Raw genomic sequence first — 72,089 nt, forward strand, 5'->3', positions numbered from 1 at the left:
ACTTGGGGAAGGGTTTTTTCAATGTGTTGTTTGTTAAAGGTCAATCTGTTTCTGAGTTGTTTGCTAAGGGGCTTTGTTTTTTGGGAAAAGGTTGGTGCATGTCTTTCCTTTTGATCCCTTGTTTGATGTCAATAAAAGCCTGCAGATGCATGCCTTGTTTGGGTAGAAGTGATAGGGCTTCCTCCCTGGCTTAGACCTGCATTGCGTGATATAGCCCAATCCCTTGGCTCTGTGTTATATGTTCCTAGTGACGAGGTAGGAGGGAGGCAGGGCAATAGTGTGTGCATCACTTGGAATCCAGCTAATGAAACTCCAAAATCTATGGAGGTAGATTTAGGTCAATTGGTTAAGCTTGATTTAGGCCTCAAGTTTGGAGCTTTCCCTGGTGCTTGCCTTCAGATGTGGGGCCTTTGGGCATATTGCCAAAGACAGCCCTGACTTAGAATCTACGAGGGACAAGGTTAAAGAGGCTAATCGGGGGGGGGGGAGTGACAAAGAGAGAGTACCTTTGGAATCTCAGAAGAAAGAGTCTAAAGGGAAGGAAATAATGTTGGAATCTGGGGAGAACACAGTGGAAAAGGCAGTTGGGCTAAAGCTAAAAGCAAATCCAATGTCAGATAGACTAAGGTAGAGGCTAGGAAGACCCAACTTAATCAGGGTTCCGAGAGTAGAAAGAATGGGAATGGTGAGAATCTGAGCTCTATCATTTTTTCGAACCCTTTCAGCCCATCGCTCTGGAAAGAGATAACCCTATGATGGTAGAATAGAATTCACGGCGGTTATTAAATGAAACGAGGAAGGGTTCATGTGTTGTTTAGAATAGTCAAAGGGATGGTGAGGAAGTGGAGATGGTCCCGGAATCTGCATTAACATGAAGAACACTACAGAGTTTACGGGATGCACATGGAATGTGAAAGGGATTAAAGATAAGAAGAAAAGTGCTTTATTTTGGGAATTAGTGAAATCGTGGTGGGACTGTCTATTTTGGCTGTACAGGAGCATAACCTTTTTGTTAAAATTTCTAGAATAAATAGCTTTAGGGATTGGGAAATCTTTTATGGTGGTGTTAGTTTAGGATATAGTGGGGTCATGACTCTAGTTAGGAGAGATCTTAATCCTAATGTTATATCTAATCATCCTGAGGGAAGAATTTTGGTCATTTTGAGATTGTAGTAGATGGTGAAAGAATATGGATTATCAATGTTTATGGGGCTCATAATCATAAGGTTAAGAGCAATATGTGGAATTGGATTGCTGGTTTAAATGCTCAAGTTCCTTGTATTGTGCTAGGGGATTTTAATATGGTAGAAAAAGTAGTTAACAGATGTGGTGGTAGTGTTGTTCTTATACTGAAGGAAAAAGGGAAATGGGAAGAGCTTAAAGGGGGTTGGGACTTAAGGATAGCTAGTATCTGGTATCTAGGTGGCTGGAGAGATAAACCGGGGCACACTTATTTTAGCCTTCAATATTTATCTTCCTCTTCAGCCTTCAATATTTATCTTCCTCCTCAAGAATCGATAGAGTTTTCTTTAGTCAGCAAGCCTCATGGGTGCCCCATATTTTGAGAGTGCTAGTGGATTGTAGTTCTGCACTGTCTGATCATCTTCCTTTGAAGTGGAGCTGGTCCTATTCTGATGGGACTGACATGGATTTATCTCATTTTCCAACAAGGAAATTGAGAGTGAATAATCTACTCTTGATGGACCCCCTCTTTGTGGAGTATACAAAAGAAGCTATTAAAAAACTAAAAAGGAGAAAGGGGGTTGAGGGCTCTTGGAAGCTATTTGCTATTGAGATGCAAGGGATCATTAGAGCTGTGAGTAAATTGAGGGCTAAGGAAAGGAGAGGTGAGAGAAGAAAGTGGATTGCTTTGTTAGAAGATCTGTTGCTAAAGAGGCAAACTATAGGACTAGATGCTAATGACACTGAGTTGTATTTTAAGTGTCAGGCTAGTATTAAAGCTGAGGAGGATAGATGCTATAGAGAACATGACTACTAGGCTAGAAGGAATCTTTTTAGTAACGGTAGAAAACCTGACAATAGGCTTTTTAAACTCCCAAAGAATAATTGTGATAATGAGATTGTGGGAAATATTATGGATGAGGATGGTAATCCCATGAATGATACTGTCACTAGCCTGAAATGGATAAAATTTTTGGGTTCAACCCTGAGTCTGAAAGAGGACCGCTCCTTGAGAAGATTTCAAGCTAAAGATAGATTACCAGGTCTTCTAAGACATATGGTGGACCCTGATAAAGCGGCAGGTCCATCTATGATAATATCTTTGCAGCACTACTGGGAAGAGATATGGCCATTAAAACCCAACAGAAATACATTATGATGCAATTGGACTTAGAGAAAGCTTATAATAGGATTCAGTTGGTCATTCATTTCTAGGGTGATGGGAAAACGGGGATTTGGAATTAAAATGGCTACATGCATGGTGCTGGAGGTGTTGCATAGTGAATTATGTTCCACAATTCAGTCTGGATCAAGGATTGGACTTGGATCAATGGTGTCAAACTGAAGGAGGGAAAAACTAGGGACATTTATGCATTAATGAGAAAGGGGGATGCCAATGTGTTGTATTGTAATAAAATATGGAATGTAAAATGGAGTTCCTCGAGGTGGAAAAAGAGATGGTTCTTGATTTGGAATTGTCAGGTCCCTAGGAAATTTCAAGTTTTTTGGTGGAAGGTTTGCATGTGGGCATTACCTATTGGTTATAAATTGCAAAAGAGAAACATGGCTAGTGGCATTTGCCATAGTGCAAGTCTTCAATAGAAAATGGAAACATGTGTGTTGGGAATGCCCAGCTTTAAGGAGCACCTGGTGCAAAATGACTAAATGGATAGAGAAGGGTCTGAACATGCAAACTTCTTGGGAGGACTGGTTACTTGGTAAGTGGTCAGTCAGAGATGAACTCAGTGGGCTCGTGTTTAACATTATCAGAACTTGCATCTTATGGGAAATTCAGACTAGCAGGAATGAAATTGTTTCTTGAGGGGGCTACATGTACAGGGTTGCAAGAGTTAGAGCTGATGTATAAATGTGTGTGCATGTGCCGGTCTGTATGTAATGTAAATAAAATTAGGTCTCTAGAGTTGGATTTGTTGATTTAGAACCTGTAGAGGAATATGCTTTGAATGTTTCCCTGATTCTTGATAAGCTTCAAACATACTAGGGTTCTTTCCCTAAGCTGCAGGTGAGATGTGAGAAGAAAAGGTCTCCTAAATTTTGACCTAAAATGCAGAGGTGGTACCACAAGGAAAAACAAACTGATCACACATTTGTTGCCTTTATTGAGAACCGAGTTGACACTAGACTCACAGTAAAAGTTTGATCAAAGCGAGGGGGAATGCTGGAAAAATAGTCCCCCCGTGGTTGCACTATAGATGCCATGATGGAGGCTTGCTTACTGCTACTGGGGTATCAGATCTCTTGGGAACAATCTTGTTTCTTGTGTGAGGATGAAAGATGGGAGTTTTTATGTAAAATCTTGAATGAGGTGAAAAAAGAGTAGATAGTGGTTTTTCTTGCTCTGGTGTATGATAGATTTGAAATAGTTAATATAAATAAATATTATTAGTCCCAAAAAAAAGAGAAATGAGGAAGAAACTAATAAATTGATATCCACCCACAAAACGTTGTGGGTGCCGTTTTGTGGGTGCATATATATTGGGCTTCAAATTTAAGCAATGCATGATGATTCGCGGGCATTGTGTTGAGAGACTTATATTCAATTATGGACAAACTTGGATCTCGGGGCAAGGGCCAGGGCCGGAACACTAAAAAAAATACGATAATCAATTCTAGAATCTACGGACTACCAATGCAACTTGCAAGTTACAATGTGTAGAAAGAAGTCAAGTCGGTTGGCACGGCTAATGATCCACCGTCTAGCTGATGAGCGTTAAAAAGAAGTGAAGTAGTCCTGCACATGCAGACATGTTGACAAGGTCAAAGACAAATGAAATCTCTCCTTGACCTCTCATTATAGTAGCAAGCTAGAAGTTTCATCTTCACTTGTGGTTTTCGACTTCGAAATGGCGAAGAAGGGTACCGATGGGTTCGATCAAACGGCACCTCCTATGCGTTTCGATTATCGATCACCTGATGTGTGGTAAGCTAAATTATGTTTGTAAAATTGTAATACACTGGATGTTATGTAAAGTGATAATTGTGAGAGAATTTAAGCCCTTTTTTAGAATGCAGAGAGAAATCAAATCAATGTTGTGCATGCGTGTGTATGTGTGTGTGTGTGCGAGAGAGAGAGAGAGATTTGTTTGTCAATGTAAACAATGGATGTGTTAGCACTTGTCATCCTTGTATAGGTGTGAGGTTCACTACATGCGACAGGCAATGGCATCGTTGGTGCGAGGCATCAAGAGGATGGAGAAAGACCGAGCGGTCGGGCGGTGGAGTGGGGAGTCATCGAGCTGGGCGGGCCTCACAACGCCCAAGTGGTGGGAAGCCTTCCATTACGACTTGGTGAAGCCGATAGTGGAGGATCACGGTCCGGGCAGAAGCAGGCTGGATCATAATTGGGCGCCTTGAAGATAATGGTGGCCTTCAGGGGGACTTGGGTAAGGAAGGTAGATATAGAGGCGGACATGCAGATTGTGTTCCACTATCTACGTTCACACAAGAGGTACAATGTGGGGCTAGACGCTGTGAGGGAGGAGGTAGTGATCCAAAATATTTTTTGAGTTTACTTCCATTGATGTAACCCTCCATTTGTATATCGTCAATTGTCTCGATTCGAACAGACCCCTAAGGTGTGATCTCAGATACTCGGAATGGTAAACCCTAAATATTTCATAATAATAATTTAAGCATGATTAGAGATACGATTAATACGAGATCAACAAATTAAATAGAGAGACATAATGACCATAAACAAACCCGTTATATTCAGATTTGTAGTAGATGTGCCATTATATAGGCAACAGGTACAAGCTATATACATCATCGAATTAGATTTGCAGGTTCCATATTCTCCTCCATAATCATCTTCTCAATTGTAGATACTGAAATTCTCTATCTTCTCCTCAATTCAAGCTCCTTGAATCTCTCAACAAACTAGATGCTCACGAGTTTATGCTTTAGTTAAAGGACAACAAATATGAGAGAAATGTTACAAAGTGATGCTCGCGCTTTTGCTACACGCTACTCTTCTTCTACACGCTACTCTTCTTCTATGCGTCTCTCTCTAATAAAGATGTGCTTGTATTTTCTTCCTCTTCTTCAAGCTCACCTATGCCCACATTGTCTCAGAATAAAGTTTCCACAAAAAGACCTAGCCTAGCACTAGCAAGAAGATGGCGAACACTAGCTCTCATACCACTTATTGTAAAACTACGGTGGATTAAAAGCTAAATATCTCATAATGATAATTTAGGCATGATTAGGTATGCAATTAATAGAAGATCAATAGATTAAATAGAGAGACAAAATAACAATAAACAAACATGCTATATTCTACTGCACCATTATATAGGCAAGAGAAACAAGCTATATACATCATTGACTAGATCTACAGGTTCCATATTCTCCTCCATAATCATCTCCTTGATTGTAGCTACTCAAATTCTCTATCTTCTCCTCGAATCAAGCTCCTTGAATCTCTCAACAAGCTAGATGCTCACGAGTTTATTCTTTTCCCTTTTTGTTGCTTGGTAAATGCGCTTCACCAACAAATGACACTTACAACTGGGGTAAATGCTAAAAACAACCTTAGGAAAATTAGTACATGTTTGGGCATTATTTCTAACATCTTTAGGGAATCCGTGGTGTGAGTTCTCTATGCGACGACCTTGACATGAGAGAAATTAGAGAAGAAAACATGTCAAATGTAAACATTAGGTGAAAATATCTATGTCCATCATGGAGTATTTGAGGGAGAGGAGGCATCTTCAAGGATGGGCCACATTGCATGGAGAAAAGAGAATACGTCAGTCTTGCAAGCGTAAACCCATGAGAAGTGTGAATGAGGGTACTTTACGAGTAACATTTAAAGACAAGCAATCTAGTTGTATATTTATCTATGAAATACATAGATAAATATACATACATGCCAAGACCATGATCTATGGTAAAGTAACTAAGCTTCTTTAACATGAAAACCATATTCATCAACTACATTTAAAATAAAAAGAATAATATTGATCTAAAACCTAATATCATCCTTATGCTAAACACTTATAAGAGAATGGCGAGAAGGCTTTTTAAATCATTCAAGAATATAGAACCCCATCATTGTATAACACCAAAAGACCAATTCACAAGTCCGAGCATTGTAATGCCTGATACATGTCATACTTATGCTAAACACTCATAAGAGAATGGCAAGAAGGCTTTTTAAATCATTCAAGAATATAGAACCTCATCAATCTATAACACCAAAAGAGAAATTCACAAGTCTGGACATTGCAATGCCCCATACATGTCCATGAAAACTCAAAAAGAAAGCCCTGGTCTAAACCATAAGAAAGATTACATTGTAAATCTTCAAATAAATAAGTACGCTAACTAGAAGTCCAAACATTCCACTACTGAAAAAAAAAACCTAAGTCTATGTGTGAAAATAAATAGCACTACGAATCCCCAAAATAGGAGTTACGCCACTAACTATTTAGAATCTACATGGTCACCAATGAAAATACACCTTTGCTACACTAGTGATTATAGGATGAGGTGATCACCATGATTGATTGTAGGATGAGGTGATCACCATGTGTTTGGCCACATCGCCTCTGCATAACAAGGTAGGCCACTATGGATTGCCATGACATGATAATATGCTAAAATACAATTGCAAAGTGTCAAAGAAGGGTGAATATAGCACACTTACTAGTCTGAGGGTGCATCATGCACCACAAGATCATCACCATCATCACTACTCATACCATCATTATCACCCGGTCTGTGACTCGTGTAGCACCATAGAAATCTTGTTCAAGGGGAGACAAGTATCCCTCACATATCTCCAAATCACTCTCCACAACTAAGTAGCCACATCAAATTTGCATAGCCACCTTCAATATAGGCCATGTACCAGGGGAGACAACTACCCCTCGCATATCTCCAGGTCAATCCCCACAACTAAGTAAGCACATCTAGTATGCATAGAAGCCTTCAATGTAGGCCTTGTACCACCACCAAGCTCCATAATTGTACATGTTTTGGGACATAAGGCCTCCACAAACAATAGCTTTGGCACTGCACCGTTACTCGACTAGATAATGGTGTGGCAAGTAGTGGCTGTGATCATCCCTAGTGAGAGATCCTATTGTAAAACTTTCCCCACCTACCCATGGACAAAATTGAATAAAAAACTATAAGACATGATTAACTCAAGGACCATGAATATAGTGAGAACATTCTTGCATGTGATAACATCCTTTCATGATGATAAAAGAAACAAGTTCCCACACACCTTTTGGGCACTCTCGTGGTCAAATGGAGGATCCATACCCACCTTGTGAAACACCAAAGCATAAAATATGCTCATCTATCCAAGTCATAGAAACAACACTCAAATTACAAACAATAATGTACAAGTGCACACTACCTAACTTTCTCAGAGAACGAATCTTTATCTTTAATGTGTGGTCGTGCCTAAATGTTGATGAAAATGGCTTAGAGCTCTCCAAAATCAGTGTAAAGAACAGCTCCAAGTGTGCATGCATGGCCATGCAGTCCACAAGAACAAGGGAGGTGCTAGGACAAAGAACAAGCACCCACCCTAGATGCCACCACTAGTGAAAACTTTACATGGTCATCTGTGAGCCCATTCCATGGAGGAATGCCATGAAGACTTTGACAATGCTACCACTAGTGAAAACTTTACATGGTTATTTGTGAACTCATTCCATGAAGGAATGTCATCAAAACGTTGAACATACCCACTTGTTTGCAAGAAAACTTTCCTCATGACATGGAAATCTTAGAGAGCTAAACTTTATCCATTGGGTACATAAAATAGTCAACAAGGTGTATCTGGAATACTCTTACCGCTACCAGTAGGAAGATCAATAACACTAAGATCAACACTCCAAGTACTTGTCTTTTTGTTTCATATCTTTGGGCCACCACTCAAGCTAGCATAGAACTCCCTCATCACCGCAAAACCATCCTTGAAGTTTCTTTTTGTGAACTCCTTTCCAAACTCAATGTGATCATAAGTCCACACCTTTGATTCCTTTATGCCTCCATGCTTCTCAATGAAATGAAAACTAGCAAGAGGAGCATGAACAATACCTCCCTTCCCAACATTCTTTTGTGCAAGAGAGGACTTCTCAATATTCTTATGTTTATAAATACAAGAAAAAAATATGTTTATTCCCACAAATCAATCCACAACACCCTCTGAATTTGTGAAGTAAAATTCATAAACAATGATGCTTAAACCTTGGCAACAAGAGAGCATTGATGGAAATAGTAGAGCATACTTAACCTTGCTTGTTGACACCCCTCCCTTGCCTGTAGGATGGCCATGATCCTTGCCTGGAGCTTGCCTCTCTTTCTCTTCTTTATCCTTGTGAGATTTCAACTAAGCCTCCATCTTCTTCCTTTGTTCTTAGTCATGTCTCCTGAGCCAAAGTCGGCGGACTTACACTCTCCCTTCAAGTGGCAAAGGTAGTTCTCCTTATCCTCTTCCAAGCACTCACCTTTCTTTATATCAATCCCCCAAGGGCAATGCTTACACTCCCAATCCGTGAGGAGGAAGGCTCTATTGGGGTCAATGGAACCTAATGTGCATGCAGGTTTTCACGTAAGGCTTGTGTGGATGGTGGTAGAGCTAAATGATTGAATAGCCTTGTCTTCTTCCATTATGAAGAAGCCTTTGCTTCATTGACGTGGCAAGATTCTAATGTGAATATTATTGTTTTTGTATATTCCATGTTTAGGTGATTCATATCAGACATCATACTTTTATTTTAGTGGTTTTTTTTTGTAAGTTCCATGTATAGAAGAATTTTGTATTCTTGTGGATTTTTTCAATTCGTGCACACTATGTTTTCTTATGCAAACAAGATTTTGGCTATGCTTTGGCCAACTTTGTTTTTTTTAAATAAGATCTGTGTAAATCTCTATCAAGATTAGTGTGTCATGTACTTCTATGAATGGAAAATGGAAGTTCATTAAAAATTTTCCATAAGAGATGATGATTGCATGGTTTGTGGAGGGGTTAAATGCTTACAGAGCACCGACAAAGCAATCATAAGAGACCATGAGCAGACCACCTCTTCATAAGGACACATTTCAAGGGTACCACATTTGATCATGCATAATTGAAGCCAATAGAAGAGCTATTGTTAGACACCACCTCATGGCCAAAAAAAAACTCTTTCAACACCAAGAGATTGGGGTAGCAGCAGCAGCAGATTGGTAAGCTTACCTGTGATGATTAACTAAAACTTAAAAAAATAGCACATTATTGAAAGTTTTCTAGGCAAAGAAACTCTATGAACTAGTCCATCCTACATGAGTACATATACAACATGAGGAGCTCCATAAGTATGTGTATAGAGGAGGAAAACCCTAATGACAAACCTTTAAGTGTTACTTTATAGTATGTTTGAATGAGAAGATCTATGAGGAGTTCCCAAATTTTGGGACAAAGAGAATATGAATTGAACAACAACATGTGTTTAGAGAAACACTTATGTGGTCCATGGGTGTGTACTAGTCTTGTAATGATGGTGGTCCATGGGTGTGTACTAGTCTTGTAATGATGGTGTTGGTCTTTCTGGGAAGGAACTCTCCTAACTAATTGTCTCTCTCACGAAAGGCATGTCGTACATGGAGCTATTAGACTGGCCAGAATTGCAATGCCTCATCATGAATCCACTTAGCCTTTATAGCTTGCTTTGAAGCTTGGCTAAGTGGAAAGCAACCATATGATGGAATTACCATCATAATATTTTTGTTGTTGAAGCACATGCACAGGTACCCATCTTTGATGAACACTGTAATTTGTTGGCCGATGTGCTTGATGTTGAGGCTTCCTCCTTTGTGCAAGCTTAGCGGACTTTGTGATGCACTTGGGGACCCAAGCTTTGGTATTTCTTTGGTAATACCCTTGTGCTGCAGCAATGTTTTTGGTACCCACACTTGTTGTATTGGTGGAGTTCTTCGAGGAACTCGCATAGGCTTTTGTTGTTGTGGACGATGTTGTGGAGTACTATTCTTCTTCCTCCTCTGCTTTTGAGTGCTACGTTGAGGAAGATGTTTTGACTATCGAGGCACCCAAATTTAATTGGCACCTTCAACCTTGAGCTACAAGTAGCTGCTTTTGAGTGCTACGTTGAGGAAGATGTTTTGACTATCGAGGCACCCAAATTTAATTGGCACCTTCAACCTTGAGCTACAAGTAGCTGAAGGGGGGAGAGAAAGATGCATAATGTAGAGAGAATGATGAAAGATCGGGGTTCTGTGAGCTATGAGCTGGGAAGCTAAAAGGAGTTTTCCATTTCATGTCTTTTGACTCCACTTCCGTTTCTGATATTGCATAAAAGACACGCTGTTTTGAGACAAAAAAGGATAATCTCTCATGTAAAATGCTTCCTCATCATGGCCTTAAGCTACAAACATCAATTAAAAAAGGCCTTCTAGAGTTGCATTTTGCCCTCTAGTTGAGGGATGGTTAAAGTTATCAGGGTGGATTGGGTAGAATCCTTATAGTCTTTGGCTCTGGAGGAACTAGAGTCCTCCATAGAAGTCATTAGCCTTGGGGAAGTAGAGATGGAGAGACTTAACCAGAGCCAATCAAACCTCACAAAACTAAAGATGTGGATGCATTATGTAAATCCTCATGAAGCGGATGCATTATGTAAATCCTCGTGAAGCGGATGCATCATACAGACATTACACATTTGGATAATGAGATAATTCTTTTGGTAACTCACAAGTAGTTGCCTCACAAGAAGCGGAAGAACAGAATTTGGTTGGTTGTTTTTGGATTATTGCTTACTGCACTTAGAGTGGCTCAACTCAACCAGCGGCTCCATCCAGATTGGCAATAGCTTGTGATTACCCCCCTCACACCAAGAAGAGGGTTATTTTGTGCATTTCGTCGGCAACATAGGAGAGATGGCATACACATGACTACACCATACACATGGCTTGGTTCAAGAAAGGCATATGGCTTGGCCCTCTTAGCACAAATAGAAAGAGAGTGAGATTGTTACCTAGCCACATCTTATCTTTTGCATCATGGTGGCTTTGAGTCCCTCTCAGCCCTCTTTCTCCTCGACTTCTTCTTAGCTCTCTTTCTCCTTGACTTCTTCTCAACTCTCTTCTATACTATGAACAATTACACACAACAAACTATAAGGGTGAAAGAAATCTGGGAATATCCGAACTAAGAATAAGAAATTCTTATCGTTGGGCCATGAAGAGAGAGGGAGCCCTATAAAAACCCAACCAGAGCATTAGCTAGGGTCTTGGCTTTGATGGAGGAGTTCCTTGTGGTTCCCACCTCCCACATTCCGGTAGCTACCCCTAGGAAGCAATTCTTACCGTGGAAACCCCAGACTGTAGCTAATGCTCTGGTCAGATCTTTACAGGGCTTCATGGCCCACTGGCCAACCATTATGGTCACACAACCATCATGATAGCTATACTAAATACGCTAAAAATACTCACACTCATACTCATACACTGAACACATTGTCATTGCCAATAAAGTCCATCTATGTTTAATGATGTGGGTTCCTTTAAAACAAAATATTTTTGGGTCCACTAAATCTTTAAGCCATCCAAGATTTCATTGGCACCAACACATGCTACTAACCTTGAGGTTTCTATAGGCAACTAGAAATGTTCTTCACACTTGGCATTCACTCTCACTTGCTTTCAAGAACTTTCAGTAGACATAGAGACCGTAGTAATTCGAGATGAGAGGGGTGTTAATAATCAAGTGGAGCTTACAACCCATAATAGATAGGTTTCGTATAATTTGGGAATTTCCCACTTAATGTGGGAAAATAGGATTGATAGATCCTGTAGGAAGGTGGTGTTGAAAAACACCGCAGCAAGGAAGTGGTGTTTGTCTCTTGCATAGACCTACATCAATTAGATTCAACATTGAAAAAAATGTAAAACTTACAAATATCAACATTATCAAGACAAAAGAACATCATAGGCACAAAAGATGGTTCGTATTAAGTGCAGAGAAAGGTACAAAAAGAATAACTATAGCACCACAAAATTGAGTCAAGATTCTACTATTGCTCAATGGGGCCACCATCTGGTTCATGCACGCTAGTGAGGAGGAAGCCTTCTTGTGCTTTTTTTGGCTTCACTAACTGGTATCTTGATTCTTGTATATGGCCCTAGTTTTTTGGGTCTCCATGACCAAACAATTGCATCAGCTAGTTTTTTGGGTCTCCATGACCAAACAATTGCATCAGCCATTTCCCACACTTGTGGATCTGCCTTGTTCTCCATCCAAAACCCCTTCCAACAATCATCAGTGTAGGCCTTTGTGTCTGTCATACCATTCTGCCTTTCACAAGGTCCCCAATACTGTATCAAAAGCTTCTTGTAGTTTGGTGACATCCTATGCATATGAATCTCTGATTCAGCTATAGCAAGCCAAATGGGATAGATGTCTCTATTATCTCGGTGTAACAATATAAAGTCCCCTTGCTTAACAAGATGCATTGGGTTAAATTATTTCCTTGGTTTTTTACGTTGAGGCCCATTATAATGATCATTGTGCTCTTTGTAACCTAAGAATCTTTCAGCATCCATTTGAGCAATAGAGGTGGATTCCTCGATGGTAGCAGGGGTTTACCTTCATTGTCTTTGTTCCATAGTGGAATACCTCCATCACAAGGTCTCCAATCAACTGTCGCTAGACGCACTTTATATTGCACTACTGGTGTGTCCCCCTTCATGAGGAACTGAAATTGAAGTGGTTTCGAGTGGCCTATAAGTGCTTCTTGCCCATCACAAAGGTATCCATCACAATATCTCTTGAAGTCAAGGACTTCTGTAAGCAAGAAGGACACTCGAGAGGAAGTTGAGCTAGTCCTTAAGGTATCCAAAAAATGTGGTAAAGTGAAGGTCTGGCCAACTCTCAATTTCTCAGAAAACCTATTAAACATTGCATCTATGTCCTCATGTGTGTGCCCAACCATTAAAAATCTCAATTGGAAAACCTTGAAAACACCCCTTGCAAACAACAAGAAGAGACAAATATGCAAACAAGTACCAATTTTTGTTTTCACTTGCACAGTTATCTAGCTATAGGAGGAAGTTCTCTCGAAACTTATAGAATGAGGAAGCCCCAATGGCACCTTCATTTACAAATGGTTGGTCAACTAGAACATGAATTGGTGTGGTTAGTGCTCTTGATACTATGGGCCCTACGTTGGAAGTAGAATAACTTGCTTGATTTGCTAGGAAGGTAGTCAAAAAGTGGTGTGGGATTCCAAGTTGTGGAAGTGGCACGCACATTATCATTTTGACACTTGTTTAACAATAGGCGCATATTGTGGTAGTCTAAAACTTCCCTTAAGTTCAAAGCACAAAGAAGTGAAACATTGCTTCTCGAAAGCCCATTTGTTGCTAGATCACCAAGAGAGTGCTTATCCATCCTCTCTAAGTTATGTAAACAAAATACAATGGAGCCAACTATGAGATTAGGGTCAGATGGTCATAAAGTCTTGAATTTAATTAAGATTAGTTTCTAATTTGACCATTAAACCTACCTCTTTCTTATTTCACCTCAAAACTAGATTAATCCTACCTCTTTCTTATTTAACCATTAAACCTACCTCTTTCTCATTTCACCTCAAAACTACATTAATCTTACCTCTTTCTTATTTGATTGTTAAACCTACCTCTTTCTTATTTCACCTCAAAGCGAGGTTAATCCTACTTTCTCTCACTACACATTTATGTGTAAATCAGGCATGCCCCTACTTAAAATTTGATCTTAAGGATTTGTAACCTATATTTATTTAATTTACTAAGGAATTACTCTTTTCTAAGGTAAAACTATCTTAAGACATCATAGAAATTAATGTGTAGACTGTCAGGAACTTGCCACACAAAAGAGAATCAAAGTACCAAAATTGCACACAATAATCACGAATAAATATTCAACTTCAAACAAATAACATATTTAAACATATTAAACATAGACATGGAAATAAACATGTAAGATAAACCATAGACTTGAAAACTGTGCGCAAAATAAACATCACCATCAATCAACAAGGATTGCGTTAAATCTCCCCCTCATGCGTGCTGTGGTGGCTCCTTGCACGACATGAGTATTTAATCATGTATTCCTCAAAATAGCCCTTGAGAGCCAATCGTGAAGCTTTTTGCCAAAAATAGGGCTCTTTTTACAAAAATAATCAATCCTTCTAGAGGATGTTCACACACATCTAGTGTGTACCAAAAACGATAGTGAACCTTTAGTTCACACGCACTACAGCCGTGCACATCGGGGTGCATAAATATACGAGTACAAATAAATGGCACATGGCCAACCAACAATAATGAAGTATAACTCATAAATGTCGAGGCGATGTAAACGCCCATACACATGACAAAATCCGCGCAACACTTCGTTCGGTGACCCTCACGCGTGCAACACCTTGTTCGGTGACCCTTGCACACTTATGCCTGTGCGACACCTCGTTTAGTGACCCTCGCACAAGTACAATGCCTCATTCGGCATCCTCGTACTCATCACCTATACTCAACAAGTCAACATGTTAGGTGAGGCAATCAAACACCAATATCAACAACACTAGCATGTGTACACATGGCATCACCCAATCACAGCATACATAGCATAGACCCGCAAAGCATATGCCACTAATAATTAAGGAACACACAAAATAAACATAAACAAAAGTCTAATTCTCATTAAAAATCTAAACACAAATGAGTGTTGTGACTACATAATTTTATAGCTCTCATGGAGCTCCCAAATCACAAGCTATGTCTACCCTTGTGCCATCCATGTGTCAATAAATGTCACACTCCATGTGCCACCTTGTGCTTTCCATGTGATCCCTTTTTAACCATTGACTTCACCTTTCACAAGTAACCATACAAATTAACCTTTGATCTAGGACCCTTAATCTTTCTTCTTTCTTTCTAATGTGCATGCTCTCCCAGTTGCTCTACTTGTTGTGCACCCTCACATATTGCTATTTCAACACTCCCTCTCAATGTGATGAGGACCTATCACCTAAGATGCTACACTAGACCTACACTCCTAGTCATATGCTGGAGTGGTCTTTCTCAGCTTGCATTGTGGGCTACAATGTTGGCTTTGACTTGACATTTTACACATGGGAGGATGGAATTACAACCAGGGGTGAGAAGCCATGAATTTCATGCTCTTTATTGCCTTTAGCAAACTTTGATTTTGCTAGGTGCATTGGCTTGTTCTTCGCCTTAGACTCAAAGGCTTTGACGAGCTTGGTCCTCTTGTTTGCAAATGACTGAGTGGCTAAGTTCCTAGATTTTTTTGAGAGCTCTTTCTTTTCCCTCACATAAACATATTCATTCCACACGTGCTCATTTGGCCATGTTACCACTCTTTTTTCCCTTTTAAAAAAATTATTTTAAGACCTTTTACACTTGCTTTTATTTTAACTAGGGTATAACGCTAAGGTTTCAAAGCAAAACGTTATCCTCACAGAGTTGCGGAGTCAAGCTATTGTTAGTGCCAATGTGAGTTATATGCTCTGTTGATGGAGGTACATCTTGTGGAGAAGCCCATCGAGCGATGCTACCAGGGAAGAGAGTTTTCGTTGTGCCCAGAAGCCTTCCATACCTTGCTATTGTTGCTCTCTTTTATTTGCCCCTCTCTCTCAAGTACGTACAAATCTCGCCACCCTTAGTCGACACTCTTCTACTGGAAGCCTTCACTCTATGAATGGCCTAGAGGAGGCAGTTGCTTGCCTGTTGCTTGTGTGTTGTTGATGGAGGTCCTCTTTCACTCTTCCCTCTCCACAGTGTTGCTCTACTTGTGTAATGTTACTCGACAAATGTGCCTACTCTTCTCTTTCTCTCAAGATTCCAATGAGATCCTATTAAACATAGAAAGAGAAGAGATGCAAAACACATGATCTAATCTAAGCTCTAATTAAACACTTGCTATAGCCACCAGCCCTAGGTGGCTTTGATATCATGTGAGAATGGCTAGGCTAGGAAGCCTCATATAACAAGTCAACATGGCCATATTTGATTAAGAATGATAATTAGCATTAATAAAGATAAAGAAACACACAAAATAAACATAAACAAAGGTCCAATTCTCATTAAAAATCCACACACAAATGAGTGTTGAGTACATCATTTTATAGCTCTCATGGAGCTCCCAAATCACAAGCTATGTCCACCCTTGTGCCATCTATGTGTCAATAAATGCTCATACTCCATGTGTCACTTTGTGCTTTCCATGTGCTACCTTTTCAATCATTGACCTCACCTTTTACAAGAAACCATACAAATTAACCTTTGATCTAAGACCCTTAGTTTTTCTTCTTTCTTTCTAATGTGCATTGCTCTACACTTTTTGTACCCTCACATATTGCTATTTCTACATTTATAAAAGGAGAATAATGTTTTTTAGTGTTTTCTTAGGTGTAATGTATGATTAATGATATGATAGGTTATTCTTCATAAAAAGTGGTTGGGCAGTGTCGGTAAGTAAATGCATGGATTTCACTTCAAAAGATGGGAGATTAGTTTCTTCATGAGTGCTTAGTTGGTGATTTGACATTTTGATACCTGTATTATGTTTTGGTGCTATATATACTAATGGTATGGAATATCATACAACATTTTCCAAATCATTATGTTGGATGACAAGGTCCATAAGGGCTTGCATATTTTAGGCATACGAGAACTCATTGAAAAAGTGGAGACATGGATCTACTTTTGTGGTTTTGTTCTGGCTCACCCTAACCCTCCTTAAAACACATCCAATAAGAGATTACCTGGTGAACCGCAATTGTCATGAGGATCTTTCCAATGGCCGAGCTCGTAACCCTTGAGGTCTCGACGCTCTACAACTCCTTGAGAAGTAATTCCACCATGCCTCCCGCCGCGTGAGCGTTGTCACACCACCACGTTGCACTATGGGTACTCGTCCCTCCTCTCACCTCACTTCACTCACACACACTCACTAGCATGCATTAGGGAGAGAGATTAGCAAGAGGATTAGCAAGAGCAAGACTCAATTTGCACAATGGGAGAGTATGTTGTATTATGAGAGAAATTCACTTATATACATGGCCATAAGTATTCACACTCACTTAAACTGTGGCCAACCGGGCACTTTAGGCTCATAAGAGGCCTAATGCTATTACAATGATTACTCTCATAATATATACATGAAGTACATTACTTAGGACTTCATCCTAGCTTGCTACCACATGCTCTTAAAGTGAGAATCGCCATAAATACTAAGTCACACCATTACGGGCGCCCGTCCAAGTTGTAGCTTTGGACACTAGTGCTTCATATCTTGAATGTATGGCCCTTTGGTGTATCTATCTTGAATCCTTAATGTAAGATAATGGCGGCAACTCTTGTTAACCCTAGGAATGGGTTAACAAGTTTATGTGGGCTTAGGCAGCAAGAGTTTGACTTTGAGATATGTTATTAAAAAGGGTTTATCAATGAGGTATGGTAGATACTTTAAGTGAAATTGGACAATCAACATTGTTTTTTGAGATTCAATCTCACCTTTATGACTCTCTTAAGGACTTATATCCAAGAAAGAGATTCTTTAGTATAATTTGGGATATAGCCTAGGTTGTGAATGATAGTAATTTAAGAAAGCATTCCATTTGAATTTTTTTCTCTTTTGAAAAGGGAAAGTATGTGTACCTAAGGTGGATGGTTCTTTCGAAAAGGGAAAGTATGTGTACGTGATGTGGATGGTGTAAGGAGTTGCATCTTTTATTGAGTGTTATGACATGCACTTTGCTTGACATCATGGGGTACTAAAGACTGAGCGTTTGATTAGAAGAGATTTCTTTTGGCCAAAGATGAAAGTTGAATTCGAACAAGAAATGGCAGATTTCTTTTGGCCAAAGATGAAAGATGAAAGATGAAAGTTGAATTCGAACAAGAATTGAATTCGAACAAGAAATGGCAGAGTATTTTTATGTACTTGGTGGTCGGATTACTGTGAACTTTATATGTATACTCATGTATTTGTAAGCTGACTTCAAACAATATATTTATAATCATCAGCGATGCCAAGGCAACAAAGCTGAGCAGTTGAGACATGGCTTGTTGCATCCACTGGAAATACCTAAAAGAAATGGTAGAGTATTTTTAGGAGGTGAACTGATTTTTTGGATGGGACTCTTAGATAGCTCTTTAGCTATTGAGATTGGTAAATTAGTGAGGGTTCCATTCTATCTTGGGGTGAAGCTAAAGACTCGCATAAAGATTGGAGATTGACTGCTAAAATCAACAACTTGGATGCCTGAACAAAAGCTCTATATTCTATTTCTTGTGGCAAAAGTAGTTGCAATAAATACTAGGCTTTAGACAAACCACAATGCTAGTGGATGAGGATTTTAGGGCCTCCCCTTCCCTTCTCTAACAAAACCCTTACCATTGAATGCTAAGTCTGAAAGCCCTTGAGGGTCAACATTATAGGTAAAGAGCCTATATAGTATATGTTGCTAACTTAGTGGTTAAAGTGGGGCTTCGATACTATGTATATCTTTTGTACCAGATTTTGGGGATTAAAAAAAAACATAAAATAGTTATATTAGGAACTTATCAACATTTATATATGTATGTATTACACAAAAAGAAAAAAGAAAAAAAGAACCTGCCTTGCCAAACAGCTTACCCGGTGTGAACAGCAAGCATGTTACTATTCGATTACTCGGCCCCAATCTTCAAAAGCTTTCTTTTCCAACTGCCATCGCCGCAGTGTTTCTCCACCAGCTACCTCGCAGGTATGCGCTCACTTTTTCTGAACCACGCTTCCTGTGTCTTATGTGTTTTCTAGTCGGTGCTGCATTTCTGATCATCCCTTTACTGTATATCCTTAGTGGTAGGGTTTATTTAGGTTTTCTGTAAGCCGTATGAGCTAGGGATTCTGTAAAGCAGGGTTTCTACAAGTCGTATGATCTAGGGTTTTTAAAGGAGCTGCTTTTTGGTGCCTTCTTTGCCCAAGAAATGAAATAAAAGCAGATTTTTTCTCTTTCAGGTTTTTCCTTTAACTTTTGCCCTAGAAAATGGCAAGGCTTGGTGAAGGGGACAAGCGATGGATTGTTAAAGATAGACCAGACGGGGCCAACGTTCACAACTGGCATTGGTCCGAGAGAGACTGTCTAGAGTGGGCAAGGAAGCGCCTTGCAGAACTTCTGCAGAACATGAAGGTTCTTGAAGGATCAGGCGGCCTGTGGATAAGCACAACCACCTTGGACAATGTCACTGGAGAAGCCTATGTGAACATCAGAAAGGGTAAAATCATACCAGGTTACGAGCTCACAGTTAGCGTTTCTTGGGAAGGTGAAGCCCAAGATGGTAGTGGCAACACCCTTGCTAGGGTTTCAGGCAAGATAGAGCTTCCTTATATTGCTGATGAGAATGCTGATGAAGATCCAGAAGTTAAGATCTCTGTCATGGATGAAGGCCCTGTAGGGCAGAGATTGCGACAGGCCTTTCTCTCCAAAGGGAAGGCTATGGTGCTTGATAGAGTGGGGAAATTTGTCCAAGAAATGAGTGCTGGTGGACCTGCCAAAGATGAACTGGAGGGTAAAGTACCAAGCAAAGCCACCAACCCTGCCACTAATGCCGGCAAGAGCAGCAAAAATGAACCAAATAATGAGCATAAACCTGCTGTTCCTGCAGTGAAAAAAGAGGCTCCTTCCAAGCCTAAAAAAGATATGGAAGGGTTCAAGACTATTACCATGACGGAGAGGTTCCATTGCAGGCCTCATGACCTTTATGCCACTCTGTTGGACGAGGACAGATGGAAAGGCTTCACTCAAAGCAATGCCAAGATCAGTAGAGCAGAAGGTGGGCAGTTTTTTCTCTTTGATGGTGCTGTCACAGGTGTTAACATGAAGCTGGAGGAGAACAGGCTTATTATGCAGAAGTGGCGTTTTGGAAGCTGGAACGATGGGCAATATTCCACGGTGAGCTTCTCAATTTCTTGTTATATTATATGTCCTAGTGTTGGTGTTAACATATGAATGCTCTATAAGGTATCGCAAATACTCAATGTCTAAGGCTGGAAAAACATAAATTCCAGCCTGTTGCACAGGCAAGTCACGATGGGTCATCCCATGGGTGTGCCCTTTATGCTGCAAAACATGCTTGCAGATTAATGGTTCCTGTAAGTTGAATTTCGAAATGTGCAAGTTATAAAACCAAACGTTCCTACTCATGGCCCAAGTTCATATGCCTCTTGAACTGTGAGGTGTGCAGAAGAATTTTCCTGTTGTTTTTGCACGTGATTACTTGCTGACACCCACTGAATTGTGGAGGGAGCCCTTTACACACGTGCTGCTTTGTATGGAAACCCCTTACCTAGTTCATGTGTAGACTGCTACAGTCAAGTATGTGGTTTGGGCACTTAATAATACATATTTTTGAGTGGGCACAACTTTCTTAGACTGACTCTGTTTTGGAGTTCACAATGTCCAAGTTTTTACTTGTATGTTTAGCAAACACAAAAGACAAGAGATGTAACCCTAATTTATTGTATATTCCAAAACTGCATCACAACTGAGGGTGGCTGAGAAGCCCTAGAAGGCTAATCCCGAAAACCCTAAACGAGCTCTGATACCATGTTGTAAATCAAGACATCTCAACAGAGCCAAGTGCTATGGGAGATGGAAGATCTCCATGGTGTGTGCATAGAGAGAGAGAGAGAGAGAGAGAGAGAGAGAGAGAGAGAGAGAGGGAGGCGCTCTTAGAGCGTATTTGCACAACTCAATGATAGCTTGATTAGATGTGTTGAGCTTACACCAAGTACATGCTTCTGTAGGCTGGAAGCCTTATCTTTGACTCAAGGGAATCACATACACATACTAGATAAGTGACACATGGCACACTTATCCACACCACCCTAGGGCACTGAGCAACGTCGATAGTTGGGCTCCCATCTCCTAGCCGTTGCTCCCTCCCAAAAATCTGGCCGGAGGAGATATCTATGACAAGGTGCCACCACACCCTATATATGGCTCTTCGACTTCCCATGCTCTTGCATATGGGATAATCCACCACAACTTCTAGTCATGTGATAACCTGAGAGTAGCTACGAGAATTGCCACCTCCAACACCCTCCTTCAATTTGAGCACCTCGATCAAACAGAGGTTAGGACCGCATAGGACCACACAGGCTGAGCTCTGATACCATGTCAGAGTCACACAGTAACAGCACGCACACCACCCTAGGGCACTGAGCAACGTCGGTGGCTGGGCTCCCATCTCCTAGCCGTTGCTCCCCCCCAAAAACCCGGCCAGAGGAGATATCTATGACAAGGTGCCACCACACCCTACATATGGCTCTTCGATTTCCCATGCTCTTGCATATGGGATAATCCACGACAACTTCTAGTCATGCGAAAACCCGAGAGTAGCTACGAGAATTGCCACCTCCAACACACCTAAGGGTGGGTTCATACACACTAACACACTTGGCCCTTTTAGAGCCTGTTCACACAAACATAAGTGGGTACACAAATAGGGGTACATATACTAGATGTGTACACATAGACAAGTTTTTTGACCTTGCATCACCTCTCACTGACTTGCCGAAGGGCGTGAAGACTCGTTGTCAAAAAGTGTCCGTTACAAGCAAGGCTCTAGAGGCATTCCAGGCAATGAAGAAAGTTGCCTCTCTGAGTCACTAGTTTTGAAGTTGGCGTCATGGGGTGATCCTTTCGAGGTGATTACCGATGTAGTAACCTTGCCATTGGAGCTGTTTTACAGCAAGATGGTAGGCCAGTGGCTTATTATAGCCGCAAGTTGAATAACACTGAAAAGAATTATTCGGTGTAGGACAAAGAGCCTTTGGGGGTGATGACCGCTGTTAAACATTGGAAGCACTTCCTTTACAGGAGGGACTTCACAGTTAAGATGGATCACCGGGCACTTAAATGGTTGCAAACCATGCCCGGTGCCCAATGGAGTGACAGGCAGTCTAGATGGAGTCAATTGTTTCAATAATTTGGGGGGATGATTCAATACATCCCTGGTAAAAACAACCGCGTTGCCGATGCTTTTAGTTGAAAAGGCACAATTCAGACATTGCAGGAGTCAATTGTGTTGGAAATTCAAGGCAAAGACTTCGACAGTATGAAGGCACAATAGTGGGCAGGAGGGAATTTCACGTGCACCTTGCACTAGGGTACACAGTGACACACTGGTATGATCATCAATGCAACATTTTGTACAAAAGTAGTACCATTTTGTTGTACCCCATGATCCCATTGTGAGCCCTCAGTCTAGGGACAGTCAGGCACGAGCTACGTAGGTCAGTCTCCGAGCCTTAGGTTAGTCGAGAGTCAGTCCTCTTAACCCACTTGGAGAATTCATCAGATAAGTGCATGTAGAGTCAGCTTTAGTAGTAGGTGTAACGCCTCCGCTACGGCTGCGTCTTCCTCAAGCCGCCATAGCCTAGGCGTGGAGAAGAAGAGAGGGTGGAAGTCGGTTCACCTCCCAACCATATAATGATGAGTTAGGGTTTCTCGTTGGGTTTTATACCAAAACCCTGGCCTGTGTCCACACCTCCTAGCCCGGCCGCCCATCTTACTTAAGAGCCGTGCTAACTTCGATGTGTACACACATCGACCAAACCCTAGCGCCCATTAACCCCTGAACCCTGCTAGCATTAATAATACTCTCGAGACTCCGAAAGCTATTAACTTATGCTAGGGCTCGACTTCCGTAGGACCATAGTCCTGACATTACTCCCCCCTTCGAAAAGAGTTTTCGTCCTCGAAAACAAAAGTGGGGAAACGTTTCCTCATTACACTAATGTTTTCCCAAGTGGAGCCTTCCTCTGGACGGTCCTTCCACTTGATAAGAGCTTGTTTCCGAACTTGGTGGCGAGTACGTAACATGTGGTAATCCAATACTCTGTCTGGTTCATGAGGCAGTATTGGGGGTTCCACATATTCTACCAAGAAAGAATCATCCACCGGCCTTTCATGACCCATAAGGCGTTTCCTCAAACGGCGTACGTGAAAGATGGGATGAACCTTGGAATGTGCTGGTAACTCAAGTTTATAGGCTACTGGGCCCACCTTCTTGAGTATCTTAAACGGTCCACAAAATCGGGGCGACAATTTTGGTACGGGACCCGTTTTTAAACTGGTGGAGTTTTCTGGTACCAATCACCTTCTTGAAAGTGAAGTGGTTTCTGGTCCGCAAACTTCTTGTAACGATCTTGCGCTTGACGAACATTTAATCGTGCAAGGCGCAACATATCCATATGGTCTTGGATAAAATCCTTAACCTGACTGATTTTCTCATTCGCCAGTCCCACCGACACTGGTGAACGTGGCTGAAAACCATACATCAACATGAAAGGGCTAAAGCCTGTCGAGACATGCTTTGCACTATTGTAAGCAAACTCAAGAATAGGCAAAGAAGACTCCCAATCAGATTGTTTTTTGCTGACATATGCCCTAAGCATATCTTCCAGCACTTGATTAACCCGTTCAGTCTGACCATCTGTCTGCGGATGATCAGCTGTACTAAGGTTCAACATAGTACCCAGCTTACTGAATACTGCTCGCCAAAAATGGCTGTTAAACTTGCGATCGCGATCACTGACAATATTGGACGGTAAGCCATAAAGTCGGTAAACATTCTCCACGAAAAGGCGTCCCAATTCTGGAGTTGTAACTGTTTTCTTAGTAGGCACAAACCTACAAAGCTTGGTTAATCGATCCACGATTACCCAAATGGCATCATGTCCACGATTCGTTGTGGGCAAGCCCGTTATAAAATCCATAGAGATACTTTCCCACTTTCCGTCGGGAATCTCTAATGGATGCAGTAACCCGCCAGCTTGAAGACGTTCTGCTTTGTTCACTTGACACTTCTGACACTGCAGAACATAGTCAGTAACATCCTTGTGAAGTCCAGGCCAATAGAAATGCTTTCTTACGAGAGCATACGTTTTGCGAATGCCCGCATGACCTGCACTTGGACTATCATGACACTCAAAAAGAATTTGGCGCCTAGTGTCTAAGTCCAATGGAACACAAACTCTCCCCTTGTGGAGTAAGTATCCATCATCGATGGAAAAGTTTTTCCATCGCTGTAGTTCATCTTGTGATAAAGAAGAACCATGTGTGGAAGAACTGGGAACACTACCGTGTGAGTGAGAGGGACCCCTCATTTGAACATGATTCCACACCTTTGAGTATGTTGAATCCTGCTTGCATTTGCCTCGTAAAGATTCTAACAATTCGCTTTTCAACTCTGTGAATAACAGCGAATTAATCTCTGGCATACGACTCAAAGCATCAGCTACAATATTGTAACGTCCTTTGCGATAGCGTAGCTTGCAATCATACTCCTGAAGGATCTCAGCCCATCTGGCCTTTCGACCCTGCAAATCTGTTTGGTTCACCACGTTATGCTGTCGTGATCAAAAACAATCTCGAATTGCGCACTATATAAGTAATGTCGCCATTTTCGTAAGGCATATATGATGGCAAAGAGCTCACGCTCGTAGGCTGAGTAGTTTTGTTGAGCACGATTGAGCTTCTTGCTCTCATAGGCAACAGGATGACCATCTTGAATGAGAACCGCACCCACTGCCTTAGCACTGGCATCCGTTTCAATCACAAATGGTTTTTGAGGATCCACAATTGCCAAGATGGGAGCCGTAGCCAAAGCAACTTTAAGCTTATCAAAGCTACGTTGTTGCTCCTCACGCCATTGAAAGGTAATTGCCGCACCTTTCAATTGATCAGTCATGGAAGCGGCAATCTTTGCATAACCATTCACATATTTGCGATAAAATCCTGCCATTCCCAAGAAGATTTGAAGTTCTTCCATACTTCGAGGTGTTGGCCATCGCATAATAGCATCAACCTTACTAGCATCCATAGCAATTCCGTCTGCAGAAATTACATGACCTAGGTATTGTATGCTATCCTTGAGAAATTCGCACTTTCTTTCTTTCGCGTAAAGTGCATTCTCGCATAGTAACTGAAAAACTTTTCATAAGTGTTCCAAATGCTCTTCTAAAGTCGAACTATAGACCAAAATGTCATCAAGAAAGACAATGACAAATTTGCCTAAGTACGGCCTTAGTACGCTATCCATAAGCGTCATAAACGTTGCCGGGGCATTAGTAAGCCCAAACGGCATAACCAAAAACTCAGTGTCCAAAGCGAGTCCGGAACGCAGTCTTGGTTATATCATCAGCGTTAATACGCACTTGATGATATCCTGAACGTAAATCAATTTTAGAAAAATACTTCGCACCTTTGAGTTGATCAAACAACTCATCTATCCTAGGTAGCGGGTATTTGTTTCTTAATTGTTACCGCATTCAAGGAGCGATAATCCATACACATGCGCATGGATCCATCCTTTTTCTTCACCAAAAGAATGGGCGATGCCCATGGTGAAGCACTATGGCGAATGAAGCCCTTACTAAGGTAGTCAGCAAGCTGACGTTCCACCTCAGCTGCCTCAGTTGCACTAAGCCTGTACGACGGCTTACTAATTGGTTTGGTGCCTGGAACAACATCAATGCGATGAGGCAAAGCTCGTTCGGGTGGCAAACCCTCTGGCAAATCATTAGGAAAAATATCTTTAAATTCTTGTAACAGTTGTTGCAAAGACAAAGCATTAACTGGTTGCTTAAGATTATTTAAAGAGATTTTAGAAGAAGGTAAAGAGAAAGAAGGCATCGCTGAGGAAGATTCATTTGAAGAAGAAACATCATGCACATCAAACCCACTAGTTTGCGACACACAATAACAAAAATAGACTTCTTCTATTTGATTACTATGCTCCAAAAAAGAGAGTTCGGCATTACATATGAGTGGTGTTGGGGGTACATCACGTTCCCCAATAAGTAAAACATGCTTACCATTGGCCTCAAACGTAAACGTATTATGTTCATAACTCCTTTTGAGTGATGACCCTAACCCATACAACCACTCCTGTCCTAAGATGACATCCGCACGAGACATATTCATCACTTGTAAGTCAAGAACCATAGTGTGTTCTTGCACAAACACAGGCACTTGCCGTACTAGAGTATCCCACACATTGTGATCATCCCCCTGAATGGTGGATACCACATAACGATGAGAACTCTTTGTCTCCGGCAACTTTAATTTCTTAACTAATGCATAGTTCAAGAAATTGTGCGTGGCACCATCGTCAATGAGAATACGTACTCGATGACGATAAATGGAGCCATGCATACGGACCAAATCATGTGGTCCAACTGTCTCTTGCCACATAGATGCAGTGAGATTACACTCATGCATCTCGGCACTGTGCGAAACCTCTACCGCAGAATACTTAGGATCAGCATCCAAGGGAAGCGTTTGCACCATGTGTACAGCCTTCTCCTTGACCTTATCCTTATTCTTGCGAGGCAACTGTGGACAAATGATCACTACCTAAGCAATGATAACATAGTTTCTCCTTCTTGGCCCGTTCATAGTCTTGTGGAGACAACGGACCACTTGACCCTTTAGACTTCTTTGTGTTTTCAGTAGAATTGCTGGCAAGTTTACGCTTATTAGCATTAAATTGCGAGCCATTGAATTTGGCCGGTCTATCCATGTCCTTCTTATCCATGGTGTCATCAAAGATAAGGGCACTTTGGATAGCCGCTTCCAAAGTTTTAGGATACGGGGTTTTAATCTTTGCCTGATATTCTTTATCAAGGCCTCTAACAAACCCACGAACCTTTTGAAAGTCGTCCAAACCGTCTAGCTTGAGAATGACTTCACGGTATTTGGACACATACTGATTAAGTGTAAGACCTTCCATCTTGCACTTGTCCCAGGCTGTCCAACTCCGATCTTTCTCGTTTTGCGGTAAGAACTCCTTTTTAAAAGGTGCCTCAAACTCCTCCCAAGTCTTAGGGCGAGTTTCAATAGGTAGACTCATCCACCACTTGTAGGCTTTACCTTCAAGTGTGAGACTCGTCTCAGTGGCCATAACAACAGCGGGAGTGCGGCGTAAGCGATGCAAGTCCGTCCACTTGTGTAAAAATGTATGGACCGCATCCTTGTTACGATCGCGCTCCTCTCCCTTAAACACAGGCGGCTTCACGTTTTTCAACATAGCCCCTTCCTGCGTTGCAGAGGGTGCAATAGATTCTACTGTAGGATTTGGAACAAGAGGAGGCATAACTATCGGAATAGGCCCTCCACTTGCCGCCGATCCACTTGCAAAACGTGCCATAAATTCAGTAAAAAGCGTGCTCATGTTTGTGAGATTGGTATTGACATTTGTTATAGTGCGCTCAAGTGCAACTACCCTTGAAGTGAGACGCCCAAACTCTAACGTGTCTACCAAACCATAATCGTCTAGTGGACTTGCACCCCCTTCGGCATCGGTCATGTTGGCATCCCGATCAGGCCCAACGGCCTGTCGCTCGCGAATCACCCACACCACCACCCAAAGGGTGTGCCTCACTAACATCAGGCATATCATTCTCAAAATCGAAGTGAACATGAGACGGTTCCACTGAGGCCATGGTATGCACGTGCTTACAAATAGAGAACGGATTACCTTAAAAAGCGAACTCCAATTGAAGCGTCGTAGAAGAATTCCTCTTGCATGCACGAAAATCGAGAAGAAATCACCACTCGAGTCGTCAATCAACACATGCATGCAAAAAAGTGCGTTGCATGTAGCATGTTGTTGAAGATCCGTCCACCAAAAACTTCCAAACTTGGAGCATAGAAAACTCCTCTCACAAATTGAAAGAAGGAAAGTTGAAGGTGAAAAGGTCACTTTCCTTGTAGTTTGTGTCCTCCCTTGAAAGAATAAGTAGAGTTCTTTTGAAGAGAAGAACAACACAAGTGAAAAGGTGAAGTGGCTAGCACACTTGCCTTGGAGCTTGAGGTGGTGGGTTCAAAACCCTTCACTCCTTGGATGGTGAAGCCTTCCCCTTGTGCCACTCAAGTAAGGGAGAATTCTCGCGCGCTCGCCAACGGCGCGCCAACGATCGCTCACCGATCGCCTTCTAGGACTGCCGGACTGCCTTGGTCGCCGCCTTAGGCGGCTGCGCTCGCTTCTTTTGCTGCAGCGTCGAGCTGTTTCCCGTGCAGGTCACGCCCGCTGGCTCTGATACCAGTGTAACGCCTCCGCTACGGCTGCGTCTTCCTCAAGCCGCCATAGCCTAGGCATGGAGAAGAAGAGAGGGTGGAAGTCGGTTCACCTCCCAACCATATAACGACGAGTTAGGGTTTCTCGTTGGGTTTTATACCAAAACCTTGGCCTGTGTCCACACCTCCTAGCCCGGCCGCCCATCTTACTTAAGAGCCGTGCTAACTTCGATGTGTACACACATCGACCAAACCCTAGCGCCCATTAACCCCTGAACCCCGCTAGCATTAATAATACTCTCGAGACTCCGAGAGCTATTAACTTATGCTAGGGCTCGACTTTCGTAGGACCATAGTCCTGACAGTAGGTCTTGCATGAGCAAGCATATAATTGCATTAAGGTGCTTATGGGACAGCTAAGGCCATCCCATGAGCATGGCAGCCCATCAAGGGCAGCACCTATACCATGAAGGGGCCTAGGCAGCCAGTCGGCCGCCTACCTGTGTCCTAATGCAGTCGGCCAGCATTAGAGCCTCCCAACAAGCTTTTGGCCAGTACTACTTGCCTATAGGTAGTAGAAGGCCAGCATGGCAATGGGAAAGCAACAAGTCGTGGGCAGTACCCAGGTCAGCCAGCATTCAAAGGCATTTAAAAAACATTATTTCTCCACATGGAGCAGGGCGAGAGTCCTTCCATGGACTGACCAGCAGCTTTTTGCCATATAAAAGCCAAGCGCATCCCTTCTCATAATTCATTCAGTATTTCAGCAAAGTACAACAACAGTTCAGCATCCAATCGTCCCCAGACAAACAGTGAAGATCCTCTTTAGCATTCAGCTAGCATATGGTTAGTCCTACAACTATCTAGACTTGCATCAGTGGCCCGAAGAGTCTTCTGAAGTGCCTCGGAGTTGGTGGATACTTAGCCGGCGTACGGTCTTCTTGGTCCTTGCGTTGGACATTAATATCATTTGTTTTCTCAAGCATTGTACTGCATTCTCCAAAGAATAATATAAGCAAATACTCAATAAGGTGTCGTCTACTTCACTCTCATTCCCTTCTCTCTCTACTCTGTGAATTTGGATTCTCACCACATAAAGTTATAAAGGAGGCCCTGTTGTGCGTTACCACGATCAACATACACATTTTCAGCCGGCAATGGCATTGACATACATTTTGACCATTGCCATAAACATTACATCCTTCATGGGCTACATAAGGTACACCTGGCATGAAGTCGCCAATGCTTCTTCTTTAAGAGCATGAGAATTCATCCTTTTAGACATATGTTCTTGTTCAACCACTTATGGGGATACCAAGACATGTGGGATGGTTGCCTTTTTGGCATAGGCATCCTCGGTACGAGCCAAGTATGCGTGTGCTGCATCCATCGGTTGCATGTGCAACTGTTGAGCTATCATTGCCATGGCATGATCCATAAAAGATTCAACTTTCTTGGCCTTCAAACGATCATGTATCAATGGATCCTGGCGGTAGAGCTTCAATTCTTCTTGTTGCGCATAAAGAGGAGCCTGCCTACGAGTAAGTTTAGCCCTTAAGGCTATGGACTCTTCCTCTTGCATTTTCTCTTTATCACGGGACAATTGTCCCACATTTTCCTGTCTGTTGGTGTGCACCACATGAGTTTGCTATTCCTGTAAAGCATTGGAAGCATGCATTTCATTGTCCCTGCCTCTTGTGTTGGCATCTTCAACATTCATTGTACGACTAGCCATAGTGTTCTGAGTGTAGAGATAGCTAGTGTTCGCGGTGATCGTCTTTCACGATGGAAGTGAAAGAGAACCGTATGCTCTGATACGAATGTAATTCCACCGGTTGATGTGGAATGTCACGACCTTGTGTTTTTCTCTGGAGAGTATGCAGGTGGGCATGGGGACATGGTGGACAATGTGAATGGCATCAGTTTGGAGTTGAAAAGAAAACCCATGTGTGGACAACCCCAAGTGTGAAGGGGACAAAGAGATTTTAATTAAAAAGGTTTTATAACCTTTGGTGGCCCGAAAAGGCTATTTTTGGGGAGGCTACTCTTTCTTGGAGGATGCGCCTATTTCTCTCTCTCTCTCTCTCTCTCTCTCTCTCTCTCTTTCTTGCTTTTTGGAAAAAAGAAGGGGCTGGCGGGCTGTTTTCAAGCGCCTCTCTCTTGGTATACATGCGCTGGGGCTTTCTCTCTCGCACACTTGGAAAGGAGGCGAGCAGATGGCATGGCTGCTTACAGGCGCCTTTTGATGGGTGAAAAAGCACACGGCTGCAGGCGCTTCTCTATTTTTGGTGCAAAGGCGGAGGGTTGAATAGGAGGCGGCAGGCTGGAGCTGCGGCACATGCTCTCTCTCTCTCTCGCTTGGCACACGGAGGACTGGACTGCTCATACACGTTGGCTTCCTCTTTTGCACAGAGGCGGCTGCTGGACAGAGCACACGTGGGCTGGTTCTCTTTTGCAAGGACAGCAGGCTCTGCAGGCTCTTGATGGTTGCAGAAGGGAAGGTGTCAGGTGGCTGCAGGTGGACTGAACAGCCGCTGCAGGTTCAGGTGTCAGCACGTCATGCTTTCTCTCTCTTTCTCTTGGCAAACGAGCGGCTGTAGGCAGCGCTGGACAGACAGTGCATGCTTTGCTCCTGGGTGGTCAGGGGGCTGGTTTCATTGGACATAAAGGCGGACAGGGGCTGGTTTTTCATGAACATTGACATCATGTTGATGGCGTTCAATTGATGCAACTTTCAGCTTCTCTTTGCTTTGGTTCGGGACTGTGTTGGAAAGGGTTTATGGATTGTTTTGTGGCAGTGCATGTGGCTATGAACATGAGCAATTTTGAGACTGTTTATGGGCTGTTTTTGGTTGGCTGCAAATTCAGCTATGTGCTTGGGTTTCTGGCTGCAAGTACAGGTCAATTGAAAGTGTTTCTTGGCATGGGAGTGATGCAAGCTCGCATGGCTGCGTGCTCATGGAGCAGATTGTTTTCTTCCTGCTAGAAAGGAACAGAGGGACCTACAGTCATGGGCATCTCTATGTTTCCAGATGTTTCATGAGGGAACAGGTAACTAGATGTATGCCGTTGTTGGCACTGTTGTTGAATGGTGCTGTGAATGGTTCTGGATGAAAACAGGACAAAAGTTTCAAAGGGAAACAGGCCTAAGGGTTTCATGTGGAAACAGGTCGTAGGTTTCTCGAGGAAACATGTATTTGGGTTTCTGCAGGAGATAGGTCACATGCAAGCAGTGGTTACAGGACTGGACACATGTTTGGTACAACCTTGCTACTGATTGGACAGGGGACAGGGAATCCATGACAGAGATATAGAGTATCCTTGGAAGGTAGAGAGGGAGTGTGCAGGTGTGTCTACTGTATGGTATGCTGTGTTGTGATGCGAGTTCTCTTATGAGAGATAGTTTGGGAGTCTGTGTTGTGATAGAGAAGCACTGGATGTGTCAGGGTATGAAGCTGTTCATAGGGTGAGAGGCTATGGATGGTTGTGGCAGCCTTAAGCATGGGAGAAAGATTCTGTATGCAGACTCAATGTGAGAGAGTCTTTCGATGTGAACAATGGCTGGACTTGTTTATGGATGCCGAGTGGACAAAAAGCCATGATGCAGGGTCTTTGCAGGCTCAAGGAGTTCTACTGTGACGGTTGAGTTTTCAGCCTTAATGTAATCAAAGCTCTTATAATCAATTAAAGAAATACCGCAAGGGGCGCCATGCGTTTTGGGGCCAATGGGTGTCCATGTACTGTTGCAGGAGCACTCTAGCTCCCCCTGTTTGTTTTCTTCCTGCTAGAAAGGAACAGAGGGACCTACAGTCATGGGCATCTCTATGTTTCCAGATGTTTCATGAGGGAACAGGTAACTAGATGTATGCCGTTGTTGGCACTGTTGTTGAATGGTGCTGTGAATGGTTCTGGATGAAAACAGGACAAAAGTTTCGAAGGGAAACAGGCCTAAGGGTTTCATGTGGAAACAGGTCGTAGGTTTCTCGAGGAAACATGTATTTGGGTTTCTGCAGGAGATAGGTCACATGCAAGCAGTGGTTACAGGACTGGACACATGTTTGGTACAACCTTGCTACTGATTGGACAGGGGACAGGGAATCCATGACAGAGATATAGAGTATCCTTGGAAGGTAGAGAGGGAGTGTGCAGGTGTGTCTACTGTATGGTATGCTGTGTTGTGATGCGAGTTCTCTTATGAGAGATAGTTTGGGAGTCTGTGTTGTGATAGAGAAGCACTGGATGTGTCAGGGTATGAAGCTGTTCATAGGGTGAGAGGCTATGGATGGTTGTGGCAGCCTTAAGCATGGGAGAAAGATTCTGTATGCAGACTCAATGTGAGAGAGTCTTTCGATGTGAACAATGGCTGGACTTGTTTATGGATGCCGAGTGGACAAAAAGCCATGATGCAGGGTCTTTGCAGGCTCAAGGAGTTCTACTGTGACGGTTGAGTTTTCAGCCTTAATGTAATCAAAGCTCTTATAATCAATTAAAGAAATACCGCAAGGGGCACCATGCGTTTTGGGGCCAATGGGTGTCCATGTACTGTTGCAGGAGCACTCTAGCTCCCCCTGTTTGTTTTCCTTTTCTTGTTCCTCAAAGGTGTTGAAGTGTTTTGTGTGCAAGTTTGTTTTTGCATCGCTCGTCATGTTTTTGAAGGCCGGTTTCAAGGTTTCGTTGCCGGGACATCGTCGACTTTCTCAAGTAGGTGAGCCCTTGGTTGCTCTGGTCGAGACAATCGCCAACTTTCGTGAGGGGGCGAGCTCGTGGTTGTCTCGTGTGAGTCACATCAAAAGCTTCAACATGTGGAAAGTGAAAAGGAAGTGCAGAAGGCAGTGCAGGATTGTGTGTCTTTCCCTATATAAGGTGAAGAGCAAAAGCTGAAGATGAAGCTCAGGAGAAAAGACACCAAGGACAAGTAGTAGTAATTTTAGCCTTTCTCAAGTTGAACCATAGGGGAAGCTTTCCCAGGGTTCCCTTCATCCACTTGAAAACTTTTGTCACAAAGGATCGCGATAGATTAAAGATTGCAACACTCCAGACACTTCCATCAGAGAGACTTCCGCTGTCATCGACTCTACTTGTAATTGGTAAGCTTTAATGCTCAATTATGGAAGCAAGTAGCAGGAGGGAGGAGCAGGACTCCATGTTCGCATATCATGTGTAGTGTTCTCTTCTCCTACGTGCTCTCTTGTAGATTGTTTCTACCCTATGTTGGTGGAACAATAGAGCGCAGATGGTAGGGAACATGGGCACTTGAGAGAGTAGTGTGAGTTGCAAATCTTCACCGACAACCATATTGTTTGCAATGCTGTATTTATATACATTGGTATGGAAATTTGGTTAGAAATGCCCATGAAACTATGTACTTCATTCTCCCAAGTTCAATAAACATTATTTGAGAGAGCAACCGGCCGTTCTGGCTCATTGTGCATCTCTTGTCAATTCAGCAAATTACATCTTGTATTGTGCTTGTTGTCCATTAAATCTTGGTGTATTTAAGTGTATTGATTAGCATTGTGTTCTGCCAAACATTCCACACCAACCGGTGAAATTACATTGGTATCAAAGCATACCGTTCTCTTTCACTTCCATTGTGAAAGATGATCACCGCGAACACTAGCTATCTCTACACTTAAAACACTTGTCAATTCAGCAAATTACATCTTGTATTGTGCTTGTTGTCCATTAAATCTTGGTGTATTTAAGTATATTGATTAGCATTGTGTTCTGCCAAACATTCCATTGAAACCGGCCTTCAAAAACATGACGGGCGGTGCAAAACAAACTTGCACACAAAACACTTCAACACCTTTGAGGAACAAGAAAAGGAAAACAAACAGGGGGAGCTAGAGTGCTCCTGCAACAGTACATGGACATCGATTGGCCCCAAAACGCAGTGGCGCCCCTTGTGGTATTTCTTTAATTGATTATAAGAGCTTTGATTACAATAAGGCTGAAAACTTAGTCGTCACAGTAGAACTCCTAAAGCCTGCAAAGACCCTGCATCATGGCTTCTTGTCCACTCGGCATCCAAAAACAAGTCCAGCTATTGTTCACATCGAAAGACTCTCTCACATTGAGTTTGCACACACAATCTTTCTCCGATGATCAAGGCTGCCAAAACCATCCATAGCCTCTCACCCTATGAACAGCTTCACACCCTGACACATCTTGTGCCTTCTGCATCACAACACAGACTCCCAAACTATCTCTCATAAGAGAACTCGCATCACAACACAGCATACCATACAGTAGACACACCTGCACACTCCCTCTCTACCTTCCAAGGATACTATCCATCTCTGTCATGGATTCCTTGTCCCCTGTCCAATCAGTAGCAAGGTTGTACCAAACATGTGTCCAGTCCTGTAACCGTTGCCTGCATGTGACCTATCTCCTGCAGAACCCAAATACATGTTTCCTCGAGAAACCTACGACCTGTTTCCACATGAAACCCTTAGGCCTGTTTCCCTTTGAAACTTTTGTCCTGTTTTCATCCAGAATTATTCACAGCACCATTCAACAACAGTGCCAACAACGGCATACATCTAGTTACCTGTTCCCTCATGAAACATCTGGAAACATAGAGATGCCCATAACTGTAGGTCCCTCTGTTCCTTTCTAGCAGGAAGAAAACAATCTCCTCCATGAGCACGCAGCCATGCGAGCTTGCATCACTCCCATGCCAAGAAACACTTTCAATTGACCTGTACTTGCAGCTGGAAACCCAAGCACATAGCCAGTCCCGAACCAAAGCAAAGAGAAGCTGAAAGTTCCATCAATTGAACGCCATCGACATGATGTCAATGTTCATGAAAAACCAGCCCCTGTCTGCCTTTATGTCCAGTGAAACCAGCCCCCTGGCCACACAGGAGAAAAGCGTGCAGTCTGTCCAGCGCTGCTTGCAGCCGCTCGTTTGCCAAGAGAAAGAGAGAGAAAGCATGACGTGCTGACACCTGAACCTGCAGCGGCTGTTCAGTCCACCTGCAGCCAGTCCAACAGCCACCTAACACCTTCCCTTCTGCAACCATCAAGAGCCTGCAGAGCCTGCTGTCCTTGCAAAAGAGAACTAGCCCACATGTGCTCCTCTGTCCAGCAGCCGCCTATGTGCAAAAGAGGAAGCCAACGTGTATGAGCAGTCCAGTCCTCCGTGTGCCAAGCGAAAGAGAGAGAGACATGTGCCGCAGCTCCAGCCCGCCGCCTCCTATTCAGCCCTCCGCCTTTGCACCAAAAATTGAGAAGCGCCTGCAGCCGTGTGCTTTTTAACCCATCAAAAGGCGCCTGTAAGCAGCCATGCCATCTGCTCGCCTCCTTTCCAAGTGTGCGAGAGAGAAAGCCCTAGCGCATGTATACCAAGAGAGAGGCGCCTGAAAACAGCCCACCAGCCCCTTCTTTTTTCCAAAAAGCAAGAGAGAGAGAAAAATAGGCGCATCCTCCAAGCGAGAGTAGCCTCCCCAAAAATAGCCTTTTTGGGCCACCAAAGGTTATAAAACCTTTTTAATTAAAATCTCTTTGTCCCCTTCACACTTGGGGCTGTCCACACATGGGTTTCCTTTTCAACTCCAAACTGATGCCATTCACACTGTCCACCATGTCCCCGCGCCCACCTGCATACTCTCCAGAGAAAAACACAGGGTCGTGACATTTCCCCCTCTTGAAAAATAGCAAGCGTCCTCGATTGCACAGAAAGGCATCTTATGAGCAAAGACACCCCATACGACAAAAGCAATGGCCCTCAAGTGCATCTGGGTGTTGAAAAAGAAAAAAATCATTGTGCACAATAAGGTCACACCGTCACGTCAAAGTGACAAACAACTCTTGCTTGTTCCAGCAGATTCTACAGCAAAAGTCTAAAACCAAGTGGAAACACGTTAACTATGTTAGCCAAAAACAAAACCATGCATCATTCTACATATGGCACACATATTCATGACACATATATGCATTCGCAAACAATATGCTCCTCAGAATGCTCTACCTACTCTAAAGTAACAGTCTAAGGGCTCCTCGCAAGTCTTACGCCCATGGACATCCCGCAGGACCCACGACTGATGTACAACATGAGCATATGAAAGCACTCAATGCATCAAAACAATACATCCACTAAGTACTTCCCACATATGTCTCATGGCCATTCCGCAGGAGTCACACCATTGGTGCATCCATGCACATAATAAAGTACTTGATGTATCATACCAATATACATGCATCACACAACACAATCCAGAGTATTACCCAAAGTATTCTCAATGGTACCAGGATCCAATGGCACTAGAATACAATAATACCTCAAAAAGTGTATGCATACATGCACAAATAGAGTTCGATTCATATATCCATGAACCAAACCAACTCTAGGACTGCTCACAAGACTTATGCCCTCCATAGAGTTATCCATAGTTGCAGTTATAGTTCAAGGTGCGGCCGACTGTGAACCATACCCAATTGTACCATCTCATGTGACTAGTACACAATATCATAGGAGTCCCATAAGCAGATGTACTGTCAGCCTCAATAGTTTCAAGTGAATACAAAGATGTCACCAAGCGACTCCTAGATGACAACTGAGCTTGTCTGTAACAAGGGAGTGGAGGTGCTATCCCCCTCTTGAGCATCAGGCAATGCTCCACACCTATGCTCTGCTGAACCTGAATGAGCCGTAACAAGAGTCGGCTCCAACTCAAAGGCATCAAGATATAGCTACAATTCCTGAGGTGAATCTGCTAAGTCACCCTCCTCCATCCACTTCGCATCCATCGGTGAACAGTTATTGAACTTCACAGGATAGCGACGGGAAACTTTACCGTGTACCTTTCTTTCCTTACGTTCCAGTATCTGCTCAGGAATAAGAACCTCATAAAGTTCCTCCGCTTCCGTCTGAGCCTCATCTAATACATCCTCAGGCACCCAAAATCTGCTTGCACTCTACCCAAATGGTAACAAGTCCCCAATGAAGCATAGTAAATCACCACTGCTAAACATAGAAAGAAATTGTCTTCCGAACCCATGAAGCCTCCGTGAAGATACCACTAGTGACAGTGTCAAAAGCCATAGCCTTCAACCTATCTTTTGCACCATAACACTTCAACTGCTTCTTGTTCCTGGCCGAGGGTTTTCAGCGAACAGACGAGAAATTACAGCAAATATAACGGTTGTTTTACTGAATTTCAGTCATTGGGAGTGTGTAGGAGAGTGAATACCACTTGGAAAACACACTAGCAAGCTTGGAAAACACACTAGCAAGCTTGAATATGGCATGAAGGAGGGCGCCAACTTCTAGAGAGAGAAGGAAGAGAGATGATGAGATGTCCACCCAAAGTGTCAGGCAGAGAGGGCAAGTGAGTTGGGGTGCAAGCTGGGATGGAAACATGGCTGGTTGCTTTTTGAACAAAGGGGATAAGGTCTGGGGGGTGGGCATTGAGCTTTGTCCACCTTGAGACATCAGCGTGTGCGAACACGGGGCTGTTCATAATTTATAAGTGAGTTTTGGTTGCCCAAAACTTAATAAAGTGTGTACACACTCACTTATGAATTAATGCTAGATTCTAAGGTTGGGTTTAGTGCAAACCCTAAACTTGCAACCAGGTACTATGGGCATAGTCACCAAAAACGAGAAATGGGAACGGAAACATTTGAGGAATGGAAATGAGGACACAAGTTTTTAGGGGTGGAAATGGCCGTTTCGTGTGACTATCACTTGATTGGGAAACAAGAAACGGAAAATGGAAACGGATGGGGTCCTAAAATGGAGAAACGTGTTTCTAGAGTCTGAAACGGCCCTTTCCTGTGACTATGACTATGGGCCTTTTCGAGTGATCCAGAAGATCAATGAAGTGGCTTTCAAGCTCTTTGCCAGGCCTCTTACTAAGTCTTGCTTTCTTAAATTTCAGCAGTACCCGATCATTCTTTTTGACATCAAATTGCCTTCTATGCTTATCGGTAGCCTTTTTATGTTTGTCTTGTAACCTTGCAAATACTGTCCGCACTATGGCATGATCTTCTGGCCTTTCCGGAGGAAGTTCCCCTGGCAATGACTCGGAAAAACAATCTTGGAACCCACATAAGAAATCAGTCCTGTCCTTATCTAACATAGACAAATTAGACTTAGACTCATCATCTTTTCATCCTTTACATAAATCAAGTACGCGGAAAGATGCTTTCATTACTGATGAAATTGCCGAAGCTGATACAATAGGAACAGATTCCCCTTTTAACTTTACATCCAAAACATGTTCTTTCTCTCTATGAGTCAAAGTGATCTTCCTATTGTATGTATCCACCACTGCATGTACTCTATGGCACCATGGCATTCCCAACAAAACATCACATCCATCAAGTGGCATGATGGAAAACTCTTCGCTGTCCACATAACCCTGCAAATGAAGCCTGAGCTTCCCAATAATAGGAGTGACGGGTTCCGCATACCCAGGGCAAGCCATGTTAGCCTCATATAAAGGCCCCATCTCCTCTGCACGAATCCCCAGTCGGCCAGCCAAATCCGGTGAAATAAAGTTGGCTCTAGCACCTGTGTCAAAGAATATCAAGGCATTTTGATCTCTCACTTTGCCCCATGCCCTACACAACTCCGCTCTTCACCACCTGGCTGTTCCCCAACAAGATCAGGAACTAACCCTGCAGAAGGTTTCTTTGACTTGGGCTCTCCTTTGGTGTCAGAGTCCTTTTGGGACTTTCTCTTAGGACAATTAAAAGACATATGTCCCTCTTCTGTACAGTAGAAACATTTCCGAGCATCCATCAAAGCCTGTCTCTCCTCAGGAGTTCTCTTGGGCATTGGCAACTTCTTATACCGCTTCTCTGTAGAACCTTTTGCATCACGCGAAGCATGCCCTGACTTTTCAGATTTCTTGCTCAAGTTCTTACTGCCTTTAAATCCAGATGAGACTCCAGTGAGTAACGCATTAGCTGTCATAGCATTCTCTATCATCTGTGACATATTTGTTACTCCAGTCTTTATGCAATAGTCACGCAGTTCCTTGGGCAGCCCACAACAATACTTCTCTACCTGCTCAGACAAAGGCACTGCACGATAAGAAGTAACTCGGAGTAAAGCTTCCCAAAACTTCTTATTATAATCTTCAAGATTTTCACACTTTGATGCATCCAACTTGTGCCATGCTGTCATTACATCCACCTCAAAAGTAGATGTGAGCCATACGGAAGAGAACGCTTGCTTAAATTGTACCCAAGTAGATGGTGCTATGCCCTGCAGAAGAAGAGTAGACCACCACTGCAATGCATTGCCTTTGAGAAAAGTCGCAGCTTTTCTCACCTTAGAGGACTCCGTGTAATTACCACCAAAAAAAGCAGCATCAAGCTGCTGTAAAAAGGTAAGTGCCTTTAACTTATCTTTGGCTCCACTGAATGTATCAAATTTCACAGCAGCTCCCCCTTCCTTATAATCCTTCGCCTTACCCATAGGCGTTAGATTATCGTAAGGAAGTGGCTTCACAAATTGCTACCCCCAGCATTCATGCCCATCATAGGGTCAACATTACCAATTCCCACACTTGGCATGCCATACATTCTAACCATGTTTCCAAACATACCATTATGCATACCGGGCTGTATGCCCCCATACATATTTCCTTGCATTCCAGGTTGCATGCCCCCAAACATATTTCCTTGCATTCCGGACTGCATACCACCATACATATTCCCTTGCATACCAGGCTGAAAATTTGCTCCAAAAGTCCCTGGCATACCCATGCCTCCTTGAGGATAACCCCCAGTCATGGATTGGAACACAGAGCCACCACCAAAATAACCTGGATGCATAGACTGCTGAGGAATAGATGGCTGTCCGAAAAAGGAACTCTGTGAGTTAGCACCAAAAGCATGTTGCATGTTCGGAAGCTGTCCAAAAGATGGATCTTGTGGGAAGGCAGCACTATGACCCTGAGGAAGGTTCTTAGAACGCACCTTCTTCTTCTTCTTGTCAGGCTCAGAACGGGATCTCATAAATTCAGCAAACTTCTCACTTTGTGTGAGTTGCATAAACACATCCATTACACTGGCCAAACGATTTTTAAACTGAGCATCATCTTCCTCTTTACTAGGCATATCTTCTGGCTGTGTTACATCCTCATATTGCTCATCATCTGCATCCTGTTCTCCTGCAAGAATATCCTCAGATTCATTTCTCTCAAGAGAGGTCTCTTGCTCTTCCTCTTCATTATAAAAATATTCGTCTTCTGTATCAGACATGTTGCTGAATTTTTCAGCTATGACTTTCCTCGAGTCAACCACGAGCTCACCCCCTTAAGAAAGTTGATGATGGGTCCCATAGGGGACACTTCAGTGGGTAATTCGGGACCCCATGCAGTGTACAGTTCTCATCTCTCTCTCATATCTTTCTAAAGTTTGAAGTATTAAAGTGGATTGCTAAACTCGCGAAACTCAGGATACAGAAGACGGTGTGAGCATTTGTGTGACAAGATCCTTCAATACGAAGACTTTCCGCTGCATGTTACATGTTATCAGAGCATTCAGGCTCAGCCACTAAGCATGGTCCCAAGGAGGTGCATAGATCCACTAGAAAAATGCAATCAGGGTAGCAGATGGATTGGTCTACAATAGGCGAAGCTGGAGGAAAGCATTCTCTGGGGGTATGTACTTAGAACCAGTACATCATTAAGCTCTCAGATGAGTTCCGAAGGCCTAGCAACACGCATGATCAATTCCGACACTCGACCCACCACTGTGTTAAGGGAAAGGGATAGCAGGCATGGGGACAATAGTGGAGTAGATGCTCAGTTCTTCAGCAAAACTTGGAAGTGGAGAGCAGAAGTGGAAGGTGTTCAGACAAAGTGTCAAAGTTAGAGTCAAAGTAGAAGATCAAAGTTAGAAGTCCAAGGAGGAAGGATGACAGAGTGTCTACCCCGTCATCAAGTTTAGGAGGGGATGTCACGTGCACACCTGTGTCGTGGCTAATCTTCAGCATGAACATCATAATCCCTGATTAAGACAACAATTAAAGCATCAAGTCATTCATTTTGCATCAGCATCAGCATCAACGTCAGCGTTAGCGTCATGCATCAGCATCAGCATCATGCATCATGCATTAGCATCAGCATCATGCAAGGGCATGAGTACCCAGTCAACAGTCCCTAGACATCAGTCGGCAACCCATAGAGTACTCAAGCAACAGGTGGGCTAGCATCACTGTGAAGACCAACAGTTTGGGCAAGGCATGAAGTAAGTGCAGTAACTATAGGATTATTTTATGATTATTTTTGTCCAAAGCTAGCTGACAGCAACAACAGTGGACCGACCAATAACCTTTGTATATATATAAGCATATTTCAACATTTGCATCATTCATCAAGAACTTAGAAGTCTAGAAGTCAGTAAAGGCATGTAGAAGTCCAGAGGTCACCCTTTGGGGTAGACCAACAGCCTTTGAAGATGTAGAATCATTCAGTCACCTTTTCGTACCATAGAATAAAGAAAACCCTGACACCAACTATCTCTCTCTTCTTCTCTTTTCTCTATCTTAATCATGTTAAATTAGCATCTTGTTCTTAATCAAGCTTGGGGTTGTGGATTAAGCAGTAAAGCTTCCGTGTATCCAATAATCCCCTACAATGGACTTCGGCATTCCATGATGTTTGAACACTTGTGCAAGATATATTTTAAGCATATGTTGAGCTTTGACGGTCTTTGGTCTTCTTGACTAGCAAGAAGTGAGCTTGCTTGCTAAACCTGTCCACAATTGTCCAAATAGCATCATTATCCTGTTGGGTCCGTGGCAAGTCCATAATGAAATCCATTGTAATACTTTCCCATGGCTGCATGGGAATAGGCAATAGTTGAAGCAAGCCATTGTCTATGTCCATAGTACTTGGCCCAAGTACCTTGTTGTCTAAGAGTTGGAAGCTTTGTGACACGTTCCTATGCAAGTTGTGGTACTATTGTCTTCATTGGTGCCAAGTTTTGGATTCGTAGAGACCACCTACCTATCGGGTATATACTCTCTTTGTTAGGTGCACACCCTAATTGGGTGCCACATGGACATGCTTTTGCGTTATGGGAGGTTATAGTGATCCGATTTCCACAAGTTTTGTGATACTTGGGTTGTCATGTCCATTGACATCATGTAGCTTCATTCTAGCTCTTGATAGGAGACTAAATAAGGAAATAAGTGAGTGGAGAATGCATGTGGAGCATGTTCCCCATTGCTCCAAGTTAAGCATAAGGGGATGTCACTTGTATAGCCTAATTGGGTGGCACGTAGACACGTTTCTGCATTATGGGTAGGTTTTGGGGCTGCTAAACAATCCCCACACACAGTAGAGAAGTTGATGCAACTTTTTGTTTGGCCTCACATGTGTAGCTAGTATAATTCAAAGCAAGACGCCAAGATACTAGTGGTGGGCAAGCTTCCAATTCTCGAGCTGCCATGGAAAGATATTTTTATGGTTTTTGTGGCTGGATTGCTGAAGAGCCGAAGGTTTTAAAATAACTTCATTTTGACATTGGTGGATTGGTTGAATAAGCAGACATACATCATTCCTTGCAAGTTAGATACGGATGTTGATGAAGTGGCAAGGCTTGTCATCATGGAGGTTCTGTTTGCATGGATTTTGGAGGACATGTTTGATCTAGAAGGCTTTGTTCTATGGTCTGGGAACGAAATTGTAGTTCAAAATAGCCTTTTACTTGTAGACAAGATGGTCAAAGAGTAGGAACAAGGCCATGATCACAATGCTTTGGTGTTATTTTTGGTGGGATTTGGAGTCGTATGTGTGCGTTTCCATCTCTTGTGTCCATCAATGTGTAGGTGTATAGGTGTGAACACCCCTTATGTGTAAGAGTGTTTGTGTGTGAACACTCACCTATGTGAGTGAGTGAGTTAGTACATGTGAACCACCTCTTGTAGCCACCCAAGTGTTTGTGTATGTTATGCAGTGATGCCATTAGTTAGCCATGTGTCATTGCTACATGGTTTGTGTGTTGAGAAAGATAAGGCATTTTGCCTATAAAAGCATTGTCTCTTAAGCTTTGTTCTCTTATCTCTCTACCCTTCTCTAAGATACCCACAACGGTATCAGAGCAAGGAGTTCTTCTTGTTCTCCCTGTGAAAGCAGGGCCACCATCTTGCCGGCTGTTGCAGGCAGTGGGATTGCCTAGAGAACCACTGCCGCCGGCCACATTGCCTCCTCAGTCGCCTGCACGTGCTCAGTCCGCCGCCACCAGGCTGTGTGTCGCCACCTTGCTCCCACTTGTTTGCCACCCTACTCCAACCCGCTTTGCCGTTTGCTGCCACTCCACCACCAATGCTGTGAGCTGAGCCGTCTCCTATTGCTCCACTCCATGGCCTTTTCACTTGCAGCTGAGCCTCTCCAGTCCACAGTGCTTGCAGCTGAGCCTCGCCAATCTACACAGTGCAACGAGCAGATCTCTCCAACTGCTGCATGCCAGCAAGACCACATCAAGCAAGATCAGTTAACTACATCAGATCAAGTGTTTTTACATCCTGCATTCAAAATGGAAAAAATCATCAATGTAAAGCACATAAAGTCCTAAAAGTTTGGGGGGTTTCTCAAGCATAAGCCTTCGGCATCAAGATGAGGCCTCTACTTCGACGAAAATCTGGGGATTTCTCTCTTCTGCTTCAGACTTGTGTGCCATTTTGGGTCCTCTGCCTTGGCCCTTGAGTCTAAAACGATGGCCCAAGCTTCCATTGCTTGGAAATGATGCCACAAAAAGGTCTACATCACTGGCAGCGAGGGGGGGTTCTACCCCGACTTTTAATCTATTTATGTTTGATTTTATGTGTGTGAGCGTCTAGGGTTGTGTCCGGGATGTCCCCCAAAACGAGATGTAATAATCTCGTGTGTGTTTTTCCTGTGTCAGTTTTTATGTGTATGTACGGCACCATCATCCTACTCATCCTTGTTTTAGAGTGAGGGGGGGTTATTTATTGAGTAGACTGATGTTAGTAAAAGTCATATGTGGTCAAGCTTTTTTGGCACCTGTTCCCTAGACCTTTGAGTTTCTGTGCGTCCATGCTTGTTAAGCCTATGAGCCATGCTTGTTGAGCCTCTGAGCCTTTTGTGCCAAGCTAACTGGCCTCTAGTTTGTGTGTTGAGAAAGATAAGACATTTTGCCTATAAAAGCATTGTACCATGTGAACTTCACATTAATCAAAACAAGCATTACATTGTACGTGCAAATATGGTCTCTTGAGCTTTGTTCTCTTAGCTCTCTACCCTTCTCTCATTACTACTACACATCATGTTTAAGTTTGAACCTCCATAGCTTAGGCTTTGTATCTGCTACCCTAAAGATACCCACAATTTTCAGGAGCATCAAACCTTTTGGGAGGAATTTACGCCACTGGTTGAGCATGTCATTAATGATACCATCCAAGCCTAGACAAAGAAGCCTCTTTTGGAGGTGATGTATGGTCGTGCTCTCCACAATGGGAGAAGTCCTCCATGAACTGGTCGTCATCAAACCAAGATGCCTGCTGACTCAGATAATCCTCAAACTTGAAGAGAAACTGGAGAACCTTGCAGCAAGAGTCTCATTTGTACTGATGCAAAACCACCTGCTCCCTTATGAAGCCCCCCATCATTCACCGGATCTGCTTCATCTTGCTCCAATGGTACCCCACAAAGATCACTGGCATGAAACACAAAATGCATCTTCTAGTCGCTCAGTAACTCAAGCTGAAAAATGACGTCAGTGAGTTTTAACTGGACCCTTCTACTTCGGAGCATGTTTGGAAGTAACTTTCCCAAACAGCTTGAGTTGCCACTTTTTTCTTAAAACATTTTCGTCGCATAAGCAAGATTATGGGAAGGCAAATAGAACTAATCAGAGACCTTCCTTTACCGTTCTGGGAAGGCTCTTGTCTCAGACTATGGATATAAAAAGATTGAAGCGTTAAAGGGATTGAATTATGGGAGTGCGTGACTTGGCTCAAAACACGTAGGCTACACAGATATTGAATCGAGTGCTGCTGCAACCGAAAAGATGTCTCTTTCCCAACTTATCTTCAGATAAACCCGATCTCCTTCGTCAAGTGGCTATCTATGGACCTGCTTCATTTGAAGCTTCTGAATCTCGACCCCAATCTGCCGCAACATATGTTCTATGTCCTCATGACCACTTGATCTTCACCATAATGTCTATGAAAGTCTCGAGAGCCCAGGTCATTGGGTTAACTACAGGGCACGTAGCCTAGCAGCGTGGTCTTGTGACTTGGGGAGGGGAGGTCCCAAGTTCAAATCCCCACAGGGCCCCACTGGTATTGTGGCTGCAAAGTGGCCACAAGTTGTAACTCCTTCAGGTGGGTACCCGTTACAGAAGGATCTACTCAAGGGAGGAAAATTAAGCTCACATTATGTTGCTTATCTTGTGTTTTCTGTATCTCTATGCACTGTGCAGTTTTTTTAATTGTTGTGGTTGAATCTGAATTGCTCACTGTCTGATTGCTTGTATTGATATGCCTTTCAGTAAGCAATAACATGCTGCTGTCTTGCATTATGCCTCGTGAAACAAAGTGCTCCTATGTTTGCAGGTGTGTATGTCATTTGAGGAACCAGAGATAGGGGTCACTATTGTAAAGTTGACGCAGACTGATGTTCCTGAAGAGGACAGGTAAATCAGGGTGGCTAACTGGCTATCTGGACTTAAATTCACACAGAAGTTGCTGGACTCACAAATTTTGTGGATTTTGTAGGTTTGGAAATGCTACTGTCGTCGAGAACACTCAGAAAGGCTGGAGAGATCTTATATTTCATAGGATTCGAGCTGTTTTTGGCTATGGAGTTTGAGCTTTTTTTGGGGGGGATCTTTGGCTGGCCATTCATTGATTCTTATGTAGGCTGGCTGCCTTATCTTTTCAAAGGAAAAATTATTGTCAAGATCAGAGGAATGCATTGCATCTGAGGTTTGCCTTAGGTGGGTTAGACTAGGCAAGAAGTGCAATGAACCATTGGCATAGATATGAAGGAACATAGCTTCTTTTTTTTTGCATCTTTATATAACATTTTTTGTATTTTTATATTGATGAGCTTCGTTTTGATTACTTAAGGCTTTCACTTAAATGCTTAGTAATCAAATTGGTGCAATTAGATCACTCTAATGTCCACAAGTTTCTCACGGTGAAGGTTGCTCATGTCTATTCAAGGTGCACATATAAGCTCTATGTGAGCGGCATTTTTGTCTGCCTGATCTTGCTTCCATATAAGGCCACATATTAACCAGAAACTTGAACAGTATCATGTTATATGATTTATGGTACACATTATCAGGGTCCTACAAGCGGGCATTGGCCTTCCAATTATTTGCCAATTTTCACTTGGGCGTAATATTAGCACCCTCGATGTGACCTAGGCAAGCATGGCATCCCACATGTTATGTGTAGGAGAGTTTTGATGAGGGATCAAAACATGGCATGAATAATCAATAGATGGAGTTAAAAAGGTATTTTTTTGCAATTGATGATGGTTGAAGCCAAGGCATGGTGGATTTGCAAGATAAGGCCTTTTTTGAGATTTGGGGCGTATGGCTTTCATAAGGGATCGCCGACGCTCACTAGTGACACCCTATGTATGGGGGGCAAAAGGATCACACATCCGTGTACGTTGTCATGAGCTTGGTTGGTCTTGCTACTGTTGCTATAGATAACTCGTGCCTATGTGATAGGGTTTAGAGAGTGAAATAATAGCGGAATAATCACACACACAACACACAATTGTCTAAATTTATTTTCTATATTTTACGTACAAGAGGTGTTATAATAGCAGTTCAAGTATAAGTAAGGATTGTGAATGAAAACATCGGTTCATCTTTTGTAGAATCTCCTTATCTAGCCCTTACATAAGAGAAATGCTTTGTAGGCTCTAATCGATTCAGATGGACAACAACGAATTTTTTATGCATGCATATATATGCAGTGTTGGTGAATAAGTGGAAGGCATCTTTAGAGGTAATGAGAGTTGGAAAGGATGAGGTGGATGGCAAAGAAACCGGAGTAGAAATAGCATGGAGTGCTATTATTGTGGCAAACCAGGTCATATAGCAAGTGATTGTTATACAAAATAAAATAACATCAAAAGTAAAAAGCTACAAGGAAAATATGTATCTCTAAGTTAGCTAGTCGAAGATAGAAGTGAGCAGCTTTTTGTGATGTAACATATGCTTAGTTTAATGATTACAGATACAAGGAACCCTGGAGATGTGTGGTCTATTGATTTGGGTGTCTCTAATCATATGACTAGTCATGGAGAGTGTTTGAGATATGCTCAAAATGAAAAAACCAAGGTATGTGAAAACAACACATCTCATTTTGGTAAGGTGCCATTGTTTATGCGGGATGGCAAAAAGAAGTACTTGGCTAATATATTTCATGTTTCGAATATTATAAAAAACTTGGTTTCTATTAGACAGATAGTTGAGCAAGGTTTGTAAGTGAGGTTTAACTCTCATGATTGCTATGTAGAAGACTTTAATAACCAGTGTTGCATGGTTGCAAAGAGCAACACAATTGGTAGAATGTTTACGTTGGATGTAAATATGCCTAAAGTGAAGGCTATAATGTTTGCACATGGTACATGTGATTGTAGACATTGACATTTAGCACAAGCGTATTGGTCATGCTAATATTTAGTGGGCCTAAAAAATATGTAGGTCCAAAGCATTGTTACAGGTTTTTCGAAGTTTAAAGTAGATGAAATGCACAAAGCATGCTAATTGGAAAACAATTAGTAGGCGTTTTCACATGATAGGAATGTGAGTCAAAGACCATTGGATGTGGTGCATTTTGATGTTTGGGATCCAACAAAAACGACATCAATAAAAGGATGTCGCTATTATGTATTGTTTACTAGAAAAGTGTGGGTTTACTTTAAGATGAAAAAGAAAAGCGAAGTGTTTACATACTTCATAGCTTCAGGGCTATGGTTGAGAAAGAAAAAGGCATGCACATAAAATACCTAAGATTAGATGGTGGGGGATAATATTTCTTCAATGAGCTCAGTGATTATCTAAGAAAGCATGGGATAAAGAGGCAATTCACATGCAAGTACACCCCGTATAGCAAAATGGGATTGCAGAAAGGAAGAACATGCACATTGTAGAAGTTGTTTGTGTATTGATAATGAGAAAGGAACGTCTTCTTACTTTTGGGCTAAAGCAGCAACTGCAGTTCATATTAAAAACAGGACTACCCCCATTCGAGTAGTTCATGGCATGACTCCCGAACAGAAGTTTATTGGTAGAAAACTATATTTGGAATTCTTGGAAGTATTTGGCTGTATTTCCTATGTACGTGTGCTAGAAGTGAGAAGCAAACTGGATCCCAAAGTAGAAAAATGTACGTATTTGGCTGTATTTCCTATGTACGTGTGCTAGAAGTGAGAAGCAAACTGGATCCCAAAGTAGAAAAATGTATCTCATTGGATACTCCCTGGAGTAGAAAGGTTATAGATGCCATAACTCTAGTACTCGTGAGATGCAAGTGAGTAAGGATGTTATTTTTGATGAGATAAGCAGTTAGTATACTCTAGTGACGGATTCCATAGAGGCTGCTGCAAATAATAATGTAGCAGCGATGGAGAGAAACAATCAGGTTTGTCTTGCAGTAGAGCAGTGAGCTATCCAGGTGGCGCAGGCAAAGCCAATGGAGCTCTAAGTGCTGGTAGCTGTGCAACATTTTGGAATCTTGGATATCTGCACATTGAAGTATCATGATTCCCTAATTTTACACAGTGGGCACAATAGAGTAATGGCATTGCTCTTAATTGTGGACATTCGGTGATAGTGTGATTCAATCTACACATAGAGTACCACACCAATTCCCTGCGGGAGTAAAGATGATTATGCCCATGTCTAGATGGTTCTCTTCTCCCTCCTTTACTTTTGATTTCTCTAATATAGCATTACTGAGCTCGTCCACAGTCTGTTTCCGACTTGCTTGTTCCGAGTTCCAATTTCTCGGTGACCCGAGACACGCGAAGTCGTAGTTGCTGCTGAAGATGTAATATCTTCATGTTGCGGCAATTCTAGCATATTATCTTTGTATTCAATTGCCAGTTTGTAACATGCATCAAGAGTAGCGGGTCGGGCCAGAACCAGATAATCATGCATCTTGTGGTCTCTAACCCCTCTCCGGAAGCAAGGGAATAACTGATCATCAGTTAACCTCTCCCATAGTTTGCACCTTGAATTTAAGTGCTTAAGTCAAGACACAGTCTCTCATCGACTCAACTTCCTTTTGTTTGATATTATGTAACTGTGCCACAGGGCTCCATCTATCACCACTTCGGGCAAAGCTAGGCACAAAAACATTCTTGAGTCATGTGAAGTTACCCTTATCCTCGGGCTTGAGGGTTCGGAACCACTGATGCGCTTTCCCTTCTAGGGTAAGTGAGAAGGCATGAATCATTGTCACGTCACTGACAAGCCTGCATGTTTCACATGTGGATTCAAAAATCTCTACATGTTGGATAGGATCTCCATCCCTAGAGAATTTTTGGACAAGTTTGGAAATGATATGTGGCTTAGGGTCGGGATTCTAGAGCAGTGCCTAGTTCTCTGACCACTCATCAAATTGGACATGGTACCCGAATGGAGCAAGGAAATCTCAGATTATCTAGCTCATGGTTTTCCGCCCACGAAATACCTTTGAACAAAGATAAAATGCGGCTGCTTATCAAGCTTGTTACACCTTATGCAGAAGAACTATATAAGCTAGGAAAAGATAATGTGCTAAGAAGATGCGTAAGAGAAGATGAGTTCGTCACAATATTGGATGAAGCTCATTCAGGGATAGCAGGTGGGCATTTTGCTAGAGAGATCGCAGCTTGAAAAGTGCATCAAGCAGGATTATGGTGGCCTACGTTATTCGGAGACACCATAGAATTTGTCAAAAGGTGCGAATAATGTCAGTGTTTCACTATCCCACAAAATAAAAGGACAAGATGCCGCTCACCCCTATTATTGTAAGACAACCATTCGAGAAATGGGGAGTAGCACATCCATCCTAAGCCCGACACGTGATCGTGGCCACAGACTATTTCACAAAATGGGCAAAAGCCAAAGCCTCAAAGAGAGCTGATGCACAAACAACATCAAAATTCTTATACGAGCAAATTATCTCAAGGTTCTGTTGTCCATTAGAATTAATTAGTGATCGCGGCTCACATTTTATTAATGAGGTGATTGATCATTTACTTGCGGGTTTCTTAGTAGTCCATTGGAAGAATCATCACCTTATTATCCATAGGCCAATGGTCAAGCATTTTATTAATGAGGTGATTGATCATTTACTTGCGGGTTTCTTAGTAGTCCATTGGAAGAATCATCACCTTATTATCCATAGGCCAATGGTCAAGCAGAGAGTACAAACAAAATTTTGTGTACTATCTTGACAAAAACCTTGGAAGCAAGTCGAGCAGACTGGGAACATAAGCTGACAGCAGCAGCCCTATGGGTGTATCAAACATCATATAAGGTAGCGACATGATACACTCCCTTCCATCTAGCTTATGGTGTTGAGGCAGTAATGCCTATGGAAAATACCTAGTCCCGAGCTTAAGGATTGCAGTACAAGAACATTTGACGGAGAATGCATTATAGCTGAAAGGCTAATTGACTTAGAGAAGCTTGATGAGACCAGGCTAATAGCATCACATGGACTCATGGTCGAAAAACTACGCAGGAAACATTGCTTCGACAAAAATCTAAAACAAAAAGAATTGGAAACGGGGGACCTTGTCCTCATGTATTGTGTAGGAAGTACTAGGAAAAAGAAACTCAAATACCAGGGCCTAGGACCATTCCGAGTATCTGAGATCACACCTTAGGGGTCTGTTCGAATCAAGACTGTTACATCAATGGGAGTAAACTCAAAAAATATTTTGGATCACTACCTCCTCCCTCACAGCGTCTAGCCCCACATCGTACCTCTTGTGTGAACGTAGGTAGTGGAACACAATCTGCATGTCCGCCTCTATATCTACCTTCCTTACCAAAGTCCCCCTGAAGGCCACCATTATCTTCAAGGCGCCCAAATGCCCCTAATTATGATCCAGCCTGCTTCTGCCCCGACCATGATCCTCCACTATCGGCTTCACCAAGTCGTAATGGAAGGCTTCCCACCACTTGGGCGTTGTGAGGCCCGCCCAGCTTGATGACTCCCCACTCCACCGCCCGACCGCTCGGTCTTTCTCCATCCTCTTGATGCCTCGCACCAACGATGCCATTGCCTGTCGCATGTAGTGAACCTCACACCTATACAAGGATGGCAAGTGCGAACACATCCATTGTTTACATTGACAAACAAATCTCTCTCTCTCTCTCTCTCTCTCTCTCTCTCTCTCTCTCTCTCTCTCTCTCTCTCTCCCCCACACACACACACATACACACGCATGCACAACATTGATTTGATTTCTCTCTGCATTCTAAAAAAGGGCTTAAATTCTCTCACAATTATCACTTTACATAACATCCAGTGTATTACAATTTTACAAACAGAATTTAGCTTACCACACATCAGGTGATCTCGATAATCGAAACGTGTAGGAGGTGCCGTTTGATCGAACCCATCGGTACCCTTCTTCGCCATTTCGGAGTCGAAAACCAGAAGTGAAGATGAAACTTCTAGCTTGCTACTATAATGAGAGGTCAAGGAGAGATTTCATTTGTCTTTGACCTTGTCAACATGTCTGCACGTGCAGGACTACTTCACTTCTTTTTAACGCTCATCAGCTAGACGGTGGACCATTAGCCGTGCCAACCGACTTGACTTCTTTCTACACATTGTAACTTGCAAGTTGCATTGGCAGTCCGTAGATTCTAGAATTGATTATCGTATCTTTTTTAGTGTTCCGGCCCTGGCCCTTGCCCCGGGATCCAAGATTATCCATAATTGAATATAAGTCTCTCAACACCATGCCCGCGAATCATCATGCATTGCTTAAATTTGAAGCCCAATATATATGCACCCACAACGTTTTGTGGGTGGATATCAATTTATTAGTTTCTTCCTCATTTCTCTTTTTTTTTGGGACTAATAATATTTATTTATATTAACTGTTCCAAATCTATCATACACCAGATCAAGAAAAACCACTATCTACTCTTTTTTCACCTCATTCAAGATTTTACATAAAAACTCCCATCTTTCATCCTCACACAAGAAACAAGATTGTTCCCAAGAGATCTGATACCCTAGCAGTAAGCAAGCCTCCATCATGGCATCTATAGTGCAACCACGGGGGGACTGTTTTTCCAGCATTCCCCCTCGCTTTGATCAAACTTTGACTGTGGGTCTAGTGTCAACTCGGTTCTCAATAAAGGCAACAAATGTGTGATCAGTTTGTTTTTCCTTGCGGTACCACCTCTGCATTTTAGGTCAAAATTTAGGAGACCTTTTCTTCTCACATCTCACCTGCAGCTTAGGGAAAGAACCCTAGTATGTTTGAAGCTTATCAAGAATCAGGGAAACATTCAAAGCATATTCCTCTGCAGGTTCTAAATCAACAAACCCAACTCTAGAGACCTAATTTTATTTACATTACATACAGACCAGACATGCACACACATTTATACATCAGCTCTAACTCTTGCAACCCTGTACATGTAGCCCCCTCAAGAAACAATTTCATTCCTGCTAGTCTGAATTTCCCATAAGATGCAAGTTCTGATAATGTTAAACACGAGCCCACTGAGTTCATCTCTGACTGACCACTTACCAAGTAACCAGTCCTCCCAAGAAGTTTGCATGTTCAGACCCTTCTCTATCCATTTAGTCATTTTGCACCAGGTGCTCCTTAAAGCTGGGCATTCCCAACACACATGTTTCCATTTTCTATTGAAGACTTGCACCTATGGCAAATGCCACTAGCCATGTTTCTCTTTTGCAATTTATAACCAATAGGTAATGCCCACATGCAAACCTTCCACCAAAAAACTTGAAATTTCGTAGGGACCTGACAATTCCAGATCAAGAACCATCTCTTTTTCCACCTCGAGGAACTCCATTTTACATTCCATATTTTATTACAATACAACACATTGGCATCCCCCTTTCTCATTAATGCATAAATGTCCCTAGTTTTTCCCTCCTTCAGTTTGACACCATCAATCCAAGTCCAATCCTTGATCCAGACTGAATTGTGGAACGTAATTCACTATGCAACACCTCCAGCACCTGAGCCATCAAGTCTCTCTCTCTCTCCTGGTTAACTGAAATTCCAGAGATAAGAAGTTCACCTCTTTCCACCCACAGCCAGATCCCTATCCCAACAGTCAGCCAAATATCTAATACCTTTATTGTTAAGAACCTTTGCCACAATTATATCCCGTAAAGATAGAGGGGGATTAAACTTATGCATCCACCATAGACCCAAAGACAGCATGGAATTCTAAACTAACACCACCATAAAAGATTTCCCAATCCCTAAAGCTATTTATTCTAGAAATTTTAACAAAAAAGTTATGCTCCTGTACAGCCAAAATAGACAGTCCCCACCACGATTTCACTAATTCCCAAAATAAAGCACTTTTCTTCTTATCTTTAATCCCTTTCACATTCCATGTGCATCTCGTAAACTCTGTAGTGTTCTTCATGTTAATGCAGATTCCGGGACCATCTCCACTTCCTCACCATCCCTTTGACTATTCTAAACAACACATGAACCCTTCCTCGTTTCATTTAATAACCGCCGTGAATTCTATTCTACCATCATAGGGTTATCTCTTTCCAGAGCGATGGGCTGAAAGGGTTAGAAAAAATGATAGAGCTTAGATTCTCACCATTCCCATTCTTTCTACTCTCGGAACCCTGATTAAGTTGGGTCTTCCTAGCCTCTACCTTAGTCTATCTGACATTGGATTTGCTTTTAGCTTTAGCCCCCAACCGCCTTTTCCACTGTGTTCTCCCCAGATTCCAACATTATTTCCTTCCCTTTAGACTCTTTCTTCTGAGATTCCAGAGGTACTCTCTCTTTGTCACTCCCCCCCCCCCCCCCCTCGATTAGCTTCTTTAACCTCGTCCCTCGTAGATTCTAAGTCAGGGCTGTCTTTGGTAATATGCCCAAAGGCCCCACATCTGAAGGCAAGCACCAGGGAAAGCTCCAAACTTGAGGCCTAAATCAAGCTTAACCAATTGACCTAAATCTACCTCCATAGATTTGGTGAAGCGCATTTACCAAGCAACAAAAAGGGAAAAGAATAAACTCGTGAGCATCTAGTTTGTTGAGAGATTCAAGGAGCTTGATTCGAGGAGAAGATAGAGAATTTGAGTAGCTACAATCAAGGAGATGATTATGGAGGAGAATATGGAACTTGTAGATCTAGTCAATGATGTATATAGCTTGTTTCTCTTGCCTATATAATGGCGCAGTAGAATATAGCATGTTTGTTTATTGTTATTTTGTCTCTCTATTTAATCTATTGATCTTCTATTAATTGCATACCTAATCATGCCTAAATTATCATTATGAGATATTTAGCTTTTAATCCACCGTAGTTTTACAATAAGTGGTATGAGAGCTAGTGTTCGCCATCTTCTTGCTAGTGCTAGGCTAGGTCTTTTTGTGGAAACTTTATTCTGAGACAATGTTGGCATAGGTGAGCTTGAAGAAGAGGGAGAAAATACAAGCACATCTTTATTAGAGAGAGACGCATAGAAGAAGAGTAGCGTGTAGCAGAAGCGCGAGCATCACTTTGTAACATTTCTCTCATATTTGTTGTCCAGCTTTAACTAAAGCATAAACTCGTGAGCATCTAGTTTGTTGAGAGATTCAAGGAGCGTGAATTGAGGAGAAGATAGAGAATTTCAGTATCTACAATCGAGAAGATGATTATGGAGGAGAATATGGAACCTGCAAATCTAATTCGATGATGTATATAGCTTGTACCTATTGCCTATATAATGGCACATCTACTACAAATCTGAATATAACGGGTTTGTTTATGGTCATTATGTCTCTCTGCTTAATTTGTTGATCTCGTATTAATCGTATCTCTAATCATGCTTAAATTATTATTATGAAATATTTAGGGTTTGATCCGCCATAGTTTTGCAATAAAAGCTTATCTTTCCTTATCTATTTGATTCCCAAGGCATTAGGCCATGTGGGAGTTAACCATGCAGAGTGTTAATGTATGAGTTTTTTATATGCTATGAAAAAAAGTAAGTTTTTTGTAGCGTGCATAGACAACCATGCATAGTGTTGATATGGGTTTTTTATATGCTAATGGGTTTTCATAAAAAAAAGTGTGTAATATAAATTTTTATTCCTCATACAACTTTCATGAGATATGTATTATAAAAATACTTTTCTAAATTGACTTCAACATTGTCATCCTCATTCTCTCCTCATTTACTAAATAGTAATTTTATTCGCATATAGAAAATAATTTTCTAAAAATTTTCCATTCTACAATATCCTAAGCTCACTTCAACATGAATCAAAATTCAAGGATAAAGAACCATTCAAATCACATTCAAGTCAGCAAACAAGCACTGTATACAAAGGATGGGAGATTCAAATGAAAAATAAATCAACATCTCAACTTCCAAGATGCTATCACATGGAAAACTTGGTCATACCAAGAATGAATGTCGCAAAATAAAGATAAACCAAAGCTTGTTTGTGACTATTGTGAAAAAATTGGTCACCTAGAAGAAAGCTGCCCCAACTGAAGATACACTCTTCTAGAGAAAGAGCCATTATACTTTTCACCCCTCTTATATCTACAAAAAGTGTGATGTAATCAGCCTCTAAGGCCATATGATGCACTCAAGCTAAAATTCATAGCCAAAGTAGCTATAATGCCAAAGTAGCATAAGGGCCAAAGTAGCCTAGCACAAGGGGAAAGAGAGGAAGAGTGAAAGCCTAAAAATTGTACCCAATCTAGCATCAAGGGGGGGGTGTTGAAATGAGTGATGCTAGAGTACCAAGTTACCTAGTCAAGTTATCCCACACATGAGCTATCAAAGCTTTGTTGTACTCTCATCATATAAAAGGGGGCCATTTCAAGCAATGAATCATGCAAGCTCTCAAACCTCTTTATGAGTAAAAGTATTAATCTTGTAACCTAATAACTAAATTGTGCTTAAACCTAAATCTTAATTAGCTTAGTTCATTCATCATGATTGTCATTAGAGGTATCACCCACCTTAGCTTAGCTCAGCTTAATCACATGCTACTTAATGTAGGATTAGGTCTTTCTTCTCATCACCGTCTTCATGGGAGCCTAGATCCACAAGCTTCAACAAGGCCATCCTTGTAATCACAATGTGTTTGAAAGAATGGCCCTAGTTTCATTCTAAAGCACATGTGAGGAAGGTCCTAGGTTCATGGTGTGCTTTAGAATGGCCCCCTAGGGCAATTCTCTACATAAAATACATCAAGATTGTCCATGGAAGAATGGCTCTAGGAAAAATCTCTACATAAAATACATCAAGATTATCCATGGAAGAATGATCCTAGGGCTATCCTTGTAAGCACAATACGCTTGAAAGAATGGCCCTAGTGGCATTTTAAAGCACATTGTGAGAATGGTCTTAGGGCCATTCTCCACTCCCTTGTGTCATCTACTAGTGAATTTTAGAATCGCCCTAGGGCCAATTGAACATTCATGAACAATCTTGTTGTATTTTGCATCCATGGTGTGCTTAAAGAATGCCCCTAGGACCATTCCACCATCCATGGCGTGCTTTAGAATGGACCTAACGCCATTCTCCACTCCCTTGTGTAAACCCCGGAGGGCAAATCTATACATATGCATGCAAAATACATCAAGATTGTCTATGGAAGAATGGCCTTAGGGTCATCCTTATGAGCTCAATGTGCTTGAAAGAATGGCCCCAGTGCTATTCTAAAGCACATTATGAGAATGGTCCTAGGGCCATTCTCCACTCCCTTGTTTTAACTCCCTAGGGTCATTCTTTCAATGGGTGGTTGCAAGATGAGGTTATCTAGTTTCATGTAGTGGGCGCCCTTGGCTTTAGCCTGAAAACAGACATTTTTTTAAGAAGAATAGCCAATCTCTCCTAGTTAGCCAAGGAGTTTCACTTCAAGGTTTTCTAATGAAACATCATATGCAAAGTTGGGCATCTAAAACTATAATCTGATCGAATATCTAATAATTGCAAATCCCCTTTTCTTTGGGAACCAAAATTATATACAGGCCTTGTCAGAGGTTTAGACAGGTACAGTGAATGTGAGTAAATTGCCTATAACTTTTATATTATTGCTCATATGATGTTTCCACTTTGCATATCACAAATACAAATAACATAGGAGTCAACTTGATTTATCGAGTAATTTTTGATGTGTTCCACTATTTTTTATATTATTTAAAAGGTATTAGAATTGTTAAAAAAACATACTATTTTGTCCTCCCACCATATCTACCATTTAAAATGCTCAAATTGTATGGATCTAGTGATGATTAGATTGGGGATGATTAGTATAATGTGGGTATAAGGTAAAATTACAAATCTAACGGTTGGATTTTTGTAGATTTACTTTGAAAAATTTGTTATGACTATTAGAGGTCCATTAAATCAATTGTAATTTAATTCTAGAAAATTAAATATTGAATTGTTCAATATAAAAACTTTATGGATAAATACACTTGTTGCCATGAATTTATTAAAAAAAAATTGGCTTAATTTGAGTATGGGAAGGTCCATTTTCAATCCTCCCAAGTGAAAATTCCCATATTGTGTCCACTCGCCCCTTTTCAAGTTTGAAACCAATCCTAGTTAGGTTTGGAAATCTAGGCTTGGTAAACTTCAAAGCCTAGATATCATTCCATGTGTGAGGCTTGGGTAGGCACAAATCTTATATATGCATGCCACTTTATGTCCACATCAGCTTCGAGAGGATCCACATAAGCAGCTTGCTACCTCACCTTGCCACTTCCACCCTCCATGTCAACATGGTCAACCTAGTTGACTTCCCACCTCATCATCCTAGTCATCATTAATGCCACATCTTCTTGCCACCTTTGCATGCCACCTCGCACTTGGTGACATGGCATGCCACATCTTCTTGCCACCTTTGCATGCCACCTCGCACTTGGTGACATGGCATGCCACATCATAGAATTGCCACATCAACCATAATAGTGCCACATGTCAAGAGAATGCCACGTGTCATGTACGCATGTGACACATGGCACCTCCTTCCCACCTCCCCATTTTTTTTCAAAAAACATATTTTTGAAAAAGTTAATTTAGTAATTTAGAGAAATAGAATATAGAATTTTAAATAATAAAATATATATAACTTATTAAATAAAAGAATTTAAAATCACCTACGACTTTGAGAACCCATTCTCAAGGAAGCTAAGAGAGTAAAAATTATGAAGGCTTAATGATGGGATAGTATTAGAGATAAGTGTGGGATAGTACTAGAGATGTGTGATTATATAGGAAAAATAGGTTATCCACTTCAAATCTCATTGGATTTCCTATCTAAGATTGATTGGATAATTAAGATAGACATAAAGATAATTAAAGATAAACTTGATCCACTTAAAATCAATATTATTAATAATATTTATTAACAAGTCTAAATATTTATCATTACTAGATATATAAATATATCTTTAAATATATCTTTTATTTTATAATTATATAACTGTATTTTTTTAATAATGTATTTTTTTTAAAATTTTATTCAAAGGTTTATTCTACATAAATATTTTCAAGAAATATTAAATTTAAAAATTTATTTTTTTAAATTGAATAACATGAACTTTAAAAATAATATTATTGATCTAAATCCAAAGATAGGACTAGACTTCCCCCCGTCCACCAAGTTCAAGAGGAGGAGAGGAAAAGGGTAGCTCGTTAGAGAAAGAGAGTGGAGAGCACGTCAACGAGCAACATCTTCCGTTGTTTGGCGATGATCCAAGCCTTGCTCCTCCTCGTCCACTTCCTCTCCCTCCGCCCTCTTCCCCCCCACTACCCCTTAGTTTAGATAATCCACATGAACCCGCCCTTCCTGAGTCCCCTTCTCTTCTACAAGAACCCACCCCCCTCCTTTGGGCGCCCATCGTGTGGATAGGAAAGAACTATCAAAGTCAGGGGCACATCGTCGTGCCCATGCAATCTTCCATTCCTATTTCAAAGACCTCACGCCTTCATCTCACAGGCATGTGTGCTTGATGCTTTGATCGATCTGCCCAACATGGCCAACTGCAGGGTGCTTTCCGACATTGGAGGTCGAAGAGAGAGGAGAGCTGGCATGGCGGTGCTACAAAGTGTTTGTCATTCCTATATAGTTAACAAGAAGAGGAACTCTGTGGATGCTTTGGCTACTCGACGGGCTATTGTAGCAACCATAAGTAGCTCCCAAATGAAGGGCAAGGTGAGTGACACATCTCGCATCCTTTCCATAGCACCACACGCACTTAGAGTTGGGTCTATTAGACAACAAAGTTTAGATGCCAATGAGGTTGGTGCTTTGTGGGCGAGTAGTGGTCGTGTAGCTAGGCATGATCGCCTACTAGATGAAACCACTAGAGCCTTCATAGAAAGTTTTTGGGAGGAGAATTGTCATGCCTCACCAGTTTTCAAGAAAGCTTTGCATAAGAGAGTGACAAGAGGAGTGTTCATTGAGCACGGTGCTTGCTTTCTTGAAATGACCCAAACAGAGTTGTATTCTCAGTTTGTGGCATCGTATCTAGAGCTTAAAATTGAGCAAAGGTCATTTGAGGGGTGTAAGCCTTGGTTTGTGAGGTACTCACGTCAGCGTGACACATGTTGTCGCTACCATGTTGAGTTCAAACTTTTTTATGATGTGTTCTGTTCTCTTAGTGGGCATAGAGAGTTGCCTCACAGTCCTCGTGATTTCATCCACTCTCTTTTGTGTGCACGCACGGAGGATACCCAGTTCCATAGGATGCCTTGTGTGGAGAGAAATTGCACATCATGTGGTTCACTTGCACATCTACAGATGGTAGGTCTTGAATGCAAGTGACCAAGAGATAGTGCCATGGCAACGTTATGAGTATGTGACACACCAGCAGCTCCAGACAGTCCAGGAAGTTGCAGCTCGTGGACAAACATACACCACGTTGTCACTTCACGGCCACATTTAGGAAGCAGATCTACCCCTATATACGGCACAGTCAAGTGGCAGGATCGTCAGTTCTGAGCATGCCTGGCAGAGTTTCCTATTGGTGTGGTCATCTCTGTGATTGATTTTGTAGAGAACTACACCTTCACACCTTTTCAGGAGATACAATCTGAGTATTACTTCTCAAAGTAGGTAATGGTTATATTTCATAATATTTGTTTTGTGTTTGAGCTATATTACTTATTTAATTTTTTGTGTCCTAATCGTCTGTATTGCTTACCTCACCAGGTTGCTATTATGGTCCACATTAGTATCGACATGCAAAGGCTCATGTAGATGGGATAGCGAGTACCCCCGAGACCCATGTCATTATTCGAGAGTATCATTTCTATATCAGTGATGCACATTTTGTGCAACACTGTTTTCGTCTCCATGATGATTTTTTACGAGACTGTGGGATCATACGTGGCCAGCGATGGGTTTGGTCGGATGCTTGCAAAGTTTAGTCCCCCCCATCATCGGAGCATGTTTGGGTACGATGGCATGGGGATTTTCAACAAACAATATGATAGCCAAAGTGTTAAAAAATTTAAAAAAATCAAGAACATCAACTAAATTGTAATGATACTCAATAATGAAAAAACTCATAATGATATAAACATCAAATAAGTACATAAGAATGTGAGCCAACCCAACTACTCTGGGTTTAGCCAGAGTACCACTTACTCAAAAGATCAAGGCATAATGAAAATGAGCTACCCCAGCTAGTCTGAGGTTAGTCACTGCCCATAAATCTAAGTACAATGTAAGTGAGCTAACCTAGCTAGTATGAGTTTAGTCACTATCAACGGCAACCCAATCAAAATCATCATCTCTCTAACTGCTGGTCGACGTGCACGTCGAGGTTGCTGTGCACGTCGAGGAGGCTGTGCCGGCTGCAGGGGTCGTCGGGGAGGTCTGCCTCAAAGGCAGGATCATGAGCTAGTGCCGGTGTACTTGGGAGCTCATGAGTCCCATAAGTTGCTATAGCCCTCTCCCTCTCTCTACGTCGTGCTACTGCAAGACGTCTCTGTCTGTAAACCCAAAATCTATAATCAGCAATGGTACGTGTCTGCCACTCTGCTCATGTAAGCTCCTCTAATGCTGTAAGGACACATTGCTCATGAGAAGCAGCACTGGTGGTAGCACCATCACCCGAGGTGCCACTAGGACCAGCACCACCCACACGCTCGCATGCTGTGATCTGGCTCTCAAGAAGGACCCTCTGGTATGCATCAAACTCATGTGCACTCCACTCAATCTCTGGAGGCACTTAGGCTCCTGATCTCTGTCATCGGACGGCGTCGCGTCCCAAGTCAGTAGTAGCTGAGGTAAAATCAAGAGGCCTACCAGTCCTAGCATCTACTCAAGCAAAGCTTGGGTGAAGATCGTCAATGCCCAAAACTCTGTATGTCACTAGCCCAACGCGTGCACGGCAAGAGCGTAGCATGCATCTCGGAGGAATGCTGATGCATCCTGAGGGAGAGGTCATCAAAAAACCTTTGTAACAACAGGCCGTGGATATAAAGGCAAGTAGGGCACTGTCACGTCTGAGGATCTGCGGAACTCTCAAACATGCAGCATCAAAACAACTGCTCTGCTCTATGCTGTGCAATCCGCTCCATAATCATGTGATGCTGCGCCTCAGCTCTAGAACTCTCTACCTCAGTCCGAGCCTACGCAAAAAGTAAAGCATAAAAATAATTGATTAGTCTCTCTCATTAGGTATTACTTAAAGAAATTTATAACTTAGGACCTTAATTATAACTCTTTTACGTGCAAGAGAAACCTACTTGCTGGATGTCAGACTCTCTCACATGCCGTGCCTCTGCAGTAGCTGCCTCTCTGCCATCTGTAATGCAGCTCTAAGGTGGTCAATCTCCACTCTTGCCTCTACTAACTCCTGAGTGAGTCTCTCAGTGGTAGGTGTGGGACCCTACGTGACATAATCAACCATGCCGCTCATGTAAAAATATAGAAAAGTACATATAAACATGTAAATAAATGACTAAAAAACTTAAGAAGTAATAAATATGTAAATACCTCGACATCTGTCGTCGGTATCGATCGTGAGAACAAGCGCACCATGTGCTGGATGCTCTCTGTGTGGTACTCCATACGTCGATGCCAACTTGGGTGCCAAGAGCCTCGATTATCGACATAGGCACAAATGAAGGATCTGTAGGAGCTACACGAAGGGCCTGGTGGAGGCCGCCTACCCTGGTCCTGGAGACGGCCTCGGCCAGCACCACCACCCGGCCGATGGCTAGTGTAATCCACCTCCTCCCCTGAGACAAACTCCGCATATAATTTCTTTGCAAAGTATATGGGAATCTGGCAGTTGTTCGGCATCCTCTCATATGCGGCAACATATCGACTATAGATATGTGCCGCCATACGAGGATGCGAACACTGCGAAATAGTAAGGGGCTTGTCGGCCCCCAGGCCTCATCCCATGACTATCGACGAAAAGATCTAAGTAGGCTCCATCCCTAATCGGACCAAGATCACAAACCTGATGATATGTCAGGCCATGTGACACAGGAGTAGTGCGATGGTGGGCTATCCACTCATCTACATAAACAATATCGTGAAGGTTGCGAAGGGATGAAAGCATCACCTCCAAGTCTGCCACGATATGTAATGTAGACGGTGTGTCTCTAGCACTCCTATCGATAGCCGCTAACTCATGGCCTATCTCCATGAATGATGAGGTCCACAATAGATGAGCGGCCCTCCTCGTGGCCCTCCATGCTAAAACCTAAGCCTAACACAAAGGTCCAATGTGAAAGGTCCACAATAGATGAGCGGCCCTCCTCGTGGCCCTCCTCGTGTGACTCCATGCTAAAAGCTAAAACCTAAGCCTAACACAAAGGTCCAATATGAAAGGTCCAATGCTTAGTGCTAAGTAGCACTAGTGAAGCTATAAAACAATGCTAATGGGCCCACTAATGCTAATCCAAATCAAGAGAGTAAGGAGAGTGAAAACGACTTCTGACAATAAGGCAAAAAAAAAGTTTTTCGATTTTATAACCTCAAATGAGGTTCGGTGGCATCATGCACTTTAGGGTTTGCAAGATGTACGCTCTGGATTTTAGGGTTAATGAGACAAGCGGCCAAGATACGCACTTAATTTTAGGGTTGGTAAGGATCGACGGCTGAGATTTGAAATAAGTATCTCGTTTGAGGTACATGGACGGCTGAGATTTTAATTCATTACCATGATCGAGGTATGTTTGACGGTCGAGATTCATTTAATACCTTGATCGAGATATTTAAATGGCTAGGATTGCATCTTCCAATGTGCGTGAATGGACGGTGGAGATTGCATCTCTATACCTCGAACGAGATATGTGGATGGTCGAGATTGCATCTCTATACCTCGAACGAGGTATTTCAATGATCGAGATTTTATTTCAATATCTCATTCGAGATATGTGGACGGTGGAGATGGGCTGGTCAAATATGCCTAGGGGGATACACCGTGGCATTGATGTGGATCCGAGTGGCATGAATATCTCAATCGAGATAGTGTGGTGGGTGACATGGATGATGACTAAAAGCCCGGACTGCTAGCATGGCATTAGTTGGTATCTCGTTTGAGATATGTCGCTTTAGGCTTGGGAGACACGTGTCGTGTTTTAATTGATGGCGATATCATGATTGAGGTACTCCGCTTGAGATGCATGGATGTCCCAATTTTAGAGAGAGTGAACGAAAGTGAGTACCCTCATCTTGCAACCGCCCCAATATGCATTCAAAATACATCAAGATTGTCCATGGAAGAATAGCCCTAGGTCCATTCTTCCATCCATGGTGTGCTTTAGAAGGGCCCTAGGAGGGTCATTCTTCACTCCCTTGTCTCAACCCCTTAGAGAAAATCTCTACATATATGTATGCAAAATACATCAAGATTGTCCATGTAAGAATGGACCTATGGCCATCCTCGTAAGCACAATGTGCGTGCTTAAAGAATGGCCCTAGGGCCATTCCACTATCCATGGTATGCTTTAGAATGGCCCTAGGGCCATCCTCCACTCCCATGTCTCAACCCCCTAGGGAAAATCTCTACATATGCATACAAAATACATCAAGATTGTCCATGGAATAATGGCCCTAATGCCATCCTTGTAAGCACAATGTGCTTGAAAGAATGGCCCTAGTGGTGTTCTAAAGCACGTTGTAAGAATATGCTTGAAAGAATGACCCTAGTGCCGTTCTAAAGCACATTGTGAGAATGGTCCCAGGGCCATTCTTCACTCCCTTGTGTCAAATCCCTAGGGTCATTCTTTCAATATGCAATCAAAATACATTAAGATTGTCCATGGATGAATGGTCCTAGGGCCATTCTAAAGCACATCATCCATGGTGTGCTTGGTAGAATGGCCATATGTCCATTCTTCCATCCATGGTGTGCTTCGATAATGGCGCTAGGGCCATTCTCCACTCCCTTGTGTCAACCCCCTAGGGCAAATATCCACTCCCTTGTGTCAACCCCCTAGGGAAAATCCTTACATATGCATGAAAGATACTTCAAGATTGTCCATGGAAAAATGGCCCTAGGACCATTCTTGTAAGCACAATGTACTTAAAAAAAGAATGGCCCTAGTGTCATTTTAGAGCACATTGTGAGAATGGTCCTAGGGCCATTCTCCACTCCCTTGTGTCAACTAATACTAGTGAATTTTAGAATGGCCCTACCATCCGTGGATAATCTTGTTGTATTTTGCATCCTTGTTATGCTTAAAGAATGGCCCTAGGGGGCCATCCATGGTATGCTTTAGAATGGCCTTAGGGAAAATCTCTACTCCCTTGTGTCAAAATACATCAAGATTGTCCACGATGGAAGAATGGGCCTAGGGCCATTCTAAAGCACACTATCCATGGTGTGCTTGGTAGAATTGCCCTAGGGCCATTCTTCCTTGTATGGTATGCTTGGTAGAATGGCCTTTCTCCACTCCCTTCTGTCAACCTCCGCCGAGGGTAAATCTCTACATATGCATGCAAAATACATGAAGATTATCTATGGAAGAATGGCCCTAGTGCCTATCTAAAGCACATTATGAGAATGGTTCTAGGGCCATTCTCCACTCCCTTGTGTCAACAAATACTAGTGAATTTTAGAACGGCCTTAGTGCAAATCTCTACATATGCATGCAAAATACATCAAGATTATCCATGGAAGAATGGCCCTAGGGCTATCCTTGTAAGCACAATGTGCTTGAAAGAATGGCCCTAGGGCTATCCTTGTAAGCACAATGTGCTTGAAAGACTGGCCATAGTGCCATCCTAAAGCACATTGTGAGAATGGTACTACGGCCATTCTCCACTCCCTTTACTGGTGAATGGTCCTAGGGCCATTCTAGCAAGCACACCATCATGAAGGGCAGAATGGCCCTAGGAAAAATCTCTACATATCCATTTTTATATGATTGACTTATTTTTATTTTAACTTGTTCCAGGTACACAGATGGCTCCAAAGAGGAAAATTTATTTTCCATCAAATGTTGACATGGCTAGTGGCGAGCCAAAGAAGTGGTACATGGACTTATATAATCACAATGGTAAAAAAATACACAAGATGCTGTTGCGTGATGAGTGGTGATCAATGCAAGGATGCAACACAAAGATGGAAGCAGGAAAACAAGAAACTTGACATTCTTATTTAGGGCTCTTGTAGAGAGTTCCAAGTTGTAGGTGAGTGTGGGAGTGGGCTTGAGAATAATCCCACATGGGAAGTTTTGGGAGTTTTAGGAGTTTTAGTATAAATAGTGGCTCATTTGAGAGCTCACATACACTTTTGGGCTAAGTTCATGCAAGAGCTCCTTTGAGAGAGCTACTCTCCCTCTTCTCCATAGAGGTGAAGACTCTTCTCTCACCCCATCTACATCTTTGTATGAGATAAATCTCTTCATTGAATCAATAGCAATGTCATGAGTCTTTCTCATCCTCTTCTCTAATCATTTTACTCTTATGCATGCTTTTAGTATTTCGTTTTTGTGTATGTGGGCTGATTTGAAGCTTTCATGGAAGCTTGATGCTTGAGTGTGTGCATGCTTGTAGGAAGATAGGAGTGGAGTGAGGTCTTTCTCTTTGCTTGTGTGCATAGTGATTGTGTTCCTCTTGCTTGTATTTATGAATGAATGGGTGTGTAGGAATGAGGGCAAGTTGAGCTTGTGTGTGTGCTTAATCTAGTGTCATATGATGGTAGCCATAGGCATCTCTCCTTTAGAGGATAAGCTTTCGTGCACCTAACCGGGTTGAGTCCCTAGCGCGAAAGGAGTGCTTGCATTCCATTGGAGCTAGGCATTACCTCTATTCGCCTGTATTGCATCGTAGGGAGATAAGGGTCTTTCCATTGGCACCGCTCTGTCGGGGATACGAACTACGATTGGTTGAGGACCCTTGGCAGCCATTACATTCTAAACATCATTAGGAGTAGGATAATTAGACTCTAAGCTATTACAGGGAAGCGCTAATAGCAGGCGAAGAGTTGATTGACCAAGGTAGAGAGGGCGGCGGTGGAGGCAGCAGAGATGGCAAAAACGGAGAACGGCTGTGCTCGATGCACCCATGCTTTTGCCTTCCAGTGCCCGTGCCACTGTGTGGATGCTTCAACTAAGAGCTATAGCCATCGATGATGCTTTGAATTGCCGTTCAAATATACGTCGTCCCTGAGCCTCTTGCTTCTTACTGTGACGCCGACAGCTCCAAGCTCACCGCCCGTCGCCGCGTCGCACGTAACCCTGTTCCACGCGCAGTAATTGTAATGATGGGCAGCACCAGGAGTCGAGTCGACCCACGAGGTGCGAGAGGGCGCCCAGCCCCGACGCCAGCTTTTCTTTGAGACGGGCCTGCGGTGATTCGCTCTCGCAAAAAGGAGAGGCGATAAGAAGGTTTTTGATTAGCTGGGCAGCGCAGACCTCATAACTGCCCGCCGGTGATTCGCTCTCGAGTGCAGACCTGATTAGCTGGGCAACGCAGGCCTCATAACTGCCCGCCGGCCGCCGGTGATTCGCTCTCGCAAAAAAGGGAGGCGATAAGAAGTCCAGTGATTAAATCAAGGTTAGTGTTTAATTTTATTTTTTTTTGTTAATCTTTAATTTTTTCAAAATATGCAATTTTTGTGTTTTTCGCATACTAAGCAATTTTAATGTTTTTTGCATTTAAAAAAATAAAAATATAATAATAATAATAATAATAATAAATTTTTTTATAAATTATGTGTTTTCTTTGGTTTTCGCATTTTTTACATATTCTGTATTTTTTAAAATTTTTATAATTTTATGCATAATTAGTGTAATTTGCATAATTAGTATAATTAACATAATTCGTATTTTTGTGTAATTATTTAAAAAAATATGTATTTACACACATATTCATGTTAGTTGCATTTATTGGTTAGGTAGGGTGAAAAAAAACATAAAAATAATAATAATTAATAATAATAATAATTAAAAAAATCTAAAACTGGACACTGCAACGTGCTAAAAATAGCGTATGCATCTACGCTCGGGAACAATACTAGGGGGACGTAACACTAGTGCACCATCTAGGGTAACCAGTCAAGGGAGCGGCACTCAATCGGTTGTTGGCAACTTGGAGAGCATTCTCGAGACATCTTCGGAGTCTCAAACAGAGAGCCTCTCAAGAACCGCGAGTGATATTTCAATGGACGTAAACGAGTCATTTGGCATGAATAGACCATCCACACCCATTGGTATGGCAGATTATGCTAATCCATTTGAAATCCCAGATGGGGAGTTGATTGACAACATGAGACTCCATTTCTTGTATACAAACGCGCATGGCGGTGAGATCTACAAAGATCCAATGAGCCGGTTTGTTGTTAAAATTGTAGACATTCATTCTGCGTTTGAACCAACACCATGGGTAAATTACCAAGACGATATGTACATGGGTAGAAATGGAGTACACTACGAGGTCACCAAAAATCTTGAACAAGTGGATGCTTTGGGTGTACTTCAACCTAGAGCACAAGCAAAGCAGAAGGAGGAGCTTCCATCGGACCCAAATGTGCCAGGAACATCGCGTAGACCTGGTACGCCCATTTCTTTACTTGAAGAATTATTTTCTGACAGGAATTGGGAGGATACAGAAAGAACGGGTAAAGAAAAAGAGACCAAGAAAAACCCATGGGAAATAGTAAAAGAAATTCCAGTAGTTAAAATCTATCAAGACGACCCAATTAAAGAGGTGTATAGGGATGTGGTAGAAACCTACTATGCAACCACTAAGCACCCGAGCTTAGAGCTTCCAGTCACGCATACAATAACTGTAGAGCATCTAGAAGGTTTCACTAAGCGTGTTCATGATAGATGGGGGAACGACTTTAGATCCCTTGAATGGCCAGAGGTTAGGGAATTGACATGGAAAGGAAGACCCCTTTTCACACTGAGGTGTCTACCTTAGACATGGCACGTCCAGATGAATCTGCCTTTTGAGGAGAAACACTAGCACCACCATGAGCTAGAACCCCAAGTGTGGCTCGACCAGCACCTTCCATGCAAACAACTGCTAGAGGACCAGTCTTTCCAATGATTGATCCTACGAGGAGACCCGAGGCTATTAGAGAATCTAGGGGAGAAGAAAGACCATGAGCAAGTGGATATGTACCTCCAAGAGAACCCCATAGACCAAGAGAACTGACATTTGAAGAGCCTAGAGTTAGAGACCGAGACTCATATAGGAGACATGATGATGAATATTCTAGAAAAGTGAGACCATCTGCGCTGCAAAAGCTTGTCAAGAAGTACGACGGATCCAGTGACCCATATGACCATATAGCAGTTGTTAAGCAAGCTATACATGCGGAGCAAGTCACGGATACGCATACGCAAATTGAAGGATTTGGCTTGACGCATGAGTAAGTCTTTATCATGGTTTCAGACTTTAGAGCCTGAGGCAAAGCGATCTTTCGATGGGCTGGAAAAGAGCTTTATAGCTGCGTTTTCAAAAATGGGAATTAAGCACAATGCGGTAGCTCAAATTTATGCTTTTAAGCAAAAAGATCAAGAATCTGTGCGAGATTGCGTAAATAGGCTAAAGCAGTACATCAATCGATGTCCTAACGATGAGTGGCCAAGCCAAGGAAGATTAATTTCTATCTTCCTGGAAGGCTTACGAAACAAGACGCTTCACGCTCACTTGTATGCAAAGAAGCATGTCATCTTCAATGAGTGTTGCATGGATGCCATGGATTACGATAACTTTGACATGACTGGCATGAGAAACCAAGATAGTCATCCGGAAGATAAACGTAGCTTTGGGAAGGGCTCTGACTCTAGTGTGCCATTAGTTAATCCAGATCAGATTGCCAAGATAGTATTGAAAAAGATGGGGCAATACTACAGACCTTTCTACCGACCCCAACCATCATACATGCATACTGTACCTACAGGCCCCTATGTCTGTGGAGGATGTGGAGGTAGCCATAAAACCGAGCAGTGCCCAACCTTCTCACCATTGGTTGGCAATCAACCAACAAAGAAGTGGTGCCAGCTTTGTAAATGGAACTACACACATGTGACTTCGGACTGCAATCACATTGCAAGGATACAAAGGGAACAAGCAGCCAACTCTGCACCTAGGCAACAAGTTGTGAACCATGAGAGAACCTAAGTTGCTCAAGAGCAAGCACGGCCGGTGCTAGGAGCTCAACCTCCTCCATCTGGCATAGCTTTCTTTAGATATGTGGAATATGAGAATCCTGAATTAGGTATGGAGATGGTTAGCTCTCAACCATACTACATCGAAGTGGAGCATCCTCTTGTCGAACCCTACTTTGAGAACCCAACCGGACCAAGCCTAGTTCATGACTTTAATGGAGACCCAAGCTCTTTGATGCTTATAGGATCTCAGCCAACCAAGACTCAAGATTATCCAGGACCATATCCTACAAAGAGACTATATCCCACGCAACAAACAGGACCATGCTACGAATGTGGTGGACCACATTGGGGGAGAGAATGTCCAAACAAGAAACGACCCCTCTTAGCTAACATAGGCACAACATCTACGTTTCCACCTATAGAGAGGTTTTGCCAAGGGTGTAGCATTGACCATCTACCAAAGGATTGCTTGTTGAAGCCTGCGGATCTGGCAGCACAAAAAGCTAAAGCGTCCCTCAACTATGTTGAAGTGATTCCATCACCCACGACATCTGAGAAGGAGAACGAACTAGTGTCACTAAGAGTAGTGACTAGAGCCCAAGCCCAAAAGAATGTCAAAGAGGTTGTTGAGAAACCCTCTGAGATTAAGGTTCTATCCAAAGATGGAAAAGAGAGAAAGAAATCAACTCGACGTAAACCACGCAGCAAGGGGAGTAAGAAGTCGAAGGAGCAGAAGAGCTCTGATGGAGGAAACTCTATCCCAAAAGAGCTAGAAGGAATGTTGAAAACGAAACAAATAGGAGAGAAAACTTAAAATGAGCAAAAGGGAAAAGAATCCGAGTCTGAGGAAAGCTCAAGAGGATCAGTCCCTGTGGACAAGGTGTACGAGCCTTTAGATGCAACGCTTCAAGTGTATAATAGTAGGATCACAGCTCTGATCGAGCTGCCTAAGAAGCTGCAAGAATATCCCAACCCTCGTGAGTGAAGAGACAATCAACTTGGCTATCCATAAGCAGTTGATTAGGGATACTCAGACTCTAATAGACGGCCCACCACCGATGTACGCAAGAGGACCTGCTTCTCTGAAGCCTAACTTAGAGACGATACCAGAAGCCACCAAGCATGGAAAAGGGAAGTGAAGTTGTATCTCTACATTTTCCAAAAATGCCTGAAGGAGATGATTTACCTGATACCAATGCAAACGAGTCAAAACCATTGACTACCGTAAATTTTGGAGATGAAATTCCTGAAATAGAGGAAGCAGTAGCAAGGGAGATGTGGGAAGCGGTGCAAAAACAAGTTGAGGATCTAGCATCTTCTGACAAGTCACCACCGTTCTCTATAGTAGAATTCTCGAATCAAAGGGTTCAAGAATTAGATGCTTTATCTCTACCAGATGATGCTCAGACTGTTGTCTCAGCTCAGAGCAACAAGCTCACATGCAAGACACTGCCCTCATATTTAGGACTGTACGAAGCACATAGCCAAATCATGCGAGTACCATCAATGAAACGACAACCTCATCAGGAACGAGACATAGGGAGTTTGCAAGCTTTAATGTCGGCACCAGTTACGTGTACCATTCCACTCGCAGAGTTCTTAGCTTAGGCCAAGATTGTGGGGAGAAGTGGCTACACAATTAACTGAGCAAGGATTGTGGAACCATAACATCCAGGTTAAGGAGTTGTTGAAGGCAAAGGCTTCTGAGCTAATGCTTAAGCAAACAATTCCGGTTCCTGTGAACAAAGTTGGCAAGCATTGTGAAGACGATGAAGGAAATACTACGCTTCCTGTGGAGATCAACAAGATTGAATCTATAGCTATTCTAGATAGCAGAGCAGGGGGGGTGAGTATAGCAACAAAAACTGTATGGGAAATGTGGGAAAAACCTGCAATTAGAAGTACAAGGACGAGTTTGCAATTGGCAGACGGAAATCTAGAGAGTCCCATAGGATTGCTTGAGAACATTATAGTCAAGTCATTTGGCATTGAGTACGAACATACCTTTGCTATTGTAGACTTTGGCAAGAACACAAATTACGAAGTGATCC

At 42.4% G+C, this 72,089-nt stretch overlaps 1 protein-coding gene across 2 annotated transcripts; it reads left to right on the top strand.

Moving 5' to 3' along the window:
• Positions 1–18,834: 18,834 nt before the first annotated feature.
• On the top strand, positions 18,835–46,348 carry LOC147639147 (Aha1 domain-containing protein). 2 transcript variants are annotated; one of them, XM_086787735.1, is made up of 4 exons: positions 18,835–18,968; positions 19,223–20,156; positions 45,838–45,917; positions 46,000–46,348. In XM_086787735.1, exons 2-4 carry the CDS (start codon positions 19,251–19,253, stop codon positions 46,091–46,093), a joined length of 1,080 nt encoding a protein of 359 aa, XP_086643861.1. In that variant the 5' UTR covers positions 18,835–18,968; positions 19,223–19,250; the 3' UTR covers positions 46,094–46,348. The 2 variants fall into 2 exon arrangements, with proteins under 2 accessions (XP_086643861.1, XP_086643867.1); XM_086787741.1 differs by lacking the exons at positions 45,838–45,917; positions 46,000–46,348 and adding an exon at positions 44,616–45,588.
• The last annotated feature ends 25,741 nt before the right edge of the window (positions 46,349–72,089 follow it).

This window comes from Cibotium barometz, chromosome 4 (genome assembly GCF_041138505.1).
Source record: "Cibotium barometz isolate CiBa-2024 chromosome 4, ASM4113850v1, whole genome shotgun sequence".
NCBI lineage: Eukaryota > Viridiplantae > Streptophyta > Polypodiopsida > Cyatheales > Cibotiaceae > Cibotium > Cibotium barometz.

Excerpts from the sequence above, each read along its gene's own strand:
- LOC147639147 (XM_086787735.1), top strand. The coding sequence starts at position 19,251 with ATGGCAAGGCTTGGTGAAGGGGACAAGCGATGGATTGTTAAAGATAGA. Across the intron at positions 20,157-45,837 it reads ACGATGGGCAATATTCCACG|GTGTGTATGTCATTTGAGGA; the intron begins GTGAGCTTCTCA and ends CTATGTTTGCAG. Across the intron at positions 45,918-45,999 it reads GATGTTCCTGAAGAGGACAG|GTTTGGAAATGCTACTGTCG; the intron begins GTAAATCAGGGT and ends TGGATTTTGTAG.